The 58,481-nt window shown below is 36.3% G+C and overlaps 7 protein-coding genes across 11 annotated transcripts; 3 read left to right on the top strand and 4 right to left on the bottom strand.

The window, feature by feature from the left end:
- Positions 1 to 9,869: 9,869 nt before the first annotated feature.
- Positions 9,870 to 14,288, bottom strand: LOC120326209 (threonine--tRNA ligase 1, cytoplasmic-like). 3 transcript variants are annotated; one of them, XM_078111684.1, is made up of 3 exons: positions 14,131 to 14,188; positions 13,506 to 13,727; positions 9,870 to 12,434 (listed from the first exon to the last, which is right to left on the bottom strand). In XM_078111684.1, the coding sequence occupies exon 3, from the start codon at positions 12,398 to 12,400 to the stop codon at positions 10,235 to 10,237; it is 2,166 nt and encodes a 721-aa protein (XP_077967810.1). In that variant the 5' UTR covers positions 12,401 to 12,434; positions 13,506 to 13,727; positions 14,131 to 14,188; the 3' UTR covers positions 9,870 to 10,234. The 3 variants fall into 3 exon arrangements, with proteins under 3 accessions (XP_077967810.1, XP_039248388.2, XP_077967809.1); XM_039392454.2 differs by lacking the exon at positions 13,506 to 13,727 and having other exon boundaries at positions 14,131 to 14,288; XM_078111683.1 differs by lacking the exons at positions 13,506 to 13,727; positions 14,131 to 14,188 and adding an exon at positions 13,286 to 13,308.
- Positions 14,289 to 19,145: 4,857 nt separating this feature from the next.
- On the bottom strand, positions 19,146 to 27,024 carry LOC120325708 (X-ray repair cross-complementing protein 5-like). Its single transcript, XM_039391817.2, has 16 exons — positions 26,836 to 27,024; positions 26,382 to 26,495; positions 25,772 to 25,955; positions 25,449 to 25,497; positions 24,983 to 25,111; positions 24,433 to 24,630; positions 24,064 to 24,213; positions 23,467 to 23,570; positions 23,068 to 23,243; positions 22,649 to 22,827; positions 22,108 to 22,212; positions 21,707 to 21,964; positions 21,092 to 21,276; positions 20,611 to 20,723; positions 20,385 to 20,502; positions 19,146 to 19,565 (listed from the first exon to the last, which is right to left on the bottom strand). Exons 1-16 carry the CDS (start codon positions 26,890 to 26,892, stop codon positions 19,438 to 19,440), a joined length of 2,247 nt encoding a protein of 748 aa, XP_039247751.2. The 5' UTR covers positions 26,893 to 27,024; the 3' UTR covers positions 19,146 to 19,437.
- LOC120325709 (leucine-rich repeat-containing protein 40-like) lies at positions 26,947 to 29,925 on the bottom strand. The gene has a single exon (XM_039391818.2). It carries the CDS (start codon positions 29,910 to 29,912, stop codon positions 28,110 to 28,112), a length of 1,803 nt encoding a protein of 600 aa, XP_039247752.2. The 5' UTR covers positions 29,913 to 29,925; the 3' UTR covers positions 26,947 to 28,109.
- Positions 29,926 to 29,955: 30 nt separating this feature from the next.
- On the bottom strand, positions 29,956 to 35,069 carry LOC120325710 (metalloendopeptidase OMA1, mitochondrial-like). Of its 2 annotated transcripts, none has more exons than XM_039391821.2 (6): positions 33,750 to 35,069; positions 32,533 to 33,220; positions 32,141 to 32,226; positions 31,710 to 31,936; positions 31,448 to 31,586; positions 29,956 to 31,294 (listed from the first exon to the last, which is right to left on the bottom strand). In XM_039391821.2, the coding sequence occupies exons 2-6, from the start codon at positions 33,182 to 33,184 to the stop codon at positions 30,776 to 30,778; spliced, it is 1,623 nt and encodes a 540-aa protein (XP_039247755.2). In that variant the 5' UTR covers positions 33,185 to 33,220; positions 33,750 to 35,069; the 3' UTR covers positions 29,956 to 30,775. The 2 variants fall into 2 exon arrangements, with proteins under 2 accessions (XP_039247755.2, XP_039247754.2); XM_039391820.2 differs by lacking the exon at positions 33,750 to 35,069 and adding an exon at positions 33,475 to 33,731.
- A 6,844-nt stretch (positions 35,070 to 41,913) lies between these two features.
- Positions 41,914 to 50,199, top strand: LOC120338213 (uncharacterized). Of its 2 annotated transcripts, XR_013475163.1 has the most exons (3): positions 41,918 to 42,155; positions 42,443 to 49,604; positions 49,892 to 50,199. XR_013475163.1 is itself a non-coding variant. In XM_078112017.1 (2 exons), exon 2 carries the CDS (start codon positions 42,989 to 42,991, stop codon positions 49,301 to 49,303), a length of 6,315 nt encoding a protein of 2,104 aa, XP_077968143.1. In that variant the 5' UTR covers positions 41,914 to 42,155; positions 42,443 to 42,988; the 3' UTR covers positions 49,304 to 49,871. The 2 variants fall into 2 exon arrangements, 1 of the variants encoding a protein (XP_077968143.1); XM_078112017.1 differs by lacking the exon at positions 49,892 to 50,199 and having other exon boundaries at positions 41,914 to 42,155; positions 42,443 to 49,871.
- A 4,489-nt stretch (positions 50,200 to 54,688) lies between these two features.
- Positions 54,689 to 55,621, top strand: LOC120326964 (uncharacterized). The gene has a single exon (XM_039393325.2). The coding sequence runs from the start codon at positions 54,752 to 54,754 to the stop codon at positions 55,121 to 55,123; it is 372 nt and encodes a 123-aa protein (XP_039249259.1). The 5' UTR covers positions 54,689 to 54,751; the 3' UTR covers positions 55,124 to 55,621.
- LOC120326963 (succinate dehydrogenase [ubiquinone] cytochrome b small subunit, mitochondrial-like) lies at positions 55,620 to 57,627 on the top strand. The gene is made up of 4 exons (XM_039393324.2): positions 55,620 to 55,710; positions 56,188 to 56,313; positions 56,866 to 57,004; positions 57,391 to 57,627. Exons 1-4 carry the CDS (start codon positions 55,686 to 55,688, stop codon positions 57,563 to 57,565), a joined length of 465 nt encoding a protein of 154 aa, XP_039249258.2. The 5' UTR covers positions 55,620 to 55,685; the 3' UTR covers positions 57,566 to 57,627.
- The last annotated feature ends 854 nt before the right edge of the window (positions 57,628 to 58,481 follow it).

Here is a 58,481-nt window from a genome sequence, read left to right as displayed (position 1 = left end):
TAATATCACCTAATATAATAAATTTCTTTCTGTCAATTGCCAATTGGTACAGAGTATGGCTAAGCGCAGCCATAAAGTCAGATTCGCTGGATCTTGGGTGTCGATACACCACACCAAGAACTATCGAAGAAAAATTTTCAAAGTGAATAGGTATTTCAACCCAGAGATCTTCGCATGCGTTAACATTCAGAGTATATTTATGCAACACTGAAGGATTTAGATGTGACCTAACATATAATCCAACTCCACCAGCTTGCGTTTTTGTTGGAGTATGTAAAAAATCATAACCTCGAATATCTACATTAACAATTGGGTCAGTTTTAAGTTTTGTTTCAGAGAGAGCTATTACAGTTGGGAATGAATTTAGATTAAGTACAATGTTGGACAATTCATCTATATGCTTTTGTAGTGAGCGAATATTAAAATGAGCCAGAGTAAATTGATTTTTAGGTGCACCAGAACAGCCTAAGGTATCATATACATTGTCAAAAGTCTCGAACGACAAACATTGTTCAACATTTTCAAAGTTAAAATTAGATGTATCAAGTGGTTCTAATTTTTTGTCAAATACATAGGGCCAAGTATAAAATGGAAAAGTACATTTTAAACAAGTAGAGCAAAGACAATCACAGCTTGTAAGCAAATTATCAGAACAATTAAAGCAAAATCGCTGAGTAGCCATTTTACTGACCTAATATACAAAAGATATCAACAGACTATTTAGGATAGTTTTTCAAGATCTGAGAGCTCTGATATTGGAATTCTGGGACTATCTTTAGATTTGCGCATGAAAATTTTGCCATTGGTTGTCCACAGCCTCTCATACATTTTAGATTTTTTCACCAGTCTTGAGTTATATAAAAGATTATTCCTAAAAGGTGTGAGATTTTCATTTATGTAAAGTGAGACCATACCTGTTATACCAAAGTCCTTGATTTGAGAAGCACCAAACTTTTTAGCTATGAATTCATTTTTTTTATTTCTGTTAGTGAATCGAACAATGATCGGTCCAGTTTTAGAACTATCTCTCCTTGGAAGACGATGCGATACCGAAATGTCCAGTCTTTCCACAGTGATGCCCAGTTTTTTCCCAATTTCTACAACTATGTTATCTGTGTTTTCGCCTTCCCTGAAGGGAATCCCATGAAATTCAATATTTTCCCTTCTCACGTACTGTGCAAGGTCCTCAAAATCATGGTCGAATCGGTGCTGGAGAGAATTAAACATACTTAGTAAGTATTCATTTTTGGCAGACAGATCCCTCACCACCTGGTCCAGCTTAACAATGTAATCTTTCTGGATCTCAAACTCTGCATTAATAAACTCCTGGCTGGCTTTTACTGTGCAGAGATCAGTGGCAAGATTACAGTTTTTGAGACGCAGACCATCTAGTTCTTCAGTTACTTTTGAAAATTTCTCTACCAGCTGGTCACTTTGAAGAAACATAGCCTCCAATTTCTCAGTCATCTGCTGCGTGTTATTCAGGACTGATTCATTAATATGAGTTGAAATCTTTTTGTCGTGTTCACTTATTGAGTCATCTAGTAGGTCCCTTATGCTTTCTTCCACTATTGCTTTTATTTCTATTTTTAAATTTTTTGTAATTCGCGATTCCAACAACTCCATCTTTGTATTCAATTGATCAATTTTCCCCTCCATTTTATCAGATGAAATTATCAAGTAGTCTAAGTTAGTTTTAAGTATATACAAGAACCTGTGAAACCTTAATAACAGCAATAATGGTTAAAGTGGTTAAAGATGAAATTTTTTTCCAGAAGGCTAATACTTTTATTTATTTCAAATATTTCTGTTAGTTCATGAAGGCCAGCATATGCGTCGCAGAACGTTCGGTGACGTCATAGCAAATAAAAACAAATCTCATGAACTAACAGAAATATTTGAAATAAATAAAAGTATTAGCCTTCTGGAAAAAAATTTCATCTTTAACCACTAAAAATTACAAAGCAATTGGTCCAGTAATCAAAGGGAAAAGCGACTTTTTAGGTTTTCCACTAGGTGTCCAAAACTGTCAAAGGACAACAACATAATATTGAGACGATCGTCTATTACGTGTTCAATAAAAGTAGGATAGGATAGGATTTACATATTTATCCCGGGGGAGAGGAAAGCCGATAAGACAGCTTATCCATATGGCGAACCACGGCCTCTCGTCCGGTTACCATTCCAAGTCGGGTATGGGATTAGTTTTTACTGTATTGTTTGTTTTCGGCAGCATGGACTTGGTGGTGGAGGAAGCCGTAACCGACCAGCGGTTACGTGAACCACCCAACGACGGCGAGGAGTCCAGCAATCCTCTCGCACATAACCATCCCTGCATGGGATTCGAACCTGCGAACCCATGCAGAGTGACTAGAGGTGCGGTGGCGAGCGTATTCCTAACGCTTAGCCCGTTGAGCCACACCGCCGCGCCGTAGTACCCGTTGTAAAGGATTCAACTATTTTTAATCACTGAAACTTTATTTATTGGTTGAATATAAGTTGAGGAAAAAAACGATTTTTCGGATCCCATTGTTCCCTCTCGTACTAGCCGATGTGGAAGGCATGTTTTGTGATTGCGAATATGGAGCAGGCAAAAAACCTACAGTATGTCAGTTTTTTTGCACCTCTAGAAGTATGTGCAACAAGATGCCGCACAACCTGAACATAGTATGTGTACCAGGTCAGGGTTCAGGTTATGCGCCATCTTGGTACACATACTTCGGGAGCGCCGTTTTTATAATAGATGTAACCAACCGTTTGTTAGATCAATTTATTTCACACTTCCATGCATTTTGTATGGTTTGTAAACAATGGTAGCATAATTTCCTTCCCGGTCATTCAGCCATCGATATATACTGTAATAATAAATATTTATTGTTCACTACTTTTTCAAATCAATTCAACATTTATTTTTTGTTTTCCAGGTGGCTCTACAATGATCATACGAATTCAACAACTAGCTCAGGGTGGTCTGAAGTTGTCGGCTTCGAGGGCACAAAATTATTTTTGCTCTGTTCACGGGCCACAATAGTGCCAAGAATAGGTAAACATTGAAATACAAAACAAACAATTTTATTGTGCAAACACATTGGTCATTATTTGACATTCATCAACACCAAGCTAAGTCATACTACCAAAAAACTTACTAAAAAGTGCAAAAGTCCTTCTATATTTACATTTAGTGTAAGATTTCAAACTCTTCATAACGGAAAAAGTGCTTTCTCGAATGTAAGTGCTTTCGAACATCAATAAGATTCTGAATGAAAAACCCCATAACTTTGGAAAATGTTCGTAAAACTAGTCAATTCAGTGACATTAGTGATGTAACAATATGTCAAAAGATTTTTCTGGTTATTTTTATGACGAAACAAAATCAAATGCAAAATTTACACTAACCCCAAGCAAATGCGATGCGAGCCACAGATAAGGAAGTTGCGGTTGCGGGCAATGATTCCTCCCCCTCCCCCTAAAATTTCAAACACCCCCCTGATCCCTAATTATAAAGGCTTTGCCGAATCCTATATGATGATTTGAAGCTGACCCTATGCCCAAAAAATCCTAATTAATATTTTATCCTTGTCTGAAATATATAGCTATATAAATAAATAAAATCCGACTTGCACCCTATTATAATCCCATACCTCAGATCAAAGACTTGATTATATAGAAGACTTGCACGGGTCACGTGACATTGTTACTGGACGGCAATAAAACAAAAACGTCCATTTGGCTCCTGTCAGTTGCAAGTCGGATTATACGTTTGCGTTTTGTTTGGCTGTTGAAAATGGTTATTTCGTTGTTCTGTTGGCTGTACGTATAGTATAGACAACGAAATGAATCTTCAGTAATATTCCACTGATTTCAAAAGATCCTGAACGTCGCGCAATGTGGATATCATCTATTGCCAGAACTGCTTGGTGTCAAGTGTTTCACTGTTTGCGGACAGCACTTCGTTGATGGTGAGTGATAGTGTGCCGTTATCAATTTCTTTAAATATTCACAAGCTCCCTCATTTCAATGGAAAGCAGATGACAAACTACTGTTATCAGTAGGCCTAGGCGTGGGCCTACTTGCAGTTGCAGACTTGACTTGTGTAAGACAGTAAGGAATTAATAATCAATAATCTAATAATCAACTACTGTTATTAGTAGACCTAGGCCTAGTTGCAGACTTGACTTGTGTAAGACAGTAAGGAATTAATCTAATAATCAACTACTGTTATTAGTAGGCCTAGGCGTGGGCCTACTTGCAGTTGCAGACTTGACTTGTGTAAGACAGTAAGGAATTAATAATCAATTGCTGTAAGGTATTGTTTCCCTAATTAGCAGGTAATCTTTTACTAAGTGTGAAAGGTTGAATAGATAACTAACGTTTGACACCAGGGGTCATGCAAAAAATAACCAGAATTCAATTGAATTCGCCATCTAGGAATACGCTCGCCACCGCATCTCTGATCACCCTGGTAGTTTCACAGGTTTCAATCCCATGCGGGGATAGTTATGTGCTAGAGGATTGCAGCTCCACTCCCACCGAGGGTGGTTCACATGACTGCTGATCGGTTACGACCATTCCCCACCATCCAAGTCCATGCTTCTGAAAACAAATAACTGGCTCCCCCCCAGATAAATCCTATCCTAATGGAGCTTGGACTTGGATTGATTGGAACAACTGATTCAAAATGTCTTGTTATTGTCATTGGTAAAAAAGATATGCTACCCGTAATCAAATTCATTTACGACTAGTGGCTGTGGTGGGATATGGACATAAATTTCACACTCCTTGATCGTTAGATTTTATGAAAACTCTTATCTGTATCCATTATCTTACAGATATGGGTGCGACCATGGAATAGATGGATGGCAAAGTATAAGTTGCAACAAGACCACAGTGGCACAAGACCTCAGCTTGCGTGACTTGATAATACATCCTCAGTATCCATTTATTGATGCTTATCCTAATGACAAAGTAACTTGTCATTACTGTGGATTGGTGGAGATGAAGTGTCCATTGTGCTTTAACGAAATCAACTTCAAGACGACCCTATCAATAAAAAAAATTTGTTTCGATGGGTCTGGTCGTGAAGGTTTCAGTCTAACGTTGGACACCGATACTACAACCAGATACAGTTGCCAATGAAACTTAAGCGAGGCGTAATATTGCGACTTTGCGATCTGAAAGGAAATTCTAATGGGTAGCCGGCTAGCCGCAACCTTTTGTTTAAAGAATATTACTAGATACGACTTAAGAGTGTAAACTTTTATTTGAGAGGGGTGTAACCCAAGCTAATTTGCAAATAGTATTCATGGTACCAAATGTATCACACACTTTACAGTAATTATAAATTATATTTGAAAAATAAAGCACATCAAAAATGTATTTTTAAAAAACAATTGGTTTTATCTGCAGATACTAGGTTGATATTGAGATTGACCATTTCAATGCTAAATTTTCTTTAGTCAAAAGGCACACTTGATTCGCAAAAATTTGTGAATGCGCACAGTACACCAATTTGTCTAATGTTTTGATTCCATAGGCAGGAGGTTGTGGATCGGTGCTGCTCAGGATGGGATATTTTTGCCTCTAAATGCATATTACATGTTTCACATGAATCCATCGTGCTCAGATTCGACTGTTTTCAAGGTCTGAAGGCTCCAACAGCCTTATTTTATGGGTACACAAGAGAATTTTCAGTGTGGCATGCATGGGTCAGTTGGAGTCACTAACCTCAAGATATCTATGAGCAAGGATAAGATAACCTGGAAGTAACATTCCATAATTTAGAGTAAAAAATGTATCTGCCTCCACAGCCCTTTCAAATGAAAGATGATGCCTCGGGGGTAATTTCTATCAAATATTTTACAGTATTATGGTTCTAGTGAAAAGGGGTGTAGGCGGCTTTTTTTTAAAGTGTGGTAGGTCTAGTCGAAAGACACATTAAATGTTTATGCTAACAACTGCGAATTAATATTGCAATTTGCAACGCATACAAGTTATCAGAATTTGTTGAAATGGTCCTGCCTTTTGCCTTTCTTCAAAATTCTCCTTTTTTTTCACTATTCTCTTCTTCTCTGGGGATGGCGAAAATTCGAATATCGATGGGACATGTAAGCAGCTGATAATGGGTTATCTTCCCTTTTTCCTGAAAATAAATTAAACACTAATCATCATTTGACAGTGCCAAGTTTGTGTACCAGATCAGTAATATATTACCTGCTAACTAACAAAACAATCAGACAACACCTTCTGACCATTAATGAAGATTTCTTTCAATTTAAAACGCAACTATGCCTACCAATGTGGTTAGTTTTTAGGATAGAATTTATCTGTGGTTGGGGACAGATTACAAGGTGCAACATCGTACGATTACCATTCTATGTCGGGATTAGTTAGCCAGTTATTTGTTTTAGAAGCATGGACTTGATGGTGGGGGATGTCGTAATCGACCAGCGGTCGTGTGAACCACCCTTAGTGGGAGGAGAGCTGCAATCCCCTCGCACATAACTATCCCAGGGGGATCAGAGATGTGGTGGCGAGCGTATTCTCAGATAGAGAATTCAATTGAATTCTGGTTATTTTTTGCATTTGCACTGGCGTTAAACTTTAGTTTTTTCACACTTAATAATAGATTACCTGCTAACTAGGGAAACAATACCTTATGGCAATTATTGATTAATACCTTACACGAGTCAAGTCTGCAAGTAGGCCCTTACACGAGTCAAGTCTGCAAGTAGGCCTACGCCTAAGCCTCCCAATAACAGTAGTTTGTTATCTGCTTTCCATTAAAATGAGGGAGCTTATGAATATTTAAAAATTTTGATAACGGCACATCATGACTCACCATCAACGAAGTACTGTCCGCAAACAGTGAAACACAAGTAAGATGGCTTCTGGACTTGACACCAAGCAGTCCTGCCAATAGATGATATCCACATTGCGCGACGTTCTGGATCTTTTGAAAACAGTGGAATATAGCTGAAGATCCATTTCGTTGTCTATACTATACGTACAGCCAGCGGAACAATACGAAATAACTATTTTCAACAGCCAAACAAAACGGAAACGTATAATCCGACCTGCAACTGACAGGAGCCAAATGGACGTTTTTGTTTTATTGCCGTCCAGTAACAAGGTCACGTGACCCGTGCAAGTCCTCTATTATACTTGCGTATATCATTTAATAATTGATATGATCTGAAAACAATTTGGCTGCGTTGGTTTCCCGGTGATGTCCTGGGGTAGAGTTAGACGTGCGATTGCACTTCAAATAGCAATCCGTTATGACGAAGTTTTGTTAATTCTCGCAAGTGTGTAAAATCTGCACAAAAGTATTTTAGTTCGCACACAAATGGATTTAATAATAATACATTTATATATATATACTTGTTATGTATATCTTATGGTGTTAGAAAACGAAATGAACAATTAATGAAACAAGATTCAAAAATATTAATCATGTTGTATGTTCTTCACAGTATCGAAGTACTGGCTGACAGAAAGATAGGTATGGGCAATGTAGAATGATTTACTATTCTAGAATACTTAAATCGAATACCGAATTCTATTTTTAGTTATTTAAAATAGTGGGAATTCCTCACCAGCCACCACATTGCCGAATTAAAATTTAAGCAAAGTTGTATATGTATATATACTCTCTTTGTATTTAATTGGAAATGTCCTGAGCATCAGATTTTATTTGTATGATACCATTTGTAAATACCAAACAGGTATTTCTCAGGACGATAAAATTTAAGAATTTTGACAATAATTTTTTTGCCTTGAACTTTTTAAAATTTATTCGATCCCTAAATACTGCTACGCTAAATTAGAACTCGCATTATACACTTTTATCGTCAACTAGTAAGATACAAAAAATAGGTAAAAAACAGCATCAAATTATTGTTAATTTGACAGTGACGAGTGTTCTGAAATGTACCCACTGAGAATAAAGTAGATACAGGACCAGCGTGATGCCACTGCAAACTTTTCGGTCACAGTGGGTACCGCATTTCGAAGAGCTGGTCTAAATTAGTAAATATAACTACTATCAAGTATGAACCAGCGTGTATATTCTGTGCGAGCAAGACTCGTAAAATGAAGTTGTCGTATTCGCGATTTTGTACTTAGTAACATCAAAAGATTCATTTTCTATACCAAAATCTTGATTTTTGTTCTCAACTTCTTATCGGTATATATCTACCACTACAGACTTGGCCACACGATAGAATCGTAGACTTGGATTCCGAAAATATGTAACGTTTTGAAGGGCAAAATAAATGTGACAAAGTGCTTTGTTTTGATATATAACTTTGCATTTTCGGAGACAAGGCCTGTCATAAGAGTATTAAAATTATGCGCCTATAATATTTAACACAAATCATGTTTTTTAACATTTATCGCCTGGATTGTTTCACGAGCACACGCAATGATGATCAAACGTTATAATTCCAGCTGCGTGTGCAGCTGCCAGAATGCAACGTTTTGGCGTAGTTTCGCGGCGATACAATGGATATTTCAATAAAAAAATACACAAACACACTGATTTAAAACAGGCCCTTGCTTTAAAATACGATGTTTTTTTTAGAATTGATAAAATACAAAACCCTACAGACGATGCAAGAACTTTTATTTCGCAAATAAAGGTTATTATTTTTTGTTTATATAACCATTTCCATACTTTATCACCTGTCAACGAGGCCGGTGCTGAAAGGTTTGGAACAACTCGTCTTGCCCTCCTCTTCATGCATCCAGCATGTGACTCCAATGATAATTAACTTGGCGATACATTTTAATACCTCATTTTTACGTTATAACCCTTACTTAAGATTTTGTTAGCTTTACTGATTCTGTAATTAATTTATTTTTATGTTGGTTATGGATTCTAAATGAACCGACATTTGATGAGATTATTTGGTTTAAACAACTTGATTCGTTATTTATTCCATTCGTGATTAATATTTGGCTACGACCGCGAACGCAGCAAAAGACCTGCCTCGCATAGATGAGGCGCAGCGAATGGAATTACTAATCGTTCCAGTAGCAAGATATGCGTTTATCAGTAAATTATCACAGCAGCTGAGTACTGATTTGGGAACACATAACAGTCCAGCAGTTAGTATCAATTGCTAAAAACTGTTTTTAGACGATGTGGTATAATATAATCGTAATTTCATAATCAGTTTTTATTTATTTGTTTTTATCTGTCAAATGTATTGTTATGCTGATTATGGAGTCGAAATAAACGTATACTTATTGGACACGTAGTGGACATAACGATCGTTTCAATATTATGTTGTTGTTGTTCTTGTTGTCCTTGTTGTTGTTCTTGTTCTTTGACACGTTTTTAAAAAGTCGCTTTTCTCTTCGAATACTGGACCAATTGCTTTGAAATTTTCAGTGGTTGAAGATAAAATTTTTCTCCAGAAGGCTATTACTTTTTTTTTCGCTATGACGTCATCAAAATTATTGCCATTGGGTGGCGCTACGTGTCCATATATTTGAGCATAGCTCTCTTGTTAAAATGGACGAACTAAATCATCGCGCTGTTCGAGGACCATCGTGGCATAGTATGATCTCTCGTGGAGGGTGCGCCACCGCCGGTGATACACATCTTCTCAGTCGCGCTACCGATTCCGCCATCACACTTGGATCTAGCTAGAGATTTTCTAACTCTACTGTAAACACAAATTTTACACAAAACGTCTCCATAAACTGAAAACAAAAATTAGATCTTGTATGACTGATCATGCGAATATCTTGTAACTCTTGTAAAGATCGCAAACAAGTAACCGGTTGTCTATTCACATAGGTTGGAGGACTGAGGAGTAGTCATCTTTGCAGCTATTCTCTCCCGTAAAAAATCAAAAACCATCTCAATTTGTTTTACCAATATTTAAACCAGCAATGGATGATACCCTTGCTGTAACAATGAACACCAAACAAAATGAAATAGTAGAATATATTACAACACTACAAAGCTAGCAGAACTTCAACAATGAATGCTTTACTTTTATACTATGCTATCTATGCTTTTCTTAAATCTAATCGGATTGTATTCATAATTTTACAGGGCTGACAAGTAAGATTTACATGAGTGAATAAGCAAGCTAGCACATTTAGGTAAACTTTATAATTTATGTCCAGTGAGATTGTGATATTTTTGTACCAATAATGGAGGTTTACAGGCCAGATATTAGAAGTACCAAACCAACAATAATAAAAAAAAATATTCAACTAATCACTCGGCTTGATGGTTCGGTTCAAATTCGTCCTCAGCATTAGGAGATTTCGATACAACAAGTTCTTGAAGACGATTGATGGTGTGTTCTAAAGTGTGCTCACCATGAACTTTGTTATCTCTAGTACCGGTACGTATATTGACAGTTTTGTTTGTCATTTCCTTTTCCCCAACAACCAAGATGAAATTGTATTGTTCAAGTTGAGCATTTCTAATCTTTTTGTTTAGCGTTAAACCAGGATCCATTTCCATATCTGCCTGAAAACCACTTTTGTGCAATTCATTTCTCACACTAACTGCATATTCATCAAATTTAGAAGAGACTGCCAGGACCATGACTTGTCTGGGCGACAGCCAAAGTGGCCACTTCCCTCCATAATTTTCTGTCAGAATAGCAATCATACGCTCCACCGAACCCAATATTGCCCTGTGGATTATCACAGGATGCGTTTTCTCAGCACCTTCTCCCGTGACATATGTCAGATTGAATCTTTGAGGTAGCTGGAAGTCGAGTTGAATCGTGGCACACTGGTGTGGTCTGCGCAAAGCATCCATAATCTGAATATCAATTTTTGGTCCGTAGAAAGCGCCATCAGCTGGGTTGAGTTTCCATGGATATCCGGATTCATTCAAACTTTCTTCCAATTGTTTCTCAGCAAAATTCCACATTTCAATCTCACCAAGATATTTTTCTGGTCTGGTTGATAAAAACAACTTGAAAGTGAAGCCAAATGAATCATATACAGCTTTTAAAAAATCCAGGCTACTTTTGATCTCATCTTTAATCTGGTCATGGCGAGCAAATATGTGGGCATCATCCTGTTGAAACCGTCGGACTCGAGTTAAGCCAGTAAGTGCTCCAGACAATTCGTTACGATGCAATACACCAAAGTCTGCATATCTCATTGGTAATTCTCTCCAAGATCGGTTGCGATGAGAAAACATCAAGCAATGTCCTGGACAATTCATTGGTTTAAGCGCAAAAGTTTCTTTCTCTACATCAAAACTGAACATGTTGTCTTGATAATGCTGCCAATGTCCGGAGGTTAACCACAATTTAGAATTGTATATGTTTGGAGAAACAACTTCAGTGAATCCTCTTTTTCTATACTCACTCTTGATAAAATCAATAAGAGTGTTATAGATATGTGCTCCACGAGGAAGAAAGAAACATGATCCTGGACTCAATTCATGAAAGAAAAATAGTTCTTGTTCCCTGCCAATCTTTCTGTGATCCCTCTGTTTTGCTTCTTCTTGAAACTTTTGCCACTCTTTCATCTCCTTCTTGTCAGGAAAACTAATACCATAAATTCTCTGCAAAGACTCTGCATCAGCTTTTCCTTCCCAATATGATGCGGAATTTTTGTAAAGCTGGAATGCTTTGATTTTTCCAGTATGTCTGACATGAGGACCTCGACAAAGATCAATTAAAGGACCACATCTGTATACTGTAGTAGTTGGCGTATTAACTTTCTCATTCAGAATACGCAATTTGAAAGGATTGTATTTGAACATCTCCAGCAAATGCTCTTTTTTAACCTCCAATCTTTCAAATTCTTGTTTTTCTTTTAATACAGAACGCATAACATTTTCAAGTGCTGGAAAGTCATCTTTATCAGAAACTTGTCGATCCTCCAGATACATATCATAGTAAAAACCTTGTTCAATTGGAGGTCCATAGCACAAGCAACCTCCTAAAACACGCTCCATTGCTTCACCCATAACATGAGCTGTAGAATGCCAATAAACAGCTTTAGCATCATCATCGTCAAATTTTAAAAGCTCAAGGGATGAATCTTTTTCAAATTGCCTGTCAAGATCCCATACTTCTCCATTAACTTTTGCTACAATACAAGAATCTGCAAGGCCTTGACTTATGCCTTGTGCTACAATATAAGGTGTAGTGATCCATGACCTTCCTTCTACCACTTTTCCATCCGGTAGCGTGACTTTAATTTCTGCTGACAGTTTTTCTTGTTTTTCTTTCAATTCTTGATCAGATTCCTCTTTGAGCTTTGAGTATAATTTCATTCTTTCATTGATGTACTCTGGCCATGGATCAAGTTCCTTACTAATGTTGGTGTTTGACTTTTGCTTTCCCTTTTTCTGTGGCTTGGTCTGCACAGCATCTCCAGAAATTGGCACATTCTCTTTTTCATTAGACATCTTGTTAATAATTTCTGAAGAAGATATAGGAGTGCTGAAAAAACAAATGTAAGAAAATTAGTCCTTGGATGCCATCAAAATTCCTCATCTAGTTATTGGATAGCTAAGAATTAGATTATGAAACACTGGAATGGGAACGCAAACGAAGCAATAGTGTATATAACGATTTAATATATCTGTATAATATTCCATTAGAATATTGCATAGCCTATTGGGATTCCCAAATTTACATCCAAGTCTGAGAATTGATATTATGATATGTATATCGTATTTATTCTGTTTTATCTTATATATATTTATAGTTTATACAATTCCTCCACTGTTTAATTGTTCGCAATTCCACCACTCCTGGTATCAAGTGCAGTTTTAAGTATTCTGTGGCATCTGCCGCAAAACCATGGCAGTATTTCCATACCATGGCCGCTACAGCCAAACTCATGGCAACTGACTTTTTAGCTGCCACAAACCAATGTCGAGCTGCCGTTTCCGCGGCAGCAAATTGAAAACCAATGGCAGGTAAAATTTGCTGCCGTAACCGCGGCAGGTGGGCCGTAAAGACAGGGTTGTCTATTATGGTGACAAATATTGGGTAAGTTGGAACGTTTTTCTTATGGATACAGTTTTGATTGATTTGGGGTTAGGGTTAGGGTTTAAGTAGATATAATTCCACATGATCAATTGAAAACTGGTACATTAATTTGTGAATATACCGTTAATACTGATTACTGAATAGCGCTATAAAACCATGGCAAAAGCTGCCGCGGTTCGTTCGTGGCAGGAGCTGCCATGAAGTGGTAAGAACTGCGCCTCCCTGGTATGATCCCCAGTAATATTGTAATCAATAGCTTAAGACTCAATTAGGCAGTATCCCATCCTGTTTTTTACATTTATATTCCATGTCACAAGGAGACATTGTCCATGTTATAGTATGTCTCATGTTATAGTTTTGAAAACTTTTTTTTTTTTTGTGTATTTGCAGATTTGTCATGAGTAGAAACTTTTTTTTATCTTACCATGGCAGAGTTCAAAACGAACTATCTCATTTTATTTTTAAAGACCTAACTACCAATCTTTTGTAAATCGAAACCGAAGAACACATGTTCACTTTTGAACATAGTTTTGACAAGTCAATCATCGCCTCTTGTCCACTTTCCAGCTCGAATGCATGGGCATTAAAAAAACTGAAAACAACCATTGACAGTACGGCAAAGTTATCAGATTCCAAGAATAGCCTTCACATTGAAAGACATCAATTATAACAGTGAGTGCAAACCCCTCCTGCCCTCCTTCAAGAGTCAGTCTGAGTCTCCATATTGACAAATCGGCACTGCGCAATAAATTAAAAAAAGGTCAATCTAAAAAACGACACCATTCAGCCATTGGATTCCTCACAAAAAGATGATATGATTTCCAGGAAGAAGAAAAATTTACCTTGGCATTCAGGGTATTTAGCAAAAAAAAACAGTTTTGATTATGCGACGGCTGTCACACGTCACAATTAATTTAAATTATTATCGAGACAAGCATGACGCATCGAGTCAGTTCCCCTTTTTCAGAGATAAATAGAGTGTTTGTTTTATTGAAACAAATGTCAGGACATCTTGGATTGGAGAACTGTAACCTCCTAATTGGTATGTTACGTTATATCATCGTGTGAGATATGATGAAGATGTCAAACTGAACGATGATCTCCGGATCTGTCTATTTGAACTTGAGAAAAGAAAACCTACCTGAATTTTAGGCTGAAATGAAGTTTGCGACCACAAAACTTATTTATGGAATTAATAATAAAGCTGCTATATCTAAGCATATCATCTATAAATAACAAAGTAGATTAACAACAAGCAAATAATATTATTTCAATGCGGAATAAACACATGGCTTTGTACAACAGTATAGACGCAATTCCTACCATAGATTTAGATTACGATCCAACCATAATACGTACGTACTTATTCAGTAAATTATGATGCAACACGTGTCTACGCCCGTTTCGCTCTATCGCGCATACTATCAAATCATTCGGCACGATAAGTTGAATCGTGAATATATATATACTTGAATGCACAACCAAGCTTGGGGAGAAATTTGTTGCAGTCGACAAACGAGCAATTATTTCACCATTACCCGAGAGAGAGTTTATTTGTTTTGTCTCCAGAAAACATATACACAACAAATACATAATTAATAAAAAGCAAAACAGTTCTCGGTACAGACTGGGTGACAACCAAAGTGACTATAAACCTAGGATAAACCACAGAGGATAACTTTGGTCGTAAGGTGTATATAACTAAGTACTAAACCACGATTAAAGTAATTTCAAGTACATTAAGACTCTTGCATGTAGTGAATAAACACACTGATATATACATGCTTATAATTTATAACTGTTAAATTTGATAATTTGCACCCAGAATTAGCTATATAGAATATAGGTTTATAGTCACTATGATGGCAACGATACGACGGTACGGTCATCGGAGTCAGTTACCTTACCACCCAATATTAATATCAATAAGCATGAATAAAAATGCTTCAGATAGTTACATATACACAACAATAGGGCATAGGCAATTACATATATGTGTTTAAAGCTATATAAAATGTCGGACAAGTTACACACTTGATCAAGTGTAGTATTGGTCAGATTTGACATAAATATGTAGTTTTGAGAAAACGGAGCATCAAGTGTGTGGAATCGGGTATTTCAAGTTGAATAATACACAGTAACATTTTGTGTAAATGGTGAAAGACTTAAGGCAGCATATATATAAATACAATAAACTAATGAAATCACTACAAAGTAGCAAAATAAATTTGAGCAGCAGTGTATAAGCTACCAAAAAATGCAAAATCTCAGAATTGAGCTTAAGCTCTAGCCTTCCCGGATTACAATTTTGGTGGTAATTTCATTTTCGGACATAAAGTGGACATACAGATTATCATTTGAACACGAAATAGAGAGAGAGAGATTGATTTGTCAACCGGAAAACAAACTATGGTATACAAAACAAGAGAGCTATGCTCAAATATATGGACACGTAGCGCCACCCAATGGCAATAATTTTAATGACGTCATAGCGAAAAAAAAAAGTAATAGCCTTCTGGAGAAAAATTTTATCTTCAACCACTGAAAATTTCAAAGCAATTGGTCCAGTATTCGAAGAGAAAAGCGACTTTTTAAAAACGTGTCAAAGAACAAGAACAACAACAACAACATAATATTGAAAGGATCGTTATGTCCACTTCGTGTCCAATAATATATACAATATACAAAAAGTTAAATCGGTGATCGATTTAATATTACGTTGTTAGTACCCTTTTTCTTGTTCTTACCGTATGAAAAAAATCGCTCTTCTCATTACTTATAAGACCAATTGCTTTGAAATCTTTAGTGGTTAAAGATTGCATTTTTCGCTAGAAGGCTATTACTTCTATTTATTACAAAATGCCGGTGGGCTCTATGGGATTCGTTTTTTGTGTGCCATGACGTATTCAAAAATTGCGCACCTTGAGGGGTTTAGCGTCAGTCATTGTGGTTCCGGTAGTGCACTGTGCCACACCAAATTCCCGTACTTCTTCGTTTTGACTTTCGCGTCCATATAATTGAGCATCGCCCTCTTGTTTATTTCAATACTTCCTGTGGGATTTGTTTTTCTATCTGAAGTTTTGTGTGGTGACGTCAACAAAATTGAAATTTAATTGTAGCGGTTCCCCAGCTGTATTTATGGACATTAGTTAGTCAGATATTGTTTCAGATGCATGGACTTATGGGTGCAATAAGCCCTAACCTGCCAGCGGTTACCTCCAATCCACCATAACTCGTCGAGGAGTCCAGCAATCCCTTTGCCTACAATTATCCCCCATGAGATTCGAATCTGTAAACCAATGCTGAATTGAGTACATGCCCTGCTAGTTTGTGGAATACGCTCGCCACCGCACATCAAATTACCGAGCGTGGGTTTGCAGATTCGAATCCCACGAGGGACAATTGTATGCGAGAGGATTGTTGAACTCCTCACCGCGTAAGGCGGTTCAGGTAAGCGCTGGTGGGTTAGGGTCTCCACCACCAAGTTCATGCATCCGAAAAAATATCTGGCTAATTAATCCTAATCCATACTGGGATGAATATGTAAATTCCATCCTATGTTAACAGATGCTTGCTATAGATCAGGGTTGTGCAAACTGCGGCCCGCGGGCCAAATGCGGCCCGCAGAGACAAATTGTGCGGCCTGCGCAGAAGTGCCAATTTTGAAGGATGTGTCTGCTAAACGAGCTTTTAGTTAAATTAATCTGGAACGTGTGAGCAATTTCAATCACCTTGCGTCGCGAAGCCTAAACCAGTACCCGAGTGCCACTGTTATATCAGTGAAACTAGCCAGCAAGATACTGTTGGAAAATACACAATGTTATAAAAACGTGTTTCTTTCTCACTGAATTCGGTCTGACAGTGAATTTAAACAGCACTTTTCTTTAAAAAATTTTGTGTTCCAACTCTTTTATTTCTGCCAGGACCTCGAAAAATGCCATAAGATTAATAATAAAAAGAAACAATTTTTTGTACATGCATCTTAGTAGAAACTCCATCTACGAAAGGCTCTGGATACGAAAAATCCAACTTACAAAAATTATTTTTGTAAAAATATTGCTTCGATTAACTTGATTTTCTACAAACAAAAGGCCGAAAACCGAAAACAAAAAACGCGTATAGTGACATTTGTTTATTTTGGGTTTGCAGTGCATGAAGCACGGATGTCCAATGAATTTATTATTCGAATATTGTTTTTTGTGTTTGTACGAATACCGAATATGGCGCACATATCCTAGCGCCGCCGTCAACGTTTTGATTTACCGTAATTAAAACATTTTGAAGGCATGACTTGAAGTGCTTATAACACGTCGAGGATCTTTCTGATTGGAAATATTTTACAATCATTATCGTATGTTTCAATTTTGTCGAGTTAGTTTGCGGCCTCGGCAATAAATCTAAAAGCAAATCGTGTTGTAATCAATTGTTTTCATCATTCGAGCATGTGGGTGAATGGGTTCATTTCTTGCAATTCACAGCGTATAAAATAGCTCTTAAATATTATTAAGTATCTAGTGCGAATTTTATCGTTATCCCGACGTTGTTGGTGACAATATCGTTCAGTTTAAGTTGGCGGTTAATGAGCAAATTAATTTATGAGCAAAAATAAAATTATAACAGCCGACATGAAATATTTAAATCAGCGCAGCTTCGAAAAATAAAAAAAGGATTTTCTGTTATTTGCAGATGTGAATTCGGGAATCAGGTTCACTCATTTGATAACGACGATAATCGCGTAATCACATCTGCGTTTTTCTTCATCAACGAATGGTGTCGTGATCACTATAAAAATTGAAGTCCGTGGTAGCTGCCCTGTCACACGCTAATCAACAATCTGCCATTCCATTGGCCCATTTGTTTCCCGCGGGTGGGTACAATGAATATCACTCAGTTTCAGTTGAGAAGACGATGAATACGCGTAACAGTTAAAACTAAAGAAAGAAAAGTGACAAAAAGAAATACATAAAACTGCAAAATAAAAATAGTAAATTCTAATTTTGAACTTCATGCGTGTGTGCTCATTTCCGTAAATTACGTTCTCTCTTACTTAAGACTTCGACTTCAACTTCTAACGCCTTCTCCGACCGCCGTCCTCCCACTCTTCACGTTCTTAGCTTAGTCCAGTCAAATATTATGTCCGTGTTTTGTGGGGGCTCGGAACGGATTATAGCATTTTAGGGTGAAGAGCGTCCGTACTTGCAACAAATTAATTTTGTTCAAATTACGGAAACCCCTTCGCAAGTAGAAAATTCTGCAAGGTACACACGGTAAGAAGAAAGAACAGAGAAATACCGAATGAAAACTACTTTTTCGTATCGGGGGGGGCTTTCGTAGGTAGACTTTCTAGATGCGACCCGCGGCTTCACCAAGTTACTTATACTTGGCCCGCCTGTAAAAAAGGTTGCACACCCCTGCTATAGATTAAAGCGTAGACTATATATAGCCTCAGTGAGAACACGCTCAGCTCACGGACGCCATTTTGAGGAAATTGTTCCATGTCATATTAATAAAACAGAGTAGAGATATGTCGATCTTTCGCCAATTGGGGAATTCGTATCGGTAAAAAATTGATCGATGTATATTTATCCCTCTCATCTCGTCTAAAATGTTTCGAAATAAAATTTAGTAGACGGATATTAAAAACTGTGTATATTGCTTTCACTGCCTCGTGAAACTCTTTATAATTGGTATTTACGGTATGCATAATAAATTTGCATTAAACTAATTCTGCAGCTCATATACATGTTTTGTTTTAGTCACAGAAATTTGTCTCTAATCACTCCAGTTCAATTTACAAATTCGGGAGTCTGGGTCGTCGATAGGCTGGAAAAGGAAGAAGCTTCATATAGTGTTAGCGGTAGCAATACTTTTACATTATCGAAATCCACTACACAAACGGAAAAAAAAAACATAAATTGGAACAATGGTTACTGTTAAAGTAGCATGCTGCTTTAACTTCATTCCATTATTGTCGCCCAGCACCAAATTGTACCGTACTTCATTGTACCATTTTTTTTCAGATAGCCCAATCGATTCATCGGATACACAGCGCAAAAAAACGCGTCACTTAACCCATTCATCACTCAACAGTTCAGTATCGCTTATTGTCAAACCCATATTCTCACTTGGCATATGAACTTTTTTTATAAGAGGGGCTACAAAACGAGACTGAAATTCTTTATTTATATCAAATCAACAGATGGTAACAAAAGTGCCACTGAAGTGCCATGAACTATAAAGACTACAGAAATGGAATATTGTGAGGAATCCAGACAACACTTGATGTATCAGGTAAAACGACTCATCATCTAGTCTAGACCAGATATGAAGTGAGGTCACACAGACACACAGTCTTAAACAGAGTAAAATGACTTCCAGATTTTACCAGGTGTAGTACGCACTAGATGATGATTAGTCTGGTAGAGAATGCTCCTAGAAAAATTGGGTTTCACAGCTCATCAAGCAGATCTTCTACATCTTCATCTTGCTCATTATCCCCACTTTTGATTCCTTCCTCACCTTCTGCATTCAGTGTCAGGAACTCTGCAACTTCATCGGAAGACACACCTTCTCCTTCTAAAAATGAAAAATGAATTTAGGTTGTCATTTTTAAAAAAACATGGTAGATTTATTATTTTAATTGCTTAGAGTGAAAAAAAAGTTTACAAATCTGTAAAATTGAAAATACAGAAAATATGCCACTTACTTAGTATTGAGGACATTCGCCCAATTTTCAGCAATATTATGTTTCCGTCGCTAAACACTATTAACTGTTTCAGAATACACATTATGAAGGTTGTTAAAGTGGGCTTGTACCAGACCTGGACAACATGCATGTGGCCCACGAAAGCTCTTTATGCGACCCACAGGGCGATTTAAAAAAATTACTTTTCCATACAAAAATATAAGCGATCAGTGATAAAGAAAAATTATAAGTTCTAGAATAATTGATCTAAAGAAACTTTTAAAATAATATTCACGTAACAACAAAGTTAACCATATTCATATAACTCATCTAAATACTTTCGCACCCGACGTATGATTATGGCAAGATGGTTCTTTCTAAGATACCGTAATCATCAAATGTACGGAAGCACATGCAATAGTAACGTTTGGTTCCACCATTCCTCAACAAAACCACAATGAGGAAGGAAATGATTGAAAGCAGATGAATAAATAAAACAAACAAAAGGGAAAAGATGCAATAATCTCATTAAAGGCTGGTTGTGTCAAATTATCTTGTGTTACATCGTTCATATGCTATATTACGAAAATATAACATGATATAAGTTGAATAGTAATAATGATAACTTGCGTTGCGGCTCATGAACAAATATTTTTGTAAGTTGCTGCCCTTTCGTTCATTTGAGTTGTACAGGCCTGGATTATACTCACCAATTAGTGTCAACTGTAATTCTGTCATTTCTTTCCAATATTGCATTTTAATTTTATCAGCAATCAACATAGGTTTTAGACGTTTCAAGAATGTATTGTACAGATGAGCGACATTTTTCTAAAAGAAAAGACGAATGTTATTTGTGACAAAGATCAACAAATTCTGATTTAGTGACTAGTCTACTCCGCAAAGGAAGCATTCAAAACAGTTGAGAAAAAAACTCACAGATATTGCTTGTTCTTTCATTGCAGTTAGACAAGTAAATACTTTTCTGTTGCAGCCAGCAGTGAAGGTATCAAGTATAAATTCCATAACACGCTGTTGAAGTTGTTCAAATACTGCATGTGAAAAGTATTTTGAATTTTTTATCTATAACTGATGTATTTCAAATACATCAAGGGGGTGCATGCTCTAAAAATTTAAGCAGTTGATATATACATGTGATACGATGATTTAGGTGTAAAACGTTGGTGAACCATATTAAGCAGCAGGGACATTCTTGAACATTGCACCTGTGATACCTGGTTAACTAGTTCCCATACTCGACATAGACTGGTAGCCAGACAATGGGCAGTGGCTCGTCAGATATTGAACAGTCCTATTCAACCTAACTAATTGACGGCATACATGCAATGAAAAATTTTAAAACAATGAGAAGCCAGGTGCATATATATAGTTGATGGGAAATTCTACCAAGACTACGTACTTTGCTGAATATCTGCATCATTCTCGGCATTTTTCAACAGTGTGATAAAATCTTGATCTGGAGATATAGATCCAACTGAAGAGACAGTGGCTGTGCTTGTTATTTGTGCAATTGATGTAATTCCAGAACTAGATGCATCACCACTTGCCAGTTTATGGGATGCGGTTTCCTCATCGTCCAAAGACCTGTATTGAGCATTGAAAAAAATTTGAGTTCTACCAGATGTTAAAGGGTAATTTCGGTAGCTAATCATAAGGTGACTGAACATGCATTTGTACTATAGTTCGGCAGTTGGTGCAGCATGCTAAGAATGGTGAATTACGCTTGCAATTGCACCACACCCTGTGTGAATTTGCAGGTTCGAATTCTGTGTTGGATAATTATGGAATGGATTGCTGGACTCCTAACCGCTGGTCGGAATTAACGATCAAGTCCAGCATCTGGTACAAATAAATGACTAACACTTTTAAACTGTCTTATCATTTACCTGTGATAAATATAAAAATATTATGCTAATTGAGTAAATTTATTGTAATTTAGTTATGAATCAAAATATACATATCCATTGTAAAAATGTTAGTTAGTTTCCAAATACACAAATAAATAGCAACGTACACAGCAGCCCATGTTTCTGCTCCTGATTTCTTTTTTGGTTTGACTTCTTCTTTCACAAGCTCAAAATATTTCTTAACTTCAGCTGTAGAAAGTCTACTTCTTTCCAATATTTGTTGATCTGGATCCAGTATACTTTTGATTCTATCATCTGTAGGAGGCAGTGAACTCTTTGGATTGACTGCTCTGTGGTTCAAACTTTGATACACTCTCTGAAAATACGGGTTCAACATCTCTCGGGGGCGATACAACTCTTTTTCTCTGTTAAAATTAAGCAAGTATATGGTTTTTCTTATGACTACTAGGAGTCAATATACAATTTTACAAGTATTCCAAGATTAACAATTAAAACGGAATAATTCAGTGCTAATCTTAATTTGTACTCCTTTCAATAGAAATCTCACCCTTTGCACAAATCCATAGTATCTATCAAACTATCAATGGCAGAAAGTTGATTTTGACTTGGAGCCACATTCTTTTTTGATTCAAGACTTGGGAAATCTAAAGTCCTGAAATGAAAATGTATTATTAGAGAATGCAAAAAAAATTTGGTCACAACACAACTTACTACATATATCTATTAGGCAAACAGTATTCAACAGCGAATTATACTGTCCAACTACAGTCAATTGCACATAAATAGAGGATCCAATGTTGCCTATACGATGCAGATGTACAAATGAAAAGGCGGCGCTCCCAAAGTATGTGCACCAAGATGGCGCACAACCTGAACCCTAACCTGGTACACATACTATGTTCAGGTTGTGCGCCATCTTGGTGCACATACTTCTGGAGGTCCGAAAAGGCATTATTTCTTATACGAATAAAAATTACATTCAATGGTTCTCGACTAAAATGAGTTATTATTGCCAATCAAGAATCGTAATAATGGCAGAAAATATTTATGGAATCATGTTATTAGATAACTAATTAATTGGCTAGTACCTTAAATCTTCAGCATATGGAAGAGCTATCATCACAAGATAACGATATTCTTCTTTTATTCTTGGCATAAGTGCCATGAGTTTGGGATTCGTGCCTTTGCGATAAACATATCGTGCGACGGCACAAACATTTTGATTCTGCATTGCAGTCACAAGTGCGGATAACGCAGTTTCAGCAGCCTATTGGGTTGTGAAGAATATATTGAAGGCAAAAATATATAACAATGGGTATAATTTGATAGAATCAAAAATGACAAATCTTATATTACAAGATTCTGTAAATTTCAGCAAATATTGCAATTTCTAGTCACCCAAACATTGTTTTTCATAACATTATTTTATTGATATTGAAATTCCTTAATAGATACATTCCTTATTCATTATGTTTGATTTTTGAACACTAGTTCACAGAATACATACATTATCATCTTTTTCTGAAACAATATGATGAGATTGGTCATCCATCAAATCTTGTACACGAATGTTTGATGAATCTGTGAAGCCCAGGATAGACAAACATTTTCCTTCCGTTTTATATTTCATTTGCTCTTCATCAACTTTACTGAATGGAATTATATCCTTGCCATACTTGTAACCTGTAGATATCATTGTTTAAACAATTTTAATGTAACAACTAACAAGGTTGAACTGCCTATATAATACTTTATGATGTGTCATGTTGTAAATCCTTTTAGAATTTCGGCAACCTCCTCGAATTTCAGGCCTGCATTGTGTATTGTTTTTTTTTGCTTCATAGCAGAATACAAAATAAATATCCCATTTATAACATGACTGAAAAGATAACAACAATTTTCAAACCTTTGCTTATATTTTCCTCATCTACTTCTGTTTGACCATCACTTCTCAATACAAAATATCTTTGCTTCATAATATCATCAGATTTTTGAGTTTTTGCATAACATCTAAATAATTTGTTAACAAGATACTTAGTACAGGTTAACAGAGTACAAACTTGTCCAAAATTTACAGGTTTTGTAACGTTTAGTTCTAGCAATAGCTTGAAAAAGAGAAAGACTGAACTTTACAACCCCACTGTCAAACACCTGGTTTTATTTTCCTTCATTATGGGAAGATTGTACACAATTTTACTACGACAAAAAGATCAAACTCAAGTGCCACCCATACTCCTCCAAGTGCCCCTCCTAATTCTACCCCTTGCTATTCTCAGTATAGATTTTTGGAGGCAATAAAATTTTTTTTTTTTTAAAACGCATAGAATGCAACTGCTTAATCATTCATTACATTTCTGTTCAGTGTTCAGTCCAACTTTTCAGAATATAAAAGCTGAAAAACTAGTTTTTATTTTAAGCAAACTTAAAAATAATAGTTACGTAGTCCTCACATAATCGATATTTCTCACAAAATGCACAGATCACAATTAAATATGATATTTACTTGATCCATGATTTTTTCAATGTGGCTGCTTTTGTTTTGACGTGAGCAGCACATGGTATGGTCAAGTCATTCCCGAGCGTCAGATGACATTTCCAAGCTACAGATCGAACTGACTTCTTTTCAAATCCTGTGAGAGCTAAAACAGCTTGACTAGAGGAAAAAACAATTGAAAATGTGTTACATTTAATTTCAAAATCAATTTTTCAGTTTTAATTCCAATAGCGATGAAATTTTTTAAAATCTATTTCTGGTGTGAACTAAATAGATTAATTATAACATGAATTGAAACGAGTAAGAAAGGAATGTTTTATTATGTTGCCCATTTTCTTTACTGTTGTCCTACTATCTTATAAGATAAAAAATACTCACTCATATGAATAAGCACATCCATCAACTCCTTGCTCAAGCATACTATTAATCAATCTTTCTCCTGCTCTTTGTTGAGGAGTTTTTGGTTTTTCAGATAATTTCTCTAATTTGGGTTTTTTAACACTTGGTCCCTCCCCATCTGAACCACTGTCATGTTCCTCACCATCTGATGAAACTGATTCCTCAAACTGAGGAGCACTGAAAAATATTGTTTATAAATTTACAACAAAGCATGAATAGAATATGCTATCACAATGGCTAGTCTTTGCCTCATGCGTGAGACCAAAGGATAGACTGTTATAGTTACAAAAACATTACTCTATTGAAAAGTATTCTGGTACCTTGAAGAAACCTTATCTTTCACTAAATTTGGTCCAATACACCAGTAAACTTTAAGATGCACAGACATTGGATGCTTTTATCAGTAGCTATATTAATATCATGCGATGACTGGGTGTCTGCCAATCAGTCCATGTGCACTAGCAGGTATTACCTTATTATTAGCTCATTTTTAGAGAAAATAATTACTATAAAAGAAAATATAACTTACATTATATTCAACTGAACTTCTTCATTTTCACAGCAAAATCCTCCAATAATTCCTTCTAAGTTATCATCACTGAACTGATGATCGAAGTTTGTGAAAAGAATTAGTCGACGATATTCAATGTTCTTGCCTCTAAAATATTGTGGTGAAAGAAAAGACATATATCAAACTATCAAATATAAACATACACTGTATTATAGTTTTAGAGACAGAAACTTATGGCTATACATCCTCAAATTCGTTTGATATTTGTGCAAATGTAATCACCCACTAAAGCACTGGAAAAACCAGGCTTTGCTTTGTGAGAATGTAAGCAAAACAAACTTTTATGAGGATGTAAGTTTTGAAAAGCCCTTTAACGCGATGGTATATTGAGTCAGATACCAACTTTAACAGATAATAAAATCCACGCAAATTGCAACAATGATTTAATGACAATTTAAAATGAGTTTCAAGTACAAATACTTACTTGGTTTGTTCGTGTAATATGTCAAGACCGACTGTAAGAGCATCCAGAACTGCCGTAAAAATTCACTAAGGAAGATAGATAGGATTTTCATATTTATCCCAAGGGAGAGGAAAGTTGATAAGACGGCCTAATTATATGGCAAATCACGGCCTCTTGTCCAGCATAGAAAGAGTACATATCACTATAACACTGTCATTTATTATACTGTACCAACTCTAATTTATTAACTATACAAGCATTGACATCACTAAATGGCAACATGACTGAATTGTATAATGTTAGTGAAATTCAGCAATCTTTTGCAATTTTTTAGAAAAGGATACAGTCAGTTTCTTTAGGACCAGGATGGATTTTAGAGATGTCTTCAAGCAAATCAAATCCAGAAATACCTAGTGGACGAGAAACAGTTATATTTTGATAACCTCCATCATCATCAGCTAAATTGTTTAGTGTGTCTTCTGTCCCAAATAAGACCAGAGCAACTTCATCTTTAGACTCGGAAAATATCTTGGAAAAAATAAAATTGTGCAATGTTATGTTTTCTTTGTTCCATGATCTATAACTTACCGAATATCATATTATATATTGGAATAATAATGATGAAAAATTGTTTGAAGTAGCATTCTAAGTTAACATCATAAAATGCAACATTAGCGCCAAATTTGAAACACTCTCATAATGCAATCAGACATTTTTAACCTTGGCTATATATTACAAATTACTGACACAATACAAAAATAATTAAACATAAGTACTAAAAGTTTTATTTATAATTATAAAAACTCTATTCTTCTAAAAATCAGCAATGGTGAGATGAATATGAATTTTCCACTATAAATGCATGATTGGTAAAATTGGCATTCAAAATTGCTAATCAGACAAAGAGATAATGATGTTGTAATACAGGGTGCCTGCATAAAAACATTGTCCTACTTTTCTTTGCAACATCATAGAAATGATTTTGATAGATGATTCTAATGGTGTATCTGAACCTGGAGGAGCTTGTGTCATCCCTGGTCCAACATCGAGACATAGCACAATTGCATCCTGACAGAAAAAAAAAGAGTTTAACAAATATAGTAAGCAAGGTAACTATACTACTCATTTTTTATTTGTTAGATCAAAGATAAAAAGAAATCTGTACTTGTACTGTACTGTACTAATGATGTGTACTGCACTGCCTATGTTTAAAACTTTCCCATTATTCCAGTGCAACTGAATTTTTGATATAATACATGCCAACACGTAGTTCTTTGCAACAATGTGAGCAGTTAACATATAATAAAATGCAGGGCCTAGAGTTGGACAGTTTACTCAAACCTTTAGTCAGAATAGGGTTATACACTCACTTAGCATTCACTCAAAAGCATTATATTGTACTACTCACTTTAGGTGTTCTAGCCATTTTGTTGACGAAGTGAAATTTGCAGTGACTTTTGATCATGAAATTATCATACTATTATAATAATGAATGTCTATTTTGCAGTTGATACATGCACTATAAAATGAAATAATTTGTATAATTGAAATGATTGTTCTCTAACATGAGATTTAATTAACAAGCTGAAGCAAATTGTATAGAATTAATTATTGAAAAAATGGTATATTGAACAAGGCACACTGATATAATCTCAGTTATTTAAAATAAAAGAATGATCAGAAAATATGATTATTCTTGAAAAATACATAGTCTTCAACAAAGCTTTGGTAATAGGAATAATGAATATGCTTTCTTATGTCTAATTATCTAGATGAGTTGCACAATTGTTAAAATTTTAAATAGGCAGAAAACCACCGTAAGAATACAGTTCCAGTTTGGCAACCAAGCAAGCATTTGGAATCAAGATATTTTTTCAAGCATTGAATCAAGATTGTGTATTTATCAATCCCGAAGCATTTTAGGATAAGACACTTGAGCAAAAATGTTGAATCAGCAGCTGCTGTACTTTGATGCACTACCAAGTTAAATCCTGAGCCTAATACCCTTGATTCAACCTTAAATCATAATTTTGAAGCCCAGAAACAAGTTAATGAACTTCAAGGTCCAATATTTAACAGATGATTTAAAGTGACGGAATCAAAGGTATACCCCAGGGTGGTCCAAACCCAGGCCCGCGGTCCACATGTGGCCCGCCGCTTCATTATCTGTGGCCCGCGTCACATTCGGAGAGTAATCAAAAAATCGCATTTTGTGTGGTTTAGTCATAATTATTCAGAAAAATCTTTTGACATTTTGTCGTCACTGATGTCACTGAATTAAATAGTGTTATGGCTAGCTGAGGCAACTAGCGAAGTTAAATAGTGTGCTTGTCAGTCTAAATTGTTATCTGGTTTTCTAACTTTTTTGTCGAAATATATGCTAACAATATAGGCATCAGAGAAAACTAAAAATCGAATGCGGCTTCTATTAGCCTAGAATGGCTATGCCTGATAACTATGTGTTTGCACAATAAAAGTGTTTGTTTTGTATTGCACTGTTTACCTATTCTCGGCTTTATTGTGGCCTGCGAACAATGCAAAAATAATTTTGTGGCCCGCGGAGCCGACAATCTTGAACTACCCTGGTATACACCATTGATTGAATAGAAGTGATAATTCAAATTAAAGCTGTTTTCTTCTGCTGCACTAAACTAAGCTTTTAATATTAGAAATAGGATGGTTTTAATTGGTTGGAACCCTCCCTTTTAAATAATCCAAAACTGCTTGAGTTCCTTGTTGCAAAATGGTATGCCTAGGAATTCGAAATACATTTCCTTCCAGCTGAAGATTACGTAGACTTGACATAAGTCCTAGTTCTGGTGGAACTTGTGCAATGCTATTATTCTGCAGCGCGAGAGTTGACAGCTTAGTAAGCTTTTTCAACCCTTCCATGTTTATCTTTTCAATCTTGTTTCCACCAGCGAGAAGATGTTCGAGTGATTCCATGGAGTAAACAGATTCTGGCAACAAGCTGAAACGATTTTGCATTATATTCAGCTCAATTAAACTTTTTAACTTTGTCATTTCCACGGGTAAATCTGTCAGCAAATTAGTGCCGAGGTTCAAGTGTGTTAGAGAAACAAAGTCGCCAATTTCTGAACCAAACACTGATATTTTGTTTAGACTAATATTTAGGGATTTCAAAGAACTTTTGAATTGACAGATCTGAGATGGAAATTGAGACAATCCCATTTTTGACATATTTATGACTTCCAAGGGGATTTCTTCAGAGCCATCAAGTAGCTTCTCGGACCAGACTTTATTACTGATATCCAATGACTTGGTGGAAGTGAGTGTGTGTAGCTTAGAACGTTCGGCCATAGCAGATGACACTGGTAAAGATGACTGCGGTGCCGAGCCATTTTCACTGTCAGCATTAGCATCCTTGTCTACAATACGTGTTCGAAGATACTGAATAATTGCTAATGTTCCTCGATTAATTATATCACGTCGCAAACCTCTCATTGGATTACCATCAACATTCAATGCAGTGATATGTTCCATCAGCCCCATCCTAGGAGGCAGAGTGGAAACATCATTGTTAGCCAAGTCGAGACGTTGTAAGTCCTTCAACGCAACAATATCTTCTTCTATTTTGCTTATCTTATTATCACGCAATTCTACAATAACCAAAGACTCTGGCAATTTGTTGACTTCCAAATGCTTCATATTATTGCTTGCACAATACAACTCTTTAAGACTGGAGCAGTTACTCAGCAAAGGCAAAGAAGTCAGTGAATTATTTCTCAAATATAATTCTTTCAATGAATTCATCTTTCCCCAGTTTTGTGGAAGGTAGCTGAGATTGTTATAATTCAAGTCTAAATATGACAAGTGTGAGAGTTGGCAAATCTCTTCTGGTAAACTTTCTAACTGATTATTTGAAAAATTTAATTTTTGTATATCAGTCATAGATGCCAGATTTCTGGGGATGGCTTGTAGTTTATTATGTGACGCATCCAATACTCGAAGATATGACAGCTGTCCAATGTCATCAGGCAAATGAGAAATTTGATTGTGATGCAACAAAAAAGTACTCAGTCGTTCCAACATAAAAAGCTCAGACGGCAAACTTTCCAATTCATTATGACTAACATCGAGTTTCTCTAACACTTCTAATGAACCAATCACACTTGGCAGTTGACTTAATTTGTTATCATGCAAATCCAAAACAACAAGAGCTGGGAAAACAGAGATTTTTTCGGAGAGAGAGATCAAAGCATTAGAGGCAAGAATCAATTTGGTTAATGGAACCTGATCCCACCACCTTTCTGTGCTTGAGGAACCGAAATCAGCATCACCCTCAATTGGAGGAGAATTCAGGCGCCAAACTTCACTTGGAACTTCCTTATATTCCCTGTTTGATAGATTTAATTGTCCTGTTTTCCTAGCTTGTGGAAACAAACTTTTTGACAGAGATGCATGAGAACCGTTTTCTTTAGAAGCACCCGCCTGCTGACGCAGATGTCGCTGAAAGCGGGACATGGTCTATCAAACTAATAAGTAATATAAATTTTTTATTAAACAATTCTACAAAAAAATATATTCAATTATTAAAGAATTGGTCATATTGAAATTTGGAACTAAAATAATGCAAATTCTCAAGATGGACATTGGCACAAAATAACAAGTCATTTATCAAAATCACATCACATACTGATTTTGATAAAATAATTTATAACTCAGAGGTCTATAAGATAGTCTCTGTCCCGATCAATACCAAAAATGAGATGACATCCACTGACTGTATAAAAATTCTGTAGGGAATCTTTTTGGCTCATCTGCTTTCTCATGAGTTTTCATGGGTGGCCAGATTAACGAAGCTTAATAAGTGATAGTTCTTACAAACTGAGCAACAATGAAAAAAACATAAAATGAAAGCTGTGCATAAAAACTATTCTGACCAACATTTGTTGGTTATATACCTCTTCTATATGCATATTAAGATTGACATATTGTCGTTAAATTAGTTATCTATTTACTATATGATGATTGCAATTACAATACAGTGCCTCAAAAATTTTTTGTTGAAAAAATAATCAGAATCATCCTTTCACAGCTACAAAAAATAAATTAGAAAATATAGCGGAAGAAAATCACTGAATTTTCAAAGAAATAAAAAGTAAACATTCAATCATCATGTTCTTGCATATATAGACTATTACCTAACAATTTTATCTATTAACAAAATAAGGCATGACAAACATATATATAAAGTGATACAATTCGATCATAGTACATTGTAACACATGCAGTTATAAATAGCAATGGCTATTGAACCTTCTTCAACAACCAGGAATAAGAATATGTTGATCCATATTCACATTTGTAAAAAAGATTTTTCTAGATTATTTCGATTTATCATTATCCAAGAGACTACCATTTGATGTGGTACATGTTGTTTTCAATGCTGACTTATTAATGTTAACAGTAGAAAGTTTGAGATTTTCTTTTTCGAAAAGTGTATCAGTTAATTTGCCAGTCGTATATATTGAGCCTATAAGGTTGTACCAAATGTTTGCAAGTACCCCTGGATGCTTTTCCTCCTTTTGATCTTGCTCATTTGTTGAACATTGAGTCGCATTTGTGAGATTATTGTATTCATCTTCTAATTTTTGTAATTTGTTTCTGATTTTTTCAGAGTCTTTTTTCAGCTTTTCAAGTTCTTTGATTTCTGCAGAATCTAATTTGTTAGCTCTGATAAAGTTTTCTTGATCCAAAATTGAAGTTGCTCGATCCAATTCCTCCATGAGAACAGTTCGTTCTTTTATATTTTCAACACATCTTCGCATTTGATGGGCGACCGCCTCAGGATTGACATTAGTAGGGAGGGGTGGGCAATTACATTTTCTTCTTATCTCCAAAACCTATGCAAAAAATAAGTTCATGTAAATTAAAATAACATAGTGAAAAAAGCAACACTTGGAACGAATTTTAAAGTTTAATATACATCCACTGTTTAGCCATTAATAAACTAACAAAAGCCCCTTTTATATTAAAAACAAGATTTAAATTCTCACCTCTGGCAATTTCTCTTCCAAAATTGCAGATCTCTTCTGATTGCTGGGATGTGTTGATAAAAAATCGAAATCATCAGCATCACCGTTTCCTTCCAAAGCCTCCTTCATTGCCATCTTCTCCCATAACAAAACACTCCATCTAAATAAATACCATAATATCAGTCATATTGCATCTCAGTGATAGATAGAACTAACACAAACTAGAATTGCCAGTGTTGTTGAGACCCAAATTTGAAAAAATAAGCAACAAAAAAGAAATAACCTGGGATCAAAACATGCTTTGGCTGCTAAAAGTAGTCCAACTTCATCAGCTTCTACCTCCAATTTTCTTCCGTAGGGAAGGTTGAATCCATATTCGAATAACAATGGGTAAACATATTGTTGAATTGAATACACCAGAAATGCCAAAAAATCCTCAAAATAGAACCAAATAAAAGCCAGCAGTGGAACCATCAGTAACTCTCCGAATGCAAGATAGCTTTGTTGTTCCTTTAAAAACAAATGTTAATTAATAACAGTCACACAAAATAGTTTGTTACAATAATTGCAAAATGTGATCATTATAAATCATAATAAAATTGAATGAACGAAATTGATAAAACAAATTGAAATTTACTCGCAAACAAAAAAGAACCTTAAATAAAACATTGAATTGGTTTCTTCTCTCTAGAATTGGATTTCTATAAAACATACCTGAGAATGCCCAAGAATTGCATGTGACATTTCATGTCCAAGTATGACAGCCATCTCCTCCCACGTATTGAGCATTTTTAACATTCCTGATGAAGAATTTATTAATATCATTCATAGAGTCATAAAGTCACTAACGCCCAAAATAAATTCAGTGTATCAGTTGTGAGTTATTCCCAAAATTTCAAATGAATACTAATTTCACAAAGTCATATGAAATATAATGTTGTTCAATTTAATACATTTTCAAACCCATGCGACAACTATATCTGTTTATTTGATAATATTTAACATCACAATTTTATATGGAGACACAGGATTGTGTTTAGTAGACCAACCTAACCTAACACCTGTGTAAACATTTCAAGTCCTCAAAGAGTGAATTCTTGACCAACCTGTGAAAACAAAAATGTGACCGTTCGGGAGCACAAAAGCATTGGTTACTTCAGGATCATCTATCACATGCAGGGTCCATGTTGTATTCTTGACTGTTTCAATATCAGTGTTTCCTTCAACAAGTTGTTTTACCAAAATTTGATTTTTTTGAAAGATAGGATGAGATTCTTCAACAAACTTGCCTTTAAAATTAACCATCAATTGTTCATAATCAAGTTCAGATAAGGCAACCACTTGATCACGAGTAAAAGTGATCCATCTTTTCCTACCGGTAATCGGACAAGTGTCATAGTGAACATAGGAATAATATCCAATAGCAGGAGTCAGTACAGCCATTGAAGTAAATATAATCTTATGTTTTTGCATCTGTACTCGAATATGTTCAGGAAGCTTATCATAAACTTTTCTAAATGTTCGTCCAAAGATAATGCTTGCACCTTTGAGTACTTTCACTCCATGCGCTTTGAAAATCAAAGCAAAGATAGGATTGATTCCCTGGCGATTAGTTGTGTGAAATAGCCTTTTGCATTTGGATAGTGCAAAATTCGTTTTCCTATATTTTGTAGAAACGTGATCTCGATTATTGAAAAACGGTTTGAATTTTGCACTTCTACTGTACTGAAGCAATCCAGACCTCATTGAAAGGAGCATATCTACTTTATGCGATATTTCAGAAAATCCTGGAATCTAAAAAGTTCGATAATAGTAAACATGAGATGTCAGGATGTGTAGTGAACAGTAGGGTGGCTTACCCACTTTGCGGCCACGATCTATTTGCGGCCATCAACTTCATCGATCTAATTAATGCTGAAAAATTAACGAACCGTGACGATATTTCCCGCGTGTTATCGTCCACTTGTCCCTAATAGCGCTGCGAAATTACACTAAAATGCGGCCACAAACATCTGACCGAAAACCTGACCGAAGAAAAAAAAACGTACCATTTTTTCATGTCGCCAACTACCCATTGTCCGTTTAAAAAAACTTGAAAATCCATACAAATATAAGAGATATAAAGATGAAACTTGGCAAGGGGGTAGAGTTGTGTTTCTTATACCCATCTTACGTCAATAATATTTTGTCGATTGCTGTGATGCGGTGCTTCGTACAGTTGTATATAATTTGACGAGTTTTGTTCGAAATGACCGTGTTCTTGAAATATATGACAGTTAGAAATACAATTAGAAGCCCAATTTTTTCACGCATGGCTGCGTACCGTATGCTCTAGTCTCGACGCAGCAGAAACGATGTTCAAGGCTTGAAATATGTGGTCGTACACAGGTCGTTCGGTCGCAAATATGTCTTCCGAGTGTCGTACTTTGGTGGTTTGTATAGCTTTAACCCCTGGCAGCCTGGTCGTAGTTAATTCGAGGTTTAGCGTGTAGAATAAATGCCTATGCACCTACGGTGAGAAAATTAATGTAGGAATGTTACAAAACGCGCTTTTTCGCGCCAAAAAATGTACGCACCACATCTGCTAAGTACCGTAACGCCGTGTCAGAATACCGCTCATAAAAACGACTACGGACTGCTTGCTGTTGTTTGGAATTTCATGAAATTTGGACATAACTTAGATAAAATGCGCAACTATGATTTGGTATTCGAATTTTTTCATTAGCGCATAAATTTCCCAACATTTGGGGCTTTTAAAAATTACGCTAAAGTTATACGTACTGCAAATTAATGATATTGTCTATGGACACCAATAAAATATATATGGACGCATGTATGTCATTCCTAACTTGATACTTACCAATTTTTATGAAGTTTGTTCAATCAGAACATCGTTAATTATTACCCGCAACGAGGCACTGTCAAACTAATATGCTCAACTCCAGGGTTGATTTGCGACGATCTTCCGACGGCCTCAATGATCGTTGCCAGAATAAAATCCTAAAGTAATCTGAATTTTCTTAGATGTGACGCACATCGAAAAATTAAAGATTGATATGTGTTTTTTTTTTCATATTTATTAAAGTTCTTATTGAAAAAAGTCAATTCGCATACGTTTACGAAACGGTACAAATTAATTCAAGGCACGAGAAGTATGATCTTAGCACGCGTCGGTCAACGCGCATCAGTTATCGACTGAATGCCGACATTTTCCCTCGCAGCGATTTCTCTCGTTTTGTGTTTCACTAAGCGCGGTAAATCTCCTACGAGTTAAGGAATATTAAATGATAATTAATCGTTCATTAAGGTCGGATATGAAAAACGCTAAATCAGTTAATTGCCGCGTATGCGGGGACTTGCGTATTGGGAAAGTCGTTGCCGACCAGAGGTTATGTAAAGTTCAGAAACTTTCTCGTACATAATTAATTGAAAAGCAGCTAATATCGTTAAAAAGAATTTGTAAACTTTTTTGCATTACGTTCTTCTATTCACAATACTGCAATAACTTTTCGTTCAAAATTTTTTTCGATTACCTCCAAAAATAGCCGAGATACATTCTGTTGTTTATCGGTCTGACATTCTCGCGGTCACAGTTTTTGAGTCGGCGCAATACAATCCTTATGGAAAAAATTGGCCTATCGGGCGGTACTTAAATGCAGATATCTCCGTTAATTCTTGACCATTTTTTGCAAACTTGGTATTGTTTTCTTATTTTCACTTAGATCTATCCACTGGTGCAGTTTTTATTTAAATCGGATGAACTTTAATTTTTTTGTAACATACCTAATTAATGGGTTAGAAATATTGCTTTTTGTTTTATAGCGGTTTGAATGAAATCGTCCTCAGACTGGCTACACCACCAGACCACCCTAGACTAGCATTTTTGAATTTTTCTATTTCTGTATTCATAACAAAATAGCTTCTGAAACTGAACATGCTTTTGTCGTGACATGATTTTGTCTTGCAGTCTTGGGCAGTGGTTGTCAAACTTTTTTCAGTTTGCATGCCTAGGCTAGGCCTACTAGCTACTGTAATACCGTAGGCTAACTGCTAAAAAAAACTAAACTGCACTGAATGCAATCTTTTGATATTATCTAAACTCTGAAACTAGCTATTACAGTCAGTACGGTACTGAAGTACGGTACCAGTACCGGTACCGTACCGTACCGGTATTACACTTCCTCGACTTCTGACAAACTGGCTTTTTCCAGTTTCCTGTTTGGGTGAACGATTGACAATTGACACAAATAATGGTAAGTACCGGTATCCAGGTCCGTATGTTATTGCACTCAAATGAGAAAATTAACGGTTCCTCTGACGGGTGGAATATCTACATAAACCTATCGGAATTTACCTATGTAATTCTGACGCATTCATGCGTGACCAACGGTTACCAGGCGACGAAAACTGCAGGTATACGCGCTAACCGGGACTACAGGTTTGTTACATTATTTTTGTCTACTGCTTGACGTAACGGTGCAAGATAACTATATATTGTATCGCTTTTGGATGCAGGAACAAAGCGAATATCAATAAGGATACTTCAGGTTCCCGAATAGGAAGTGAACGGCGACAAAGGTGTGCAGCGTGTCGCAGAAATAACAGCGATGGAACGAATACTAAATGAGTATTTAACTATATAACATGTGTCAATAGTTTGCAGGGTAACTTACTATGATCATATCAATGTTCAACGTATTTAAACATTCATTTATTGGCATATTTTTGTTTTGTTCTCTCTGTGTGTATACTGTTTTAACAATGCTGGCTACGTCAATATATCGATTAGGATACAGACCTGTTCACATGTGATTAGTGTTTTTCTTGATAATTGTTTTTATGAGTGTCCGCACATCGAATTTGCCGTCATGATTTTGCGTTTGTTTGTATATTAAACTCACTTATCACCTTTTCCGCAATGCCCCATCTAGCAATCAGTGTAGTTTTTCATGGCTTGGTTCTTCTTGAAGCTTTCATGGCTTCATGACTCATGAGTATGACTATCTTTGCCAATTTATTACATTCCACTCCCCACAATATCTTTGCTTGAGAATATGTTGGTTTTGCTTGCTCTCCAGAATTCTCCATCTTTAATTTATGTCTGTTATGGAGTTTTCAAAATAAACTATCTATCTAAGGCGTGAAATCCAACGGGCCCAAATGACTACATTTTATCAGTGGTAAGTATCCATATGTTTGCCAATAGTTTTTTTATTTGTGGAATTGCTCTATTTTTGATATGTAATTTAACTCTTGTAATGCTCTTTATTGTGTTTTTTTCCTGACTTACACTTATGCACTGTACCACTGCACTTCTTCATTGGTGAAATAAACTGAAATATTTAATTTCTGAAAGTATCCGACGTGTTGTCATGTCAAAAAAATTGCAAGAAATTTATTTTTTAGGCAAACCAGTTAGAGATCCCTGCCATCCAGACTATATTCTATCAATTTTTGTATATTCGGCCGCCTCAAGTAAATCCGATTTGAAAAGACTTTCCAGATACAGCAGTGTAAAAGATAGAAGTGTGCATATCAATCAATCGTTTATTTGTTTTCACAAAAACAAGTTGAAATAAAAACGGATACAATGAATAAATATACAGTACAGTTCGCATAAAAAAGCAAAAAGTCATAAAATAGAAATCCAAAAGCAGTCGATACTGCAGCTTCATCTCATAGTGAATGCAACCGCCAAAGAAAATCAATTGGACTTACTCGAGGAGTAAAATTTACGAATCAGAAAAGAGAAAGATGAAGCTTTAGACAAATTAGTCAATTTAGAAAACTTTGTGGCAGAACTTTTGCAGCTTAGAATGGAGAGAAATGAGGCAGTGGAAAAACTAGAAAATTTTAACATTTTCAGTTACAAGAACTTGAGCAAATAGCCAAAAAAATTCATTTACTATACTGGTTAACCAGTAGAAACATTTGATGTTATGTTCAATTTCCTCTGCCCCTGTTTGCCAGATTCGTGCCATTGTAAAATGCTCATGACCCTCATGAAACTAAGCTTAAACGAACATTTTGATACGTTAGCAGACATATTCGATTTGTCCAAATCAAATCTTGACAGCGCATTCTGGCGCTGGATTGATTTAACCAAAAACAAAATGTCGTTTCTGATTTGTTGGACTGTGAAGCAAATATTAAAACACTACCACCACTTTTTCGACAATACTTCCCAAGATTGGCATCATAGACTGCTGTGAAGTATTTATCAATAGACCGAAACGATTACTTGCCCGAGCCCAAGTATACTCTAGTTACAAAAAACATTCCACTGTCAAATTTTTAATAGCTTGTACACCGAACGCTGGAACGGTTTAATTTTGTATGCTTCCAAACTCTTCCTGTTTTTCATGGCATCTTTTGTGTATATTCCAGGTGTATTGATGAGATATTAATATATGTCAGGTTATTCAACCTTTGGCCATAGAGATGTTTCATCCACTCATGCATCCTGTGGTGACATATAGCCTAGGTTCATTCTTCCAAGTAAGACATCTTAAATTTTTCTCAAAGTAGGCTAGCGTTTTTTTTGTATTGAAATCCGGGTGGTGAATGCTATATACAGAAGCTGACGACGCCATTATATGGATTAATGCACAACAATAAAAAGGAGATTATTTATAGTCTATATACGCGTTACGTACAGTACCATATGCTGTTAAAAATCTGGAAATGACAGGCAAAAAACTGTTACAGAACCAGGCAAACCAAAAATACTGCAGTTCTAACACCCTGTCTCATCGTAACATATTATCATAAAGCCTTGTACTATTAAGCTACAGGAACAAACAAATGCCGTGCAAACATAGGCTATACCAACTAACGCTACAAAATAGATAGGCTATGCTTTCAAACACAACTGCAGGAAACGAACGCGCAAAACAGTTCACGGCAGACGACAGTCCAGCGAGATATACCTGCAGTTTCGGTCGAGCGACTTTGTCACGTGGTTATGACGTCACGCGAAATTTGAGATGATGATCTTGCTCCGTCGAACGCGGGAGGAGCACTAATAAAAATAACATTTTCGTGTTGCGTCACCTAGTGGATGTAAATTCAAGGTGGTTCAGAACATGAGGAATTATTTTTGTGATTCAACCAGAGCTCATGGATCTTTCCCCACCTTTGACCCCCAAAAATTTCTTTCTATACTTTACTCTTGCAAAATTTTCGGGGCTATTTTAAGAGTGCTTTCACGAGTTGGCGCCTGTAAAATGGGGTATGTTTTTCAAACCATCATTCTGATACATCGCATACAACAATCTGTTTTTTAAAAGTACCGGTAAAGAATTTTAGCCTAGTCTATCACAGCTATTTCTACACTTATTTCTTATTACTGCAATTAAATTAAAACTCACAGGAAGACAGAGTGATCATTGAATTATCTGATTTATATATATTTAAGTTTCCGAAACACAACTGAAAACTAACAAATAGAGTATAAAAACGTGAAACGAGGTAATGTTTACGACCACACTTGGAAATCTGTCTGAGCTATATATGCTCACTGAATGAGAAAAGTGTCTGAGCGGATGCGAAAAGGCAGCATTGTTACCTTTTTTTTTTGCTTCTTGCTGATTGGCCAATGTCACGAAGAAAACAAAGAAGTCCATGCTCGTGGAAGGTCCATTGTTTCTCAACCTGAATTATTTAACCAGTCTATTAATTATGCAAAAATAAATATAGTTTATCGCAGATATACAAACTGACACATTTTAACTTTTGCGAGCCTGCCGAGCCCCAACAACATTTCTGCTAGCTCCCGTCGAACCCCTTCGTTTTAAATGGTTGAAACTAGGAGCGCAATCAGAAACGCATAGGGGTCATATATCCGCGCAAAGTTATAGAAACGGATATTTATGTTGTAATCTGAGATCATTGTGGTGTAATATGTGTGGAAATAAACATTGTTGTGTGAGAAGGGTGTCGGCTGCATGGGGAAGCATCAGATACTTTTTAGCTAGGTTGTGGGAACGAAAGTTGATAATGCAAACATTGTCACGTTGGAAATCCGCCTTTGATATGTCGTCCGAAAAATTTGGTAGCTCAAGTCATTTGATTCTCAAACTTCAAACTGCTTACTGCATCGAAATGCGAATAAAAGCGTTTGTCCATTGTTGATATCGAGGTTGTCCAGAACGACTGGTAATTTGGGGTAAAGCTGTGTGTGGAGGGACTGGAGTTGTACTATTTTTTATTGTTTTGTATTTTATTTATATTTCGTGTCTAGTTATTGCATATGCATTGGTGTGTGGAGTCTGAGCCTAATTCGCCCGACAGTTGGTTTCGGTTACTCCTGAACTGTGCTGCGGATTCGCAGTGCCATTCTTCTTGCTTCTGCTGTCGCTGGGTAAGGACCGTATTTTGTCGCTCTTATTTTATCTGCTTTAAGCGTGGATTTTACACTATTTTAATAAAGTCTCTTCGTTTGCATCGTGAACTTCGAACCTATTTGTGTGTCTTCGCAGCACACTGGATCTTCTGAACTAATTATTACAGTATTACTAGACTGTATTAGTGGCGAGCACCTACCGGTATTCCGGTTAAGTCGTACTGTTGCACTGTGTAATGACATATCAAAATATTCTTTGTCACATAATCATCACGCCCGGATTTTATATTATTCATGTACACTTACTTCCTATCTTCAACTTGTCTGTAAACTTGAGTTACATTTTATAAGTGGACTACGAATAGGGTTTGTGTCGCACAAATATTTAGCTTAGGACGTTTGGTCATATAATAACCTAACTAAGCCAATGATTCCCAAAGTGGGCGATATCGCCCCCCGGCGGGCGAAGACGATACAGAAGGGGCCCGCCGTTTTGTTAATATGGCCCGCGTCGCCTTCGGAGAGTAATCAAAAAATCGTATTCTGGTTTGCTTTTCATAAAATTAATCAGAAAATGTTTGTGACGTATTGTTATATCACTACTGCTGAATTGACTAGTATTATGGCTAGCTGAGGCTGATGGTTAGCGAAGTTAAATGGTGTTGTTATGGGCAGTTTAAATTGTTATCTGGCTTTCTATCGTTTGGTCGGGAATATATGCTAACAATATAGGCATCATAGATAACTAAAATCCAGATGCGGAGTCCACTAGCCTAGGTTGGCAATGCATGATAATTACGTGTTTACACAATAGAAGTGTTTGTTTCGTATTGCACTGCTTAACTGTTCTTGGCACTATCGTGGCCCGCGAACAATGCAAAAATAATTTTGTGGCCCCCGGAGTCGACAACCTTGGACCACCCTGGTGTAGATGTTGGTTTGAACATTTGACTGATTTATCTTGTTAATTAATACTTACTTTTGGTGTGTTTACGTCTGGTTCATCCCGTCGCGATGTTATGTTTAACTGTCCAGTACTTTAGACTGTGTTTAGATGTATTCACAAGAGCTTGTTATTGGTGCTAGAGTCATTGGGTATGAATAATCTATTTTCTTAAGTTTCTAACATTGGGATAATCTGTTCTGACAAAGCCTCATTTAAATGTAAGTAAATTGGTAATTCTTGCTTTGTATTGTGCCTGGTTGCTTGTACTTATTTTAATATTCATCCTTCTTGTTTGTCAGATCTTGGGAGAAATCTATTAGTTTCATTTCGGGATATGTATTAGTTAAAGAGACATAGTAGGCAAGGTTGATTTGTCAATGGGCAGGAATTCAAATTAGGTACATTTAAAGATACAGCACCCACATCTACGAACTGGATTCCGAATCAAGCAGTTCTTCTTCAACCTCTCGGGGATTCAGCAATACATCAAAGCAAGAATGCCAACTAACAATGGCAGAATATTTTCAAGGTCAGAATTTCAAACTACTCAAGAGTAAGTTTCCGGTACCCAAAGGATTTTGGATAGAATTTTTACAAGATTTGAGCACTCTCTCCTAAAAAGAGATTTTGAAAAGGTCAAAATACTGTTTCATGATGCTAACGATAAAATAGCATTTTTGGTCTGTCTAATTGATATTATGGAAATGGCTCTAATTGAAGAAGACAGTACTATACAAAATGAGGAAAAAACCTTTATTGCTACATTTAGTGAAGAAATTTTAAGTGTTGAAAGCAAGATTGCCATCGATTTTGAGAAATATGAAGACAAACTAGATATGAAGCCGGTAATATCATCTCTTGTGCGCTCAAAACAATCATAATTATGATTAGGGCCCGACCGATATATCGGCCTTGTTTTTCACAAATTTTGAACTATCGGTATCGGCTAATTTTACCGATAGTTATCGGCTAATCATGTGACTGCCAAAGTGTCAAAATTGCGCCGGGAAGGCAGTTTTATCGCTTGTTTAATTCGAGAGCGGTTCTGCGTGAAACTCTTTTTCTTCACTATTTCTATTTCTCTCTTATCAAAAGCGGTTTCACGGACGATTGCGACACGGGATTTCACACTTTGCAAGCAAGTTTGCAGCGTGGTGGCTTACAAATCGAAGCAATAGAACACGTGAACGGCTTTGTAAATGATGGCTCAGCCGTCATTTTATTTATTGCCCTTTGTCGCCTCATTGTGGTACTTTAGATTGTTGCGCAAGTTTGTCTCGTGGTTGCGCCATTTTCAGGATTTTGTTGAACAGGCTGACAGGGTTTGTGCTTCTCTGATTTGGTCTAATATATTATTCTTTTTCCATACAGTTAAGATTGTTTAAATGTTAAATATTGAAGTACCTGCTTGTTTGTGATATTATTAGCCGAAAAAATCGGTAAGTCATATTTTATGTGAAGATATTTCTGTATTTAGGAATTCATTTGCTGAGTGTTCCTACTTGCTTAATATATGATTTTCATTCCAAATTCATATTAGTATAGAATAAGTAAAACACTGTGTGGACAAGTTATTGTCTGCTCTTTATTCATAAGTTATTCATGCCTTCTTTATCGTGTGATCAAGTACCGGTAGCCTATACTGTATTTTGCCAATGTCTCTGGTATTTTTTAGATCATCACTGTTGTGTTTTGCTTATAAGTTTTACTCTTATTTTAATTGCAGTTTACACACTTCTTCAATTCATTGAGACTTTATATTGGAACATTTCATCAGTCCGCTGAGACACTATTTTGGAACGCTTCATAACATCTAAGTTATTTCATTTGGTCATTTTTGAACACGATTTGGAAGTAACATCAAAACATTGTGTTGGACAGTTTCTTGGGGTTTCCAGGTTTCAGTGAGTGCAGCAGTGAGTTAAACGACGGTTATACCTACACGGCGGAACATACGACTGCGAGTCTGCGACAAAAGGGTTAAATAGACTGTTAGATTCGTAGCATCGTGAACAGCGGCCGTAATAGTAAACGATTTTGTCGATTGCTAACCAAGTTAGTAAACGATTTGGCTTTACTGACCAAGTTAGTAAACAATTTTACACTATTGCAAACAAGTTGGTAAAAGATTTCAAGATCTACTAAGCAAGTCAGTAGAACAATATCAGAATATTGATGATCAATAAACATGTTATTGTAATTTTGCGAAACTTCACCCTATCACAGTATCAGTGAATACAAGATATTTATAAGGGAATATACATTATAAATCATGGCTACAGCAAGATCTATAAATGCAAGTTATGACGTGGACTCTAATTCTGGTAATGATATGAGAGAAAATCCCAGAAGGTCTGAACGTAGCAGAACACTTACAGAAAAAGGACAAGAATATCAAGTTAAAATGCTTCTGGAAAGGTGTAAGTCGAAATTTGAATTGTTTTCAAAAATAAGAATGAAGCTCCTGAAAAGTATTGATGATGGTGTCTCATTGCGTACTATAAAAGACGATTTGAAAACCTTCGAATTATGTTTTCATGGCTATCGTACAGCACATAAGGAGTATGTAGCATTGTTAGTTGATGCCAATGCTATTAATGAAGAAAATGATATTTTCATAAATGCTCAACATTTGTTTGAAGAATTTCGTGCTAAAGCGATTGAAGAAATTAGAAGCATCGAGACTGATAAAGATGTCAGTTCTGTACATACCAGTCTTTCAAGATATTCTCATAGATCTTGTTCTTCATCATCGAGTTCATCTGTGGCGTTTAGGCTGGCTGAAATAGCTGCCAAGAAAGCCTCATTACAAGCAGAAGCTAGTTTTGCTGAAACTGAAGTAAAAATTGCACAAGAGGAGGCAAAATTGAAATCAGAATTAGCACAAGCAGATGCAAAATTGAAATCAGAATTAGCACAAGCAGATGCAAAATTGAAGTCAGAACTAGCACAAACAGAAGCAAAACTCAAAGCTGAAGCTGTAAGGCTTCAAGCAAACGTACAACAAGCTGAAATACAATTACAAGCTGACAAGAGAAGAATGAATCTGCAAAAGGAAATTGCAAAAGCAGAAGCAGAAGAGAATATTTTTGCTCAAATTGATTGTGAAAATGATAGCTTTAGTAGACGTGATGTGACACATTTTGCACCGAACGAACCTTTTGTAGTAAGTCCGCGTCAATTCCATACTGCTGAACAAACTGCTTTAACGAATGAAAATTTGGTACCGGCACCTGAAAATACAGCTGTACCATTTGTTACAAATCATATGAATGCAAATCCTGCTTATTCGAACACTGCTGAAAACGAAGTTTCAAATCCATTGAATTTGTCTACTGCACCACAAAACCCATCGGCAGATGGCGCTAGTAGTTCAGAAATTAAAAGACTAGTTGAAACAGTTGTTGATATTCAACAAAGGGCTTCATTGCCAAATGAAGAACCAGAAGTTTTTGATGGTGATTTATTGAAATTTCCTATATGGCTTGGAGATTTTGAAGATCTTATTGAAAGAAATGTTCGAAACCCTAACAGGCGTCTTCGTTATCTTTTGAAGTATACGACTGGAGATGCAAGAATGGCTATTGAAGGTTTCATGGGCATAGATGATGAAAACGCATATAATGAAGCAAAAGCGACACTAATGGAGTGGTATGGCGACTCGGCTACAATATCCAGAGCTTACAAGCAAAGACTGAAGCAATGGCCTATCATACCTATGAATGATGGCGGAAAAGGAATGCGTGAGTTTTGTCATTTTCTTACTAGTTGTAAGCTATTGGTAAAAAATTCTACGTTACTGAAGAAATTGGATGATGAAGACTTAATCCAAGTTCTTGTTTTGAAATTGCCAAAGTCGGCAAGAGATAGATGGTCGTCAAATGCATGTGAATATCACAGAAAACATGGAAGCTTTCCACCATTTTCTGAATTCTGTGATCATGTCAAGAAAATATCTAAAGTAACTACACTTCCTCTGTATGGAACTGGAGTACTTGATGAACTTGTGGCTAACAATAAGAAAGCTGCAAATGTACCCGTTAGAAGAAGGACTTATAATAGAGGTTCTCACTCGTACTCTATTGATGCAAGCGAAGAAGTTCACAGTTCTCGACAAACAGCTAAGTCGAAAACTACCCATTTCTCAGATTCGTGTGTGTGTTGTAAAGGATCACATGATCTGAATGATTGTACAGCTTTTCTCAAGAAATCTTACAATGACCGAATCGAATTTATCAAGTCAAATGGCATATGTTTTGCATGTCTAAGAAAAGGTCATCGTTCGAAAGGATGCACCAAAAGAAAGACTTGCAAAACTTGTGGTAAAGGTCACCCTACTGCCATACATTCAGAAGAATTCGTTCGCAAGGTCAAGACGAAGATAGATTCAAATGAAGAAAATAGTTTAACGAATGCTGATTGTAAGAAAAGTATAATCTGTCATGCATCAGAAGCTCGAGAAGTTATTCGAACTACAAGGATTGTACCAATACAAATACTTTGTGCTGATCGACCAAGCAAGAAATTAAAAGTTTATGCAATTTTAGATGAACAATCTGATACCACATTCATTTCGGATGATGTCAGACGAAGCTTGGAATCAAATGGATTTAAGGTGAGATTGAACCTTTCTACTATGACCAGTTCGACTGTGGTGGATTCATACAAGATTATGGGCTTGCAAATTTTAGGTTGTAATGGCCACAAGATAAATTTGCCTCCATGTTACACAAGAGATTCCATCCCAGTAAATCGTAATCAAATTATAGACAAGAGGGTTCTGAACAAGTATACAAAGTTCCAAGATATTCTAGATGAAATCCCGGACTATGATCCTAATATTGATATTGGTATACTCATTGGCACTGATTGTATGCAAGCATTGCGTCCGTTGCAAATTATATCAGATGCCGACACAGAAAGTTATGCTATCAAAACAGCATTAGGATGGGGAGTTGTTGGAATGATTGATGCAGTATGTGTTGGTGGATATGCTACCAAAACTTGTAACAAAGTGATATCACATGACCTGTATGCACCTGACATCATTTCTCCTCAATTTGTACCTATAAATCAAGTTAAAGAAGTCATTAACCCTTGCATGATTTTGAGAAGTTTCGAACAAGATTTCATTGAATGCATGCACAAGAATAATATCAAAAAGCAAGAAATTGATGGTACATCGAACAAACCTATTTCTATCGAAGATCGTAGATTTTTGCAGAAGTGTCAATCAAGTATTCACAGGACACAGGATGGTCATTATGAGATGTCTCTCCCTTTTCGAAACAAAGAAGTGAAGCTTTCAAACAACAAGCAATTAGCTCTCAGATGCTTACAAGGAATTAAGAAGCGTTTTGAGAAAGATGAAAGGTTTAAAGAGCTTTACTGTGCATTCATGAAAGATGCAATTGAAAAGGGATATGCTGAGAGATTATCCGATGGTGACAATGGTAATCATGGATATGTATGGTATATTCCACATCATGGAGTGTTTCATCCTTGTAAGCCAAACAAGATCAGAGTTGTATTTAATTGCAGTTCTGAATTTGAAGGTCAAAGTTTAAATGGGCATTTGCTACAAGGACCAGATCTTACCAACTCACTGATATCAGTACTTGCTCGATTTCGTGAAAAGGAAATTGCGTTCATGGCAGACATCGAATCAATGTTTTATCAAGTTCGAATTAACGAAGAAGACAGAGATTTTGTCAGATTTCTGTGGTGGGACAATGGAGATTGCACGAAAAAACCTAGTTGTTACAGGATGCGAGTCATGGTGTTTGGTTCTACGTCGAGTCCATCGTGCTGTAATTTTGTCCTCAAAAAGACTGCAGATGACTATGAAAAGGAATTTGGTGAAGAAGCAGCTCAATTCTTGAGAAAGAATTTCTACGTTGATGATGGTTTAAAGTCAGTTGATAGTGTTGAAGAAGCAACATCGTTGATCAAAGCAAGTAAGAAAATGTGTGCTAAAGGTGGCTTCAATTTGACAAAATTTGTGTCTAATAATAATGAAGTTTTACAAGCTGTTGATGAGAATGATCGCTCGACAAAGTTCAAGAATTTAGATCTTGGAAGTAACCCAATACCAGTTGAAAGAGCACTGGGTGTTCAATGGTGTATTGTGGATGACAGTTTCACTTTTCGTATTACTTTGAAAGATCGTCCTTTCACAAGACGTGGAATTCTGTCAACAGTATGTTCAATCTATGATCCGTTCGGATTTATTGCTCCTGTTGTCTTAGAAGGAAAACGCATTCTTCAGGAGTTGTGTCGTGATAAGTGCAAATGGGATGAACCCGTTCCAGATAATTTGAGACCAAGATGGGAGCGATGGAAAAATGATCTTCATCATCTTGCCGAATTAAAAATTCGACGATGTTTCAAGCCAAGTAATTTTGGTGAAATCAAGGAAACTGAATTACATCACTTTAGTGATGCCTCGACTCGTGGATATGGCCAGTGCACCTATTTAAGACTGACCAATCAGAAAAATCAAATTCATTGTTCATTCGTGATGGGAAAGTCTAGAGTAGCACCATTGAAACCTATCACGATACCTCGATTGGAATTGACTGCGGCACTTGTATCTGTTCGGGTTGGAGTCATGTTGAGACAAGAATTGAAATTTGTCAACATCAAGGAAACATATTGGACAGACAGTAAAGTTGTTCTTGGTTATGTTTCAAATGATTCTCGTCGATTTTACATATATGTGGCAAACCGTGTTCAAGAGATTCGTGATCATAGTGAGCCAAATCAATGGTTTTATGTGGATACAAAGAACAACCCAGCTGATGATGCCTCAAGAGGTTTGTGTCCAAAAGATCTACTGACCAAACATGATCGATATCTAAAGGGACCTGATTTTCTGTGGAAACCACTTACAGTGGAAAAAGAGTTTTCACATGAATTCGAAGAGCTTGATGCTTCGGATCCAGAAATACGTAATTCTGTGACATTTTTGACTGAAGTAAAAGAGCAATCCTTCCCAAGTCTTTTGGAGAGATTGTCAATGTTTTCAAGTTTATACAAAGCTCAGAGATTTGTTGTCATTTTATGCCGATGGCTGAAAATTCTTCAAAATCGTAGAAACAAGAATTTGACTTCATCTTTTGATTCAATAACTGTACAAGAGATGGAAGATGCTAAGAAGATAATTTTAAAACTTATGCAGTGTCAAGTGTATCCAGATGAAATCGAAATATTGAACAAACCTAAGAAATTCGATACTGTAAAGAAATCTTCATCATTATTCAAGCTTGATCCATGTATAAGATCTGATGGATTGTTGAGAATTGGGGGAAGATTGAAAGATTCAAGTTTGCCTGAAGAATTGAAGCATCCTGTCATATTGCCCAAGTCTCATCATATTACAACTCTGATAATCAAGCATTATCATGAAGTCGTGAAACATCAAGGACGTGGAATTACACTCAATGAAATAAGATCTGCTGGATTTTGGATAGTTTCTGGCATTGCTGCTGTCTCAAGTTTCATACATCACTGCACAAAATGTAGGAGACTTAGAGGAACATTTCAAGAACAGAAAATGGCTGATTTACCAAAAGACAGAATGGATGATAGTCCATGTTTTTCATTTTGTGCTACAGATTTATTTGGCCCCTTCATTATCAAAGAAAGGAGAAAAGAACTCAAGAGATATGGAGTTTTATTTACATGTATGGCATCGCGTGCTGTTCGTGTTGAAATCGCCCCAAGTTTAGAAACCGACAGCTTTATAAATGCTCTAAGAAGATTTATTTGCAGAAATGGGCCAATCAGACAACTGAGATGTGACCGTGGAACCAACATGGTTGGAGCATCAAGAGAATTAAAAGAGGGTCTACAGGCAATGAATCATTCAAAAATTCAAGAAGTTTTACTTAGAGAAAATTGTGATTATTTCCCATTCAAGTTCAATGTCAGCGCTGCAAGTTATCAGGGAGGTGTTTGGGAACGTCAAATTCGTAGTATTAGAGCAGTTCTTTCATCCATCCTGGAAAAGAATGGAAGGCAACTAGATGAGGATTCTCTTCGCACTCTGATGGCAGAGGCTGAAGCAGTTGTCAATGGACGTCCTCTAGTTGTGGATAATTTGTCATGTCCTGATTCACCACTGCCTCTGACGCCTAATCATTTGTTGACTGCGAAGACAAGACTTGTATTACCACCACCAGGTGTATTTGGAAGGGAAGATTTGTACTCGCGTAAAAGATGGAGGAGAGTACAGCATTTAGCCAATGAATTTTGGATTCGATTTCGTAAAGAATATTTACAATCACTCCAAGTTCGTCAAAAGTGGAACAAAGTTCAACGTGACCTCAAAATTGGTGATATTGTCATAGTCGTTGACGAAAATACACCAAGAAATCAGTGGAAGATGGCAAGAATTGTTGATGTCTATCCCGATGCAGATGGTCATGTTCGAAGAGTTCGAGTTCACATAGGAGATTCAACACTCGATGAGAGAGGAAAGCGTATAAAGGATGTTCTCTTTCTTGATCGTCCAATCCAAAAGTTGATTCTTTTCTTGGAGAGTGGAGATACGGGAGAAGATTCCCGACGAGGGAGCCAGAAATAGACATTGTGAAATTGTAATTTTATTTTAGTATAGAAATAGCATTTCTAGGGGAGCCATGTAAATGATGGCTCAGCCGTCATTTTATTTATTGCCCTTTGTCGCCTCATTGTGGTACTTTAGATTGTTGCGCAAGTTTGTCTCGTGGTTGCGCCATTTTCAGGATTTTGTTGAACAGGCTGACAGGGTTTGTGCTTCTCTGATTTGGTCTAATATATTATTCTTTTTCCATACAGTTAAGATTGTTTAAATGTTAAATATTGAAGTACCTGCTTGTTTGTGATATTATTAGCCGAAAAAATCGGTAAGTCATATTTTATGTGAAGATATTTCTGTATTTAGGAATTCATTTGCTGAGTGTTCCTACTTGCTTAATATATGATTTTCATTCCAAATTCATATTAGTATAGAATAAGTAAAACACTGTGTGGACAAGTTATTGTCTGCTCTTTATTCATAAGTTATTCATGCCTTCTTTATCGTGTGATCAAGTACCGGTAGCCTATACTGTATTTTGCCAATGTCTCTGGTATTTTTTAGATCATCACTGTTGTGTTTTGCTTATAAGTTTTACTCTTATTTTAATTGCAGTTTACACACTTCTTCAATTCATTGAGACTTTATATTGGAACATTTCATCAGTCCGCTGAGACACTATTTTGGAACGCTTCATAACATCTAAGTTATTTCATTTGGTCATTTTTGAACACGATTTGGAAGTAACATCAAAACATTGTGTTGGACAGTTTCTTGGGGTTTCCAGGTTTCAGTGAGTGCAGCAGTGAGTTAAACGACGGTTATACCTACACGGCGGAACATACGACTGCGAGTCTGCGACAAAAGGGTTAAATAGACTGTTAGATTCGTAGCATCGTGAACAGCGGCCGTAATAGGCTTATTTGTGTCAAATAATATACGCTAGATAGAGAATTTTCGCGTAGTTTACACGGCGCGATGGAGGAAGAGTCAAATGCTTTAGCAGCGTCTATACTTACTGCAGAGCCTGAAGTGACACAGCCAGGTTCAAGCTCGCTTGATACTATGTTTGACTCGATTTTGCATCATGAAAGACCATCATCTGGTACAGGCAGTAGTCAGCTCCATCAATATATGCTGGAGCCAGTGGCTGACAGAAAGAAAACGGATGTATGCAAATGGTGGCATGACAATGCTTGTCGATTTCCTATCTTAGCTATATTGGCCAGAAAATACCTTTCGGCACCACCAACATCTGTTCCCAGTGAAAGAGTATTCAGCACCGCTGGATAACAGATAACAGATGTTCATTGCTTGGAGCCAATGCAGAAAAACTCTGCTTTCTCAACTATAACTTGAGACTGTTAAACTGGAGCTATTGAGATTCCATAAACTTACATAAGTGTTCTTTCTTTTTCACCATGCACACAATTTTCTTCAGCACTGTGGCTTTACACTGTTTGTTTCTAATATAGCTAAGGCGTTGAAAATCGCTATTCTTAAAAAAACTTAGTGATGCACAAATTTGCATTTTTTTATAATCATTGCATGAGTTTCAACATTTATTTCTTTTGCAAGAAAAACACAGAATTCTCAGAGTGTTGTTTGTTACTTGTAGCAATTTTTTTATGTGAAGAAACATCGTTATCGGCTTATCGGCCTAGTTTTGGAAAACTAGCAGTATCGGTATCGGTTCAAAAAGGCAGTATCGGTCGGGCCCTAATTATGATCCTCCTATAATTAAGTTATGTGGCATGTATCCGCCATGCTGTAACGGACAAAAGTAGAATTTTATACCTGGAAAGAACGTTTTCCACATAGAATGTACCATGCTAGAATTACGGATGATTTAGTACATATTTCATGCAAAGCCAAATGATTATCAAACAACGATATGTGACTGTAAACCAATTTAAGCGCATGGGAACGCCTGAAGAGCGTATTCCTAAATCAGTAGTTCAGCGTGAAGTAATTAACCCAGTCAAATATTATGTCCGAGTTTTGTGGGGTCTTGGAACGGATTAATTCATTTTCAGGTAAAGAGCGCCCATAATCACGGAATTTTCTGCTAACGAAGGGGCTTGGGACAAATTCATTTAGTTCAAGTTACGGAAACCCACTCGCAAGTAGAAAATTCTTCAAGATACACATGGTAAGAAAAAAGAACAGAGAAATACCGAATAAAAACTACAAATTTTTCGTATCCAGAGACTTTCGTATAGGTAGAGTTTCTAAGTGCGGCCCGTGGCTTCACCCAATCACCCAGTTACCTGTACTTGGCCCGCCTATAAAAAAGTTGCACACCCCTGCATTGAACTATCAACTTATCTAACATGGCCAACGTGCATATATATATATATATTAACCGTAAATAATGGAAAAATATTGTTGAGATGATTGACGCCATCACATCTGGTTTTTCGATGAAATGTATAATGGTTATGAGAGATTAATATATCAAACATGGTCAAATTGTAAATACACCGTAAATTATTTGTAACGAACGCTTGTCACGCCTGGTTTCAACTTGGGCTAATTCCTTTAGCTCTCATAACACAGATTAGATGAGTACATATTGACAGCATACTACTTTTGAATGTAGCTATCGCATGAGCTGATGAATCGAACAGGCGGAACACATCTGTAAATGGCGTGATGACGATGCAAAATAGCACTAATGCTATTTTACATATTATGCGACCTAATGCCTGAAACTTTGTAGAAAAAAACTCTTTAACTTGAGGGCTTTGTGTCTATTGAATGACTGAGCATTCAATATTTACCTTTGGATTTAACGTTTTCTTGTGTAACTTGTAAGTTTCAAGAATCGGCCATCAGGCCCTGCATTGTAATTAGACATTAGTATCCACTCATTAACACGGTATTATTACGTCACGTATTACTACTACGTTATGTATTTATTGCACGAAAGAGAACAGAAAGTGTTGAAATCTGTTTTGTGTTTGTTTCTAACTTTATCAATAAAAACAATTCTCCGACTCAAATAAGTCTGAATTAAATTCACTTCGACTAGACATTCAAACAACAATTGGTGATATCTAGGGATTGGAATTTCAGTGAAATCACTTTAACCATTACCCGAGTAAAATTAATTACTTCGTTACGCAGCGATCTTTCGCAATTACGTTGCGACCAAAGTGTTGCAACGTAGCAGCTCTGCGTTCCTTACGAAAAACACTTATCACTTACCCTGGTAAGTGTGAAACATCATAAACCTAAAGCATACGTTTAAAGCAGGTATTATTTAAACCGCGGCCGATGCTACGATACTGATATAATTGGAACTGCAGCTGTGAACGACAAAATTCGCGATTGCGTAATTTACAACGTTCTGCAGAACAACGTCGCCTGAACGTCAATGCCTAATTGTACTTTGCGTCGTTACGAAAACTTGGCTTCTAATCGTTCACCGATTTTGTTCATTTACCGAAGTCAAAATGGGATATCCAGATGATCCCGCAAAACGACAATGAATCGCACTCTAGTTATATATGAATATATATCGCGGGTACTACAGAGCCATGTCACGCAATGATATTGTGATCGCGCAAAGGATAGAGATAGGTAATAAAATACTAAATACATGTAAATGGAGAGGTGATCATGTTACGTGGCCGCGATACATCGTTTCCAAATGATACATTGGCCTTATTGTTTATCTACGACTTATCCGAATTGAAAAACATCCATAATTAAGGTGGTTTGTTGGGTTGGGATTTGACAGCGCCCCGCAATTGATAAGAAATGAATTAACATTAGAATATGTGTGAAAATTATTAATTTCAGTCAAATACCATAAGAAATGCATATGCGACCGTATATGGCCGTATCGTTATCACCCAGTCATATACCGAAGAGAGATTTATTTTATTTTTTTTTAGCGAAAACTGCATTACGTATTGTTTTATAATTTATTTGTTATTGTATCATTATTATGTTTTCTGGTTTGACGAAATAAATAAATTCTTTCTTTTCTTTTAACCCTGATATAAGCCGATATCCTTCATTTCGTGCATGTAGAATATTTTTTTAATATACCGTATTTTCCGGCGAATAAGTCGCTTTTCTAGACCCAAATTTTTGGCCTGATTTTTTTTTTTTGGGGGGGGGGGGGAGGGGGGGTCGTCTTATTGGGCGAGTATGATCATTTTCATTTTTTTGGTGTCGCCCCATTATTGAATCCGGACAATAGAATACCTTCGGCGATAGCATCCCCCACGTCCTCATCTGGTCAGTTTAAATAAATCGACATTTTCGCGCTGTGAATCTGGAATTGTAAAGCTGTGATTATCATATTTGAATTAACATACCGTATATGGATCGAATATTAAGCTACAAGAAAAGTTATTATAGGCTATTTTAACCAGTGCGCAAACGCGGCGACCGCTCAAAAGGCATTGCAAGGTAATTTAAGATTCCCGATGTTGATGCAATTTTACTACCCCGACTTATTGGCCGGTTATATGTAAAAACCCATTTTTTTCAGGCTTAAAAGCAGGCCTCGTCTTATTCGCCGGGTAGACTTATTCGCCGGAAAATACGGTATTTTGACAATGTACACATTGTTGAACAAATAGTTGCAAGTTCCCGTAGTGTAGTTCCGTCAGTTTGTTAAAATAAGTTCTGTACAATTAGCGATACTTACATCAGGATTTTTATAGTAAAATATGCATCTCTTTGTTTAATATTTTTGGTCTTATTGTGTGTATTGTATTGATTTATCGAGTGAAGTTGGATGACTTTAACCTTAACTTCGTATATGCTGACCAATGGCCATGCCGCCGAGCCGAGATATCTGAGGAATTTAAATTAATTTTTCAGAAGAATGTTCATCCGATTTGCCGCTGCGAAAATTTGGTCCAAATTATTAAGCGTCGATTTTTTTTATTCAACTGTTTAACGATCGCAGGTTTAAATCACTTACCGTAGTTATCGCTTACAGCGATAGAACTCTGGACACAAAATGGCTGGTGTGACGTCACACGCACGATTATATCGTTACCAATGCATGTCCTCACTTGGTTTCTAGTCACTTTGCGGTACATGAAGGAATCGATGGTTAGGACAGGGTATTCATTCATGTCAGCATGTGGAGAGGAAAGCCAATAAGATGGCTCAATCATATGACAAGCCTCGGTCTGTCGCTCTGGTTTCGAGTTCATATCGGGCATAATAACAGTTGACCAGTTATTTGTTTCTGACACTGCTATGACAATAATATCTGTACACCATGCATATTGCAATTGTGACTATTGATCCAATACATCTATTGTATTCGTAAATGCCCAGGGAATACACTTATTCATAATCATGTTGGTATAAAATTATGTGTGCATGGCAGGATTATGGGATATGGAATAGGGCAACAATATTATTATGAAACTTTAAATTAATGAATTTTATAACTCTTGTTTCAGTTTTAAATCATTGTGCTCACATCTTAGGGTGGTGACAATGAATGTAATGTTAACGAGGTTACTGGCTCGTCCAGTTTCTCGTATGGTGCGAGTGAAGAAGCTTGCAGCACGATCTTTTGTAACAACTCCAAGAAAACTTGCCATCTTACGCCAGGATGGAGAAGAATTTGAGACTGATTATCTTCACCCGGAAATTGGTCCCCCATTTGGGAACGAACACTGGTCATACAGATGTCTACCAGCCCAGGACCCAATAATGATGTTTGCGCTTGATGTCATAGCGACATTTGTATGGACTGTTCTCTGGTATAGTTTCTATTACCACTATGACATGTTATACCCTCATCATAAGGTTCCTGTTGCAGAAGAATGGACAGATGAGGAATTGGGAATAGCTGAATTAGATTAACTAAGCTAGTGGATGTGCTATAGAAGTTCACAAGATTTATTTGTAGGTTACTTAAAACTATCTGCTAGTATTAAGTTATAAACAGATGATGCTTGTGGTATTTATTTTTTAAAACACTAATTAGTCGTTTGAATCTATTGAATTTTTGTATTGAATCTTCTCCAGTTCCAATCGAATGCTTAGCCAATTACGGTATACATATTCCTTTTTAATAGAGTGTATAATTAGATGCAAATGGGACATTTTCAATAGCTCATTTCATTTGTTCTGTTTTTTCGTCTTTATTTTCTAATTCTATCCCCTTCCTGAAATGTAAACGATTCTATGAACTAGGATTAATGTTCAGGCTGGGTAGGAGTGTATCCAGTTTTCATAGCTTTTAGTGATTACGGTGATCTGGTTTGTTGAAAATCAATATGAATATCAAAATACATGTTAATGTTATCAGAACTGTTATTTAATATTACTTTTTTGTGTCTAATGTGTTCTTTCTCCTAGCATCATAGGTTACAAATAAGTTTCCAAGTCTTGTCATCGATTTGAAAAGATCCAGCAAAAAGAGATGCTACTGAGGCTGATAACAGAAGGTAAAATTTTATAAATGGGGGGTTTATTTAAACAAAAAGGTTTAAAGAAGATGCAAGATTCAATACTTATATGATTAAGGAAGAGAGGATTATCTTTGCACACTCAAGTGATTGAGTGTATTTTCAGTTTTAATAAACATAACTTTAAATTACTATTTGTCGTGTTTGTTAATTTTATTATATTTGAACAATACAGAAGATCCAAACTTGAGCCAATAAAATTATTAGTTAGTATTCAATCGGTTGAAAAAATGTATATATGCTAATTGCTAATATTTATTGTAACATTTGCTATTTTTGTATCATGGAAACCCTGATACAAATTTAGAATGAAGTTGGATCAAAATGTCAGCCAAATTAAATTGCGATTTCTAAAAAAATTATAATTCAACAATTTGTATTGTTTTAATTGCATAAATGTGTACTGTCAAGTGTTGCATGCTGAAACGCTTTTCATGATTTAAAAATTGTTTGCAGGCCACAAATCATCTCAGCTACCGGCAATAGCCAAAACTCTGTTTCGTCCATTTTCTACAACACCTACTGCTATTTCTGCACAAAGCTCAGATAAATTTTATCTTCGGCATCAGTTGGAATCCAAACGTGAGATCAATTTAATAATTCTAGTTTGGTATATCAGGGAAAGTAGGAAAAAAAATTGCTCATTTTTTTGTTTTCGACTTTGCTACTATTTTTCACAACCAATATGCATGAGTGATACATAGTGAGATGACTGCAATAAAGAGAAAATTGAAATTGGTATGTTTAATATAGGGTTTATCTGAGAATATATGCAAATTGTATATACAATAATTTAGAATCTGTTAAAAGTTAGGTAAACAAGGACCTGATTGCACATTGTTTTTATACTGCCTCATAAACTGAACGAATAAATATTGTCATACTGAGAGACATAAATAGGTCAAAATGATGGGTTTTTAAATGATCTTATTGTAAAAGATTCCCAAATTGAAATACTATCAATTTCAAATTGATTTTATTGTGTTTGTGTTCTGTGTTCTGATATGGACATCGACTTTGGAGGAGGTGTTATTACATGATTGATATGATATTTGTCATTAGCTATTCTGATTTCCTTCAATCTTTCGTCCTTTTTAATGAGTATGCATTGAAGATATGATTTTATTACCTCAGATGTTTCCAGTTCAAAATGGAAGATGTATCGAATTGCATCAGTTGGATTGCTTGGAGGATTGACAACATGTTTTCTTTGTCCTGGAAACCCTATGGTAGACTTCGCAACAGTAACACTTTTGGTTCATCACAATTACGCGTAAGTAATTACTAATATTGTCTGCAATATTTGAACTTTGGGCACATAGGCTGATCTATTTACCTTCTAGTCCCAGATGGGAAATGGTGTCATACCGTCATAGCACGATTTTCTTTTCTTTTCACGACCGCCCAACTTTCTTATAATGATGTTATGCTACCTAAGTCATTGATTGTTTATAGCTGTGATATCAACTTTGGTTGGAGAGGTTGACGTGAGGACCTGGACTGCATAGTTGTTTCTGGGCCTCCCACCCAAGTACTGAACTGGGAATAGCAGTTTCCAGATGCATGAATGTGAATGGTGAAAAGAAAGTGTCTCTATATTCACCAAACCAGGGAAGGATTGGCCATATAAATTTGATAGTATAAAATTGTTGTTTTTAGAGGCCTGAACTCTGTGTTTGCTGATTATCTTCCACTTTTGATCAGAGATAGCTGGGTGAAATTGGTCATGGCATCGTGGCTTCTTATGAGTATCTTCACACTTGCTCTTTTATACAGTTTCAACTACAACAATGTTGGATTTTCCAAAGTTTTAGTTTCGATTTTCAAGTTATAATACGTTTACGTCGCCTTTATTATATTTATTGTAACAGTGAGTTAAAAATTGATCAAAAAACATTTTGGTTCTGTTTTATTTATTTTATTAATATGAAATGATTGACTGGTCGAGTATCCTCGTGCACGGACGACAGGGCCTTGTTACAACATATGATCCGCCGAACTGCCAGCTTATGCCGCTCGAGATGAATACGAAAAATTCCATAATCTGGCCACTTGACTAATACGCTAGCAAAAATTAGTGAGAAATAAAAAGGACACCCTGGTATTACATACCGGCGACATGGTGCGAAACATCACGAACGGTGCATGTCTTATCATCGTATGTGGTTTGGGATTTCGCGAGGATTTCTGGACCACTCGCCGTCGCAGTGGTAGCCTGGTCAATAGGTTGAACGTAATTAGTATTCCGTTATAACTTCCTCCGATGTCGTCAATGCATCTGGAAGAGGGAAGATCGGGCACAAAAATTCCAGCCCGACCCAGGCCCGTGGGTATTGAACCCGACTAATTAACCGGATTTGCAGGCCCGAAGCAAACCCTAAATTTTATTCAGGAGTTCTTGAATTGTCATTGCGGTTATTTACTTTATAACAAGTATTCCTTAGTTTAGTATTCACACATAATTTTAGTATATATTTTTTATAAACTTATATTTATTTAAAAAAAAAGTCGGCGATAGAGAAGCCTGACCTGAACGTAATGATTGACATTTCAGGCCCGGCCCGAATTTCGGGTTGGGCCTCAGATCTTAGCCTCCTACCCTATTTACTCAAACGATTCGCTCGTCTGATGTTATACCAAAAACAAAATATGTGTAGGTTTTGCATTAAGGAATGGATGTTGATCGCTTTAGTTTAAGAGCTGCTGAAAATGCAGCATGAGTGCGGCCCACTGGGAAACAATTGCCGCAA

The sequence above is a fragment of the Styela clava genome, chromosome 4, assembly GCF_964204865.1.
Source record: "Styela clava chromosome 4, kaStyClav1.hap1.2, whole genome shotgun sequence".
Classification (NCBI taxonomy): domain Eukaryota; kingdom Metazoa; phylum Chordata; class Ascidiacea; order Stolidobranchia; family Styelidae; genus Styela; species Styela clava.
The sequence above is the reverse complement of the archived record's forward strand: the minus strand, read 5'-3'. Positions and strand labels throughout refer to the sequence as shown.

Coding starts and splice junctions, on each gene's coding strand:
- LOC120326964 (XM_039393325.2), top strand. CDS start 54,752: ATGAATGTAATGTTAACGAGGTTACTGGCTCGTCCAGTTTCTCGTATG.
- LOC120325710 (XM_039391820.2), bottom strand. CDS start 33,594: ATGGGTATAAGAAACACAACTCTACCCCCTTGCCAAGTTTCATCTTTA. Junction 33,221..33,474: donor GTTGGCGACATGAAAAAATG/GTACGTTTTTTT, acceptor CGAACTTTTTAG/ATTCCAGGATTTTCTGAAAT. Junction 31,295..31,447: donor TGGAAGAGAAATTGCCAGAG/GTGAGAATTTAA, acceptor TTTTTTGCATAG/GTTTTGGAGATAAGAAGAAA.
- LOC120326963 (XM_039393324.2), top strand. CDS start 55,686: ATGCTACTGAGGCTGATAACAGAAG. Junction 55,711..56,187: donor ACTGAGGCTGATAACAGAAG/GTAAAATTTTAT, acceptor AATTGTTTGCAG/GCCACAAATCATCTCAGCTA. Junction 57,005..57,390: donor TTGGTTCATCACAATTACGC/GTAAGTAATTAC, acceptor TGTTGTTTTTAG/AGGCCTGAACTCTGTGTTTG.
- LOC120325708 (XM_039391817.2), bottom strand. CDS start 26,892: ATGATCAAAAGTCACTGCAAATTTCACTTCGTCAACAAAATGGCTAGA. Junction 26,496..26,835: donor AAATGGCTAGAACACCTAAA/GTGAGTAGTACA, acceptor TTTTTCTGTCAG/GATGCAATTGTGCTATGTCT. Junction 25,498..25,771: donor TGGTCCTAAAGAAACTGACT/GTATCCTTTTCT, acceptor TTTTTACGGCAG/TTCTGGATGCTCTTACAGTC.
- LOC120338213 (XM_078112017.1), top strand. CDS start 42,989: ATGGCTACAGCAAGATCTATAAATGCAAGTTATGACGTGGACTCTAAT.
- LOC120325709 (XM_039391818.2), bottom strand. CDS start 29,912: ATGTCCCGCTTTCAGCGACATCTGCGTCAGCAGGCGGGTGCTTCTAAA.
- LOC120326209 (XM_039392454.2), bottom strand. CDS start 14,210: ATGCTTAGATATAGCAGCTTTATTATTAATTCCATAAATAAGTTTTGT. Junction 12,435..14,130: donor CATTTCAGCCTAAAATTCAG/GTAGGTTTTCTT, acceptor TTGTTTTTTCAG/CACTCCTATATCTTCTTCAG.